Genomic DNA, 67,807 nt, shown 5'->3' on the forward strand with positions numbered 1-67,807 from the left:
GGGGAGGAGGAGGAGTCTTTATGAAATACCGCCTGGACAACCCTCACTGAAGCCTTCTCCATCACTGCCATGGGGGGACCCAGAGTAGGGCCTGAACCCCCAGAAAGGGGTTGCCCGGTGGACAGATGGGGTTCAACAGCGTTGGTGCTCGTCCTGGAATCCTTTAAAATTGCCCTCAATCCTGATGGAACTGAAGGACAAGTGATCAACTTAGTGTTATCGTGCCAGTGATGCTTTTGAAAACGGAGGGTCCAGTGTCCCATTGTCTAGATAGATTTCAGAAACTACATCGTCCTCCTGTCGTGATTTTTACCATCCTACTTGTCGCAGGTGGCGCCCGCTTCCACGTAGGGGGTGAAACAGGTTTCCGTGAAGGTAAGCGCACCTGAGTTGAAGAAATGAGGTAATTTAGAGAGAAAAGGTAAGAAGGGAGCAGCAGGGTACGTGACTCATACAAGAACCCGAAGGTGGCCTCGAAACGGCGGATGGGTCTGAAAACCCAACTTGGGGTGTGAGTTGAGTGTTTGCACGTACGTGCACAGGGGGTGTGTCCGTCTTTGTACAGCATCTGGGCCCAGGGGGTGTGTCCGTCTTTGTACAGCACCTGGGAACAAGTGTCTACATGCAAGGGTTTGTGTCTCTGGGGTCTGTGACCCCAGCAGGGGAAGGGGCTGGACTGCGCTCCCTCTCAGGCCTCTGGAAGGTTCTGGAACCCAGCCCTAGCTGTGAGCCCATCTGCCCAGGCTGGACGTTCGGCAATCGGATGCAACCGTCTGGGACTGGCTGCGCGGCGTGGTTGAGGGGCGGGGCGGGGGGCGGAGGAGCGGCTTACGGCCAGCGCGGTGACTCAGCACGGTGGGGTGGGCCGGGGCGGGGCGGGGCGCGCCCACCCGTATAAGGCTCGGGGCCGACACCGCGGGCGCCGGAGTTCTGTAGCTGCTGCCGCTGCAGAGGTCCGCGTCGCCATCAGTGAGTCCCCGCCGCCTGCAACTCTCTGGGGGATTCCGAGGGGGCTCCCAGGGTTTTGGGGAGCAGTTGGGGCTCTCGGGGGGGCCTACAGCGCCCAGAACAGGGGATGCAACCCCAGGGAGGACGAGCGGGCGCCTTCTCCCCCGTAACACGCCTCTCCCAGACGCTAACAGACTTTTCTCTGCATCCTGCAGTGCCGCCCTACACCATCGTCTACTTCCCTGTTCGAGGTAGGGACCTGTGACCGGGAGGGAGGGGAGGCAGAGGTTGGGGGCTGCAGCAGCCCACGCCCCTCACCCACCTGAGGGAGTCCCCAGCCTCCCTTTTCCCTCCATCACGTGGCTACTAGCTCCGCCTTCCCTGTGCCCCGGAGCTGCCCGTTGCTAGAGTACGCAACTTCCCGGGCCTGGCCCGCCCCCCGCAGTGTGCTGGGAGATCATCGGAGGAGTCCTCACCTCCTTGGCTCTTTCCCAGCGCGCTGCGAGGCTGGGGTCTCTGCCCATCCCCACACCCCGTCCTCCCCTTCCCCAGGGCGCTGCGAGGCCATGCGCATGCTGCTGGCCGACCAGGACCAGAGCTGGAAGGAAGAGGTGGTGACCATGGAGACCTGGCCTTCACTCAAGGCCTCCTGTGTCAGTACTTCTGTCGTATCCCGGGTCAGGGGCTGGGCACTGGGGGGCAAAACTAGGGTGGGGGGCAGCCAAGCTCAGCACCTCTGACAGAGCTGTGCATTCCCCCAGCTGTACGGGCAGCTCCCCAAGTTCCAGGATGGAGACCTGACCCTGTACCAGTCCAATGCCATCTTGCGTCACCTGGGCCGCTCCCTCGGTGAGTCCTGAGCCTGCAGGTGGCCCAGTCCAGGGCAGGGGTGTGCGGGCATCAGTCAGCGTTCCTGAGCATCTGCTCAGTGTTGGCCCCTTGAGCCTCTTCCACTTAAATCAAATTGTCCTGCAACCCTGTGGAGTGGAGGCAAGTGGAGGTTACCTATCTTCCCTAAGGTCAGGCCCGGGTCTGTCTAGCAATCCTTGCCCTGTAGCAGGCCACCTCCCACTGAATTCTGAGCATGGACTCAGACGGTCCTTTTCCACATCCTCCTCCCTCCTCCCTGGCCGAGGCTCACAGGCAGCCACGTGGCCTGTCTGGTGGGTCAGGTTGTAGTGGCTAGTCAGGCTCCCCGTCATGCTGTCTGCTCTCCCGCCACCCCAGGGCTGTATGGGAAGGACCAGCGGGAGGCGGCCCTGGTGGACGTGGTGAATGACGGCGTGGAGGACCTTCGCTGCAAATACGTCACCCTCATCTACACAAACTACGTAAGCAGGGACACGGGGATGGTCACTGAAGACAAAGAAAGGGGCTGGCTTCCTTCTCACCCTACACGACACCCCTCACGCAGCTCTGACTGACCCTTCCCTTGGGCTGCTTCTGGCTCTGCGGGGCGGGGGGGGATGTCAAGAGCCATTATAGGCTGGACACAAGACTCAGCCTCCCTGCCTGGGGGAGGGACCCAGTCAAGTAGCAGGCAATGGCAGAACAGCGTGAGGACAGGAGACATCCAGCCAGAGGTGGTCCCTGATCCGCAGCTGGGGGAGGTCCGGAGCACTTCCTGGAACCAGGTGCAGAGGAGGAGGGTCTATAGTCAGCTTCTAGAAGGAGTGCTGGCACTGTCAGGTGCACAAGGTATCAGGCACGGAGCACATTCAGGGACTAGGGACCAGTTTAGCAGAGGCAAGGCGTGTGTGCCTACGTGTGTGAGAGGGAGGGAGGGAGGGAGAAGAGCGGCAGGAGATAGAGCTGGAGGGGCAGCGGGCCCAGGTCCTGGAGGCCTTGAACCAGCTGGCTTGGATGCTCTCTTTGGGGAGTCTAAGCAGGGCGGTGTCTGTGAGATCCAGAAAGATCCTACAAGGCTTTTGCAACAGTCCGGAGAGCGATTGTGGCAAGAGTGGCCTAGCGAAGGATCAGCAGCTGAAATGGACAGGATGTGGCAATAGCCTGGGGTGGGGAGTGAGGAGAGGAGGGGCGGGGGCCGGGTGAGTGGCGATTCGCTGAGACGGGGCAGACAGTAGGCGACGTCTCAGGGCAGGGGCAGAGGCAGGGCGAGCAGCAGTGTGAGGGTCAGGAGGATGATGTGCGGTGGCATCTCTCTGGCAGGAGGCGGGCAAGGAGGACTATGTGAAGGCACTGCCCCAGCACCTGAAGCCTTTTGAGACCCTGCTGTCCCAGAGCCAGGGCGGCCAGGCCTTCATCGTGGGCAACCAGGTGAGCTGGCCCTGTCCCGCCCCTTCCGCACCACCCTCTTCTTACAGATGGCAAACCGGTGCAGAGCGAGCACGTGAGCCATTGGTTCAGCAAAGCTGGGCAGACCAGGGGACCGGCTCGGGCTCCCTGTCTCGCACCTTCCACACCCACCGAGCCCTTGCCCCGCTCTGCCCTGCAGATCTCCTTCGCCGACTACAACCTGCTGGACCTGCTTCGGATTCACCAGGTCCTGGCCCCCGGCTGCCTGGACTCCTTCCCCCTGCTCTCGGCCTACGTGGCCCGCCTCAGCGCCCGGCCCAAGCTGCAGGCCTTCCTGGCCTCCCCGGAGCACGTGAACCGCCCCATCAATGGCAACAGGAAACAGTGAGGGCTTGTGGCACTTGCAGCAAGAGGCAGGGAGCTGCCTGCTTCCCTTTCCCTAGGACCAATAAAGTTTCCAAGAGAGAAGCAGTGCTGTGAGCATTGAGTTCTCTGGGGAGGGGACTCCCTGATCCTCTCACGCCTGGGGGAGGGACAGGCAGCTGGACAGGATACTTGAATCCTAAAACACAGAGTGTCTTCCTGGAGCCCTCAACCAGCTCTGTGTTTACTGAACTCCAGAAACAAAGAAAAAAAACCAAAGAAACAGGAAGAGTAATCAACCATGGTCCCTGCCCTGGAGATCCCCACAGTCTACAGAGAACAGGCTCACTTAAATAAACATGCTTTCTGCTCTCAGCAGGCCACCTGCCAGAGGGCCTCCATCCAGGACTGCAGGAGCTGAGGGGCCCTTGGCCGAGCAGGGGCGTGGGGAGGAGCTGAGCCGCTCAGAACAGCCCCGGCTGGGTCGGTGGGAGGGTCAGTCACTTCTGCTCAGATGGGGCTCTCCTTTCTTCCTTGTGCGTTGTGGGCACGGGAACAACACTGGGCGGTCCGGGTGGCTCGCCTCCTGCCTTCTCTCACCATCTTTGTTAGCTGGGCAAAGAGAATGACCCAGCCTAGGTGAGCTGGCTGTGGCGTGTCCACAGTGGGGAGGCATTGGGGTGCAAACAGGTTGTGGCTCTCGGGGCTCCCACGGATGGCTGGAGGGGAGGGCCTGTGGGAGGGCCCCTTGGTGCAGCCTGGAGGAGCAGACCCTTCTCTGGGGAGCCTTGCCCAGCATCAGAGCCTCCTGCCCAAAGTGGGGAACCTCTCAGTAAGTCAACCTCTCTCATTGCTGAGAGAACTCAAAGTAGGTGAGACTTCCAGGAAATGTTATTTGAGGGCCCAGAGGGAAACAGCTCTGCAGTGACTAAGGTGTCCTGCCTGCATGCTGCAGGGCTGGTGGGTTGGCAGAGGGGTACCTGCACCCATCCCACATAGAGAGCCCCAGTTTAGGGGCCATTCATGGTGTCGGAGCAATCATGGCTCCAGCATCAGGGCAGCCATGATTCAGTTCATGCCTGAACACCCTCGGAGGATCCCAGGAGGACAGAACAGCTGAGAGCAGTGCTATTGGGCAGGTGGCTGGGGAAATGGGTTAGAGGCTGGAACAGACATTGCCTATGGGGGATGCTGGCTTCAGGAAGTGTGGATCAAAACTAAGAGGCGGGGCTTCCCTGGTGGCGCAGTGGTTGGGAGTCCGCCTGCCGACGCAGGGGACGCGGATTCGTGCCCCGGTCCGGGAGGATCCCACATGCCGCGGAGCGGCTGGGCCCATGAGCCATGGCCGCTGAGCCTGCGCGTCCGGAGCCTGTGCTCCGCAACAGGAGAGGCCACAACAGTGAGAGGCCCGCGTACCGCAAAAAAAACCCCAAAAAACAAAAACTAAGAAGTATGTATCCCCGAACCATCTATAGCTGCCCTTGCAAGTAAGGATCATAATTGCTAAAGCTAATGGAGTACCTTCGATGCCAGGCATTATACTAAATGCTTCAGTATATTAACTTCCTTAGTCCTCACCACCCTTGAGTAGGTGCTCTCATCCCTGTTTATGAATGAGGAGTCACAGAACGTTTAACTTGCCGAAGAGTGAATAGAGGCAGCAGCAAGGTTATCATATTGCTTGTGATCACAGCAGGTTGAAAACAGAACAGGTGTCCATCAACAGGAGACTGCCTCCGTACACTAGGGGCACACACACACAGTGGATTTTGCACTGTGAAAAAGAGCAAGGAGGCCTGGATCCGGCCCTTTGGGAGCACGGGGCTGAGCCAACAGAGTGCAGCCCTCTGCAAGAGACTTTTTTCTATTGCTCACCGATGATATTTGGGAAAATGACACTTTCCTAACCCCTCTGCAGTTGGGAGGGGCCATATAGCATGTTCTGGTCGTGCTGGACTGTGGGCAGAGCAGGTGAATCACTTCCAAGGACAACATGGAGCGGGACACGTGGTGTGGTTGAGCGTGGCCTTGTGGTTTTGCACTGCCGGCATTTTACAGTTGTCATTGCAGCATAACCTGACCCATCCTGTCTGATCTGTCCTTTATTCTCAGCTCAGGCTAAGGGAATCCAGTCACCTCCCAATTTTGTCCTGCCTCTGAAGGTGATCAGGCGAGGGGAGGGGGCTATGACTCTGGGGTATTCTCCCCACGCCAACAGTAGGCCCCTCTGGCTCTCCCAGACCAGCCCCTGAGAGCTGTCAGTGATGGGGAACTGAGAAAATGTCTTCATCTGGGAGTGGAGGAAGACACCCAAGCTGGGGGAGGTGATCAGAGAGAGACTAAAGGGCCCAGCCCCCTCCTTGGCCTGGACATTTGGCTGCAGGGCCAAAGTGGGACAGATTCTCCTGGAGACAGCACCTGGACCTGGAGACGATGGCTAGGTGACTTTGGCCACCGGGGAGAGCAAAGGATGGTTTCAGAGCCGGGCCGGGCCTGCTCCTTCTGCCTGGGAGCACACTGCACTTGCACACCTAGTCCACTGCATCCCGAAGGCCCGCCCCCACGGACTGATAGAGACCTTCTGCACTCCACCATCTCCTGACCTCAGCACTGCCCTCACCTCTCTTTTGGAAACTCCACTTCCCTCCTAGCTGGTTCTAGCTGCCCTCTGTGAAAATAGAGACCAGCAAATGACAGCAGGCTGTATACTCAGAGCTGGCTCCAGCAAGGGAACCGGCCACTGCCAAAGGCTGGCTCAAAGGCAGGCAGAGGAGTGAGGAAGCTTTACAGGGGAAAAGGGAGACTTCAGCTGTGCCCTGAATGGAGGCTGTCGGCCCGGGGAGCTGTAGGCGGGCTGACTGGAAGTGGGGGCATCGTGTGTCACTGCTTAGGGGAGCAGATTTGGCTTCCTCTGGTTGGTCCTAAGTTGGAAAAGGGGATAAAAATTAAAGAAGCTGTCAGTTATTAATCAAGTCCTGGACATTTGGGGCGATTATTTGCAAGGGTTATCGTTGGCTTCCTGGATTGTTCCTAGAGATAGCAGTCTGACTTCCTACAAGTCTGACCTATAATGGGCTGGCTTCCTGTCCGGTTACTGTAGGTAAGAGATTGGTTTCCAGGCAGGTTGCTGCAGGTCGTGAGTCAGCTCTTTATCCATACACGGTCTGGCCATTGTCCGTTATGTGTTCAGTCTCCTCTTGCAGAGAGGCGACCCCAGCTACAGCAACTGGAAGCCTTTTCCTCAGGTATTTACCTTGAGTGGAGAAATCCTGTAGGGGGAAAGCAGGAGCCCATTCATTCTCCTTTGAGGAACGGTCCCTGGCTCATTTCTGGGCCCTGGAGGAGACTGAACACTCGGGGGCCACCAGAGGATCAGTCTGAGTTGCCCATGAGAACAGCGAAGCAGAGATGGTGTGCCAAACAGCACTGCTTCCAGGACACGTGAGGGACTCGGGAAACTGCAGGAGTTCGTGGTTCCCGTTGCCAATGTGCCTGCACCTGCCACACCTGGCCTGGAGGGCCCTGGGGGCTAACCAGGAGCTGGGCTTCCCCAGGGCTCTGTGCAGCAGGGCTGCTGCCTCCGGCCGAGGTGGGCAGCCCTGAAAGGCCCTGGAGAAGGAAGTTCTCCCCAGGGAAGAACTTTGAGTGGCACCTCTCACTGCCCACTTTGCCAGGAAAGAGAGAAGGCCAAGGTCAGCCTCCAAAGTCCTGGGCAGAGGCTGGTGCTCAGGAACTTGAAAGGGGCAAGATGTGGGGCGGGGGGCGGGGGGGGGAGCGGGGGAGGTAGGAGCTGGCATTGAGGTTGTTGGCATAAAGGATTAAGGGAGGGCCTTAGGGTGGCCAGTGGGATGACCCTGCTGCAGAACAAGGAAGGCTCCAAACAACCGGGGGTGCTGACCTCTAGAAGGCTCGCTGCTTCCTCCTACCCCAGCCGACCCTGTGCCTACTCGGTGGGTTTCCAGGCACCTATTGCTGCAGAACAAACTTGGTGGCATCACTCTCTATCAGGAATCCAGGCCGCCGGGCGTAGGCCTGACGCTGCACAGGCCTGGCCTGGCCTCCCGCCCTTGGCCACATGCAGTGGGCGGGGCTAGCGGCGTGCCCTCCCGCCCAGCTTCCTGAGCATGCGCAGAGAGGTCCGTACCCGGCTGGGAGAGCATCGGAGGCCTCCGCGAGCAGTGGAAACTGATCCAATGACAGGGTCTGTAGCCAGCAAACCTGCCACGAAGTTTACAGTCCCCTCAGTCACCCAGAGCTTCCGTCAAACTTCCTGCTCGCTCCTAACACGACAAATATCAACGGACAACAAACGATTGCCAGATATTTGAGGGAAATCTCTAACGTAAAAGAACGAAACAATAATAAACAGGAGGGGGCAAAGGAACTCAGAGAAGATAGACACTGTGCCGGCTGTGCATGAGAAAACTTCAGATAAACTTTAATCAGCATCTTCACGGAGATAAGAAAAGTTATTACATCTGGAGGATAAAAGGAGGCTATTAAAAAGAGCGTTCCCCGGAAAGATTAAAAATATGAGAGCAGAAATGAAAAATCTCAGGGGCTTCCCTGGTGGTGCAGTGGTTAAAAATCCGCCTGCCATTGCAGAGGACACGGGTTCGAGCCCTGGTCCGGGAAGATCCCACTTGACGATGAGCAACTAAGCCCGTGTGCCACAACTACTGAGCCTGCGCGCTAGAGCCCGCGAGCCACCACTACTGAAGCCCGCCCGCCTAGAGCCCGGGCTCCGCAACAAAGAGTAGCCCCTGCTCGCCTCAACTAGAGAAAGCCCGCGTGCAGCAACGAAGATCCAACGCAGCCAAAAATAAAGAAATAAAATAAATAAATTTATCAGAAAAGAAAAAGAAAAATCTCAGAAGGTAAAGTTGAAAAATACATATGAAAATAGAACAAAAAGATAAAAGCATGGAAAGATGAGAAAAACAGAGTATTATTCGAGGAAGTCTAGAGAGAGGGAGAGAAGAGGGTAGAAAAAAATCGTAGGGAGGGCTTCCCTGGTGGCACAGTGGTTGAGAATCCGCCTGCCGATGCAGGGGACATGGTTCGTGCCCTGGTCCGGGAGAATCCCACATGCCGTGGAGTGGCTGGACCCGTGAGCCATGGCCGCTGAGCCCGTGCGTCCGGAGCCTGTGCTCCGCAACGGGAGAGGCCACAGTGGTGAGAGGCCCGCATACAGCAAAAAAAAAAAAAAAAAAAAAATCGTAGGGAGCAGATTATCAAATGAATAATACATTTTCTCAGGACTGAAGAAGATGAGCTTTCACGTTGAAAGGCACAATGAGTGCCCAGCACATTGAATGAAGAAGGACCAAAGACTGATACAAAAGCAGATCATGAAATTCCAGAGCCCCCAGGAGGCAAATGAAGACCCTGCAACCTTCCAGAGAGAGAAAAACACCGCACACGAGGGATAAAGAATTTGAAATCGTGTCAGATATCTTGTGGTGGTGATGAAACATGTCCACAAATACTTTGACGCTCCGGCATCTCTATGGCCTCCCGTGGAAGCTGGGCAGGACTTTGCTGCTGCCTCAGTGAAGAGAAAACAGTGGAAGCCACACGATGGGGCTTCCCAGGCTAAGTTTGAGAAGGTCACACAGCTTTGCAGTTTCTCTCGAGACACTTGCTTCAGTCATTGTGCAAAAGGTCCAGCCACCCTGAGGCTGCCACAGAGAGAGCCCATGTGGAGAGACCAGAGATGGGGAGAAAAAGGGAGGGAGGGAGGGAGGGAAGGAGCAGTGATGAAGACACACCTGCTCCCAGCTGCCCAGCCCTGGAAATGACACTCTTCACTTCTGCCCCATCCAGATACAAGGGGGCTCTCTGCCCAGGAGGAGGAAATAAGTTTGTCATATCTAGTCAGTCCCTACCACATACAACATCAGATCTATACATACACAGGAACTTGATGTGTGATAGCAGTGACATCACAAATACTGAATAAGTTTGAAGAGTTATTTAGTGTTAGTAAAACTGATTCACCGTACTGAGAAAAATGACTGGATTCTCATCTCACGCCATTTACAACAATAAACTCCAGATAGATCAGTTGTTCTCAGCTGGGGGTGATTTTGTCCCCCAGATTATGCTTGGCCACATCTGGAGATATTTCTGTTGTCACAACTTATGGGGTGCTGCTGGCACTTAGGGATGCCACAATGCACAGGACAGCCACTCACAGCAAAGAACTGAAGAGGCCCAAATGTCCATAGTGTCAAGATTTAGAAACCCTGCCATAGGGTTCACCTATATGTGAACGAGAAAAATAAAATAATAACAGGAAAAAAGTAAGAGATTTCTTTATGACCTTGGACTGGGGATAAATTCCTTAAACAAGGCCCCCAAATGAATGAACTTGACTACATCAAGACTGAGGATTTCTCTTGTACAATGATGGTTACTATTTATCAGATTATCAGATAGATGATAAACTCAAAGGAAATATATTTGCAACATCTGACGGGGGAGGGAGGACCAGTGGTTTATAATGTTGGAGATGGTATTCCCACTAATCTTTCAGGATCCCCCCAAAGGGGGCCTTCCTGGTGGCTCAGTGGTTAAGAATCCGCCTGCCAGTGCAGGGGACAGGGGTTCAGTCCCTGGTCTGGGAACATCCCACATGCCGTGGAGCAACTAAGCCTGTGCGCCTCAACTACTGAGCCTGCGTGCGGCAACTACCAAAGCCTGCGCGCCTAGAGCCCGTGCTCCGCAACGAGAGAAGCCACCGCGATGAGAAGCTTGCGCACTGCAACATAGAGTAGCCCCCACTCGCCGCAACTAGAGAAAGCCCGTGCAGCAACGAAGACCCAACACAGCCAAAAAAAAAAAACCAAAGCCACAAAGACCATAAAAAACCAAACACACACTCCATCTCTCATGTATGTAGGAGACACCTGGAGTGATTACAGTTATGAGCTTCTATGCACCAAATAACATACCCTGACGTTCACAAAGCAAAAGCTGATGGGAAGACAGGGACTTAGGCAACTGGAAACAACAAATGTCCAACTCTGAAATAAGAAAACAGAGAAGGCACTGTCCTTTCAATTGCTCATGGGACATTTACTATAGTAACCATATGTCATGGTGCAGAGAAAGTTTTAGAACATTCCAGAGGGAGAGAGAGGAACAGTACAGACAACAGTCTCTCATTATAAGGCAATAAAATGAAAAATAGCAAAACCCAGGAAACAAAGAGACTGTAATGTTTACAGTTATAATATTTATATTTATAAGTGTATTTATACATCTCTCTTAAAATGGCATGGGACTTCCCTGGCAGTCCAATGGTTAGGACGCCACGCTTCCACTTCCGGGGACATGGGTTCGATCCCTGGTTGGGGAATTAAGATCCCACATGCCGCGGTGTGTGAGGCCAAAAAAAAAAAGAAAGAAAAAAAAATGGCATGTCAAAAAAGAAATCAAAACCAGAATTGCAGAACTTCTAGCAAATTATGATAAAGAAGCACCATAAATCGGAAGCGTTGGTCCTCTTGTCTCGATTACTCTAGCTTTATAATTAATCTTGCTCTCTGGCAGGGCAGATTCCCCCCAAGCCTCTCGTTCGTCTTCAAAATTGGTTTGGCCCTTCTTGGCCCTTTGTTCTTGTATATCCATGTTAGAATCAGTTTTCCCAGTTCCATGAAAGGCCTTGATGGGATTTTGATTGGAGTTTGTAAATTAACTTGGAAAGATGTGACATCTTTATGGCATTAAGTCACCCACCAGGTAAAGTCCCCTCGGCAGCTGCAGTACTGGCTAGAGGCAAAGGGAATGTGGGATTCTGGAAGGACGGAGGCAGCCGTAAATACTGGCTATGACGTCATGACCCATTGCCGAAGCGGCGCCCCTCCACGTGTCCTTTGTGGCTCTGAGTTTTGTGTATTGGGAAGAAATTGTCTTTGGAAGGTGCAAAGTGGTCACGGTAAGAAGAACATGTACCAGAAGATGAATAGCTCAACCTGTCTCTAATAAACACTCAACTGGTTTTTCTTTTTGCTGATTTATAAGGGAGGGCCTGGCGTTTCTAAAAACTGAACCTTGAGTCTCACATTTCTAACAGCTTGGGATTAGTCAAGCGGTGTGTAAGCTCTTCCTGGTATCTGTCCTCCCAAGTAGCCGTCAAGGGCTACACGGGGCAAAGAAGAGACTAGAGCTTTTGTGTTAAGGGACAAAGGGGGTGTAGGCAGAACGCCAAGGGACAACTTGGGGATGGGCAAAGGACCAACATGGAGACAGTCCATATACCTAGACCTGATCTACTAGATCCAGCAGACCTGGATCTGCTACCAGGGAGGTGCCAGGGTGGGTGGACTGAGCGGACTGCACCGGTCCCTGGGACCTGTGCCCAACGGAGACTTCACAGGTCCTCCGTGTTGGAGACTGCAGATGCTGCCCAGTGCTTCAGGACCAGTATGAGCCACAGAAGGACCCCGAGACACTGGCAGCCTGACAGGGAGTGGTTCTCACACCAGGACGAGAGTCTGCAGAGCATGTGAGGGCGCCCTGCCCTGGAGAGCAGGGAAGGAGGCTGGGTCACATGCATCGTTAAGTGTGTTGCTTGATCCAAAGGCAGTCACATTGTCCTGTGTGTACCTCACCAGCCATGACTGATCGACTTTACTTTCTCGAATTTAAATTAATGGAAAAAAAAAAAGAGAGAGATTTCCAGTTCAAGATATTAGAGTAGAACCTGAAATGCACCCTGTCCTTCTCAAACACATCAAAATCAGAGAAGGATAAAAAGCGTTAATAATGACATTCCAACCACATAGAAATGAAAAGGGGAATTCTGTGTAGACTTGAAATAAGGCTCTCTTTGAAGGAAAGAAATAGGAAGAAATCCACAGCCTGGGGCGGGAGCTGAAGCCTTGTGACTTAGCCAGGAAGCAGGAACACAGCCAAACCAAATGCACAGGCTTGGGGCCAGGGCTGGAGAGCAAGGTTGAGAGCCTTCCGTGACTGAGGCCAGGTCTCCCCCAGGAGCGTGAGGCAGGGGGCCAGAAATGCCCTCCCTGCCGGGTCACAAACAGGACCAACCCAGAAATCAGGAGTGCAGAATTGGGGATGGAAGTAAGTACAGAGGGAAGTAAGTAAGTAAGTAAGTACAGAGGGAAGCAGTATACCTGGTTTTGTTTCATATCCAGCAGGAGGATAGACATATGAACTAGCTTTTGCTGGAAAAAGAAATTTTGGCATGACTGTTAAAAATGTAAGGGAGGGGACTTCCCTGGTGGCGCAGTGGTTAAGAATCCGCCTGCCACTGCAGGAGACACAGGTTCAAGCCCTGGTCCGGGAAGATCTCACATGCCGCGGAGCAACCAAGCCTGTACACCACAACTACTGAAGCCCGCACGCCCAGAGCCTGTGCTCCACAACAAGAGAAGCCACCGCAATGAGAAGCCCGTGCACCGCAATGAAGAGTAGCCCCTGCTCACCGCAACTAGAGAAAGCCCGCACACAGCAAGGAAGACCCAACGCAGCCAAAAATAAATAATTTTTTTGAAAAAAGGAAGGAAAAAAATGTAAGGGAAACCACTAAAAATAGAAATAAAATGTATAACTTTCAAACCAATACTGGGGAAGAAGGGAATAGCACAAAGAAAACTCAGTTAATTCAGTAGAAGTCCGGAAAATAGAGGAAAAAGAAATAAAGAGAAAGAATGCTAAATAGAAAACACAATATAATATGGCAGATATATGTTCCAATGGCAATACCAATAAATGTAAACAGGACAGACTCTCTTTTTATTTATTTATTTTGCGTTACGCGGGCCTCTCACTGTTGTGGCTTCTCCCGCTGTGGAGCACAGGCTCTGGATGCGCAGGCTCAGTGGCCATGGCTCACGGGCCCAGCCGCTCCGCGGCATGTGGGATCCTCCCGGACCGGGGCACCAACCCGCGTCCCCTGCATTGGCAGGCGGACTCTCAACCACTGCGCCACCAGGGAAGCCCCAGACTCTCTTCTTAAAAGACAGAGATTGATTGAGTTAAAATAAAACAAAATGAAATTTAATTAGATGTTGTTTTAAAAGCCATCCCTAAAACAAGAGAAAGATTGAAAATAAAAAGAAAAAAAACTCCAAACACTAATAAAAAGAAAGCTGGTGTAGCAATAGTAATATCAGAGATCATAGACCTCAAGGCAAAATTGTTAAAAGAGATGCAGAGAAATATTTTATATTAGAAAAAGGAACAACCATCAAGAAAACATTCTTTAAAATATAGGTGTTCAGGGACTTCCCTGGCGGTCCAGTGGTTAAAAATCTGTCTTCCAATGCAGGGGATGTGGGTTCAATCCCTGGTTGGGGAACTAAGATCCCACATGCCTTGGGGCAACTAAGCCCGCACTCTGCAACTACTGAGCCCGCGCACCACAGCTAGAGAGAAGCCCACGTGCTGCAATGAAAGATCCCGCATTTCACAACAAAGATCCCGCGTGCCGCAACTAAGACCCGAGCAGCCAAATAAATAAATAATATTTAATAAACGAAAATAAAGTATAGGTGTCCAAAATTGGCTCACGGAAATAAACAAACAGCCCTAAAAGAAATGGAAATGGTGATCAGATCACTCCTAAGCAGAGCCCTCAGTTTCAGACGGCCTTACGGTGGGTTCTAGTGACACTTCAGGAGATGATAACTTTTACCCTCAGAAAACTCCTGCAATGTATAGGAAAAGATGGGAAGGGGCACAGCTCATTTTAACAAAACTGGAAGAGATCCCCTGGAGAAAATCTGAGCTGGAGCTGGAGAGGTCAGCACGGGCCTTGAGTGCCAGGCCCGGGGACTTGGGCTTTGCCCTGAGGACACGAGGGAACCACGAAGGGTCTCAGGCAGGAGAGGGGCAAAATGGATCCGAAGTTTACAACAATCCTGCTCGTTCCATGGTGCAAAGAAGTGATTGCAGGGGCCGAGACTTGAGGCTGGGGGACCTCAAGGAGGCTTTGCAAAATTCCAGGTGAAAGCTGATGGGTCACTGCCATGGGGTGGGGCCTAAAGGCACAGGAACAGGGTGTGCTCAGAAGGCAGAGTTGGCAGGTTGCAGTGGATATGGGGACAGGGAGGCATCCTGGATGCCTCCCAGCTTCTGGCCTGGAGGCTGGTAGGGGAGACAGACATGAACAGTGGCATAGGATGAGACAGGTGAGAGCCAGGGTCTGGGATGCCTTGGAAGAGGGCTTCCTGGAGGAGGTGATACTGAGTGGAGCCTGGCAAGTGGGTGCTCTAGATGGGTGGGGACTGAGTGGGGGACTGAGGGTCAGGAGACCTCAGGCCGAGTTCTGGCAGCTGTGCCGTCTTGGGCAGGCAACTCAGCGTGGCTAATATACTCTGTCCTCTTCTGAAAATGGGGGTTCATCATTCCCATGCCCTGGGTTGTGGGAGGATTAAGAAGATAACACATGGCAAGTGCTTGGCACAGAGCCTGGCACTGGACGAACTGGAGCTCCTGCCCCTCACTCTTAGTTTCCCACGGGCCCATGCCCAGCATCTCCCATCCACAGCATCACCCGGCTGCCTTCTCCCCATGGCCTTGTGTTCCCTTTTGACCCCGTTAGATAGGGATGAGGAGAGAATCCACCCTCTGGCTCCATCTTGCCCCCCTTCTGCCACCCCAAAGGGAGGGATCCATGGACTCGGGTCTGAGCTCCGGATTAGCTGTGTAATCCCCAGCTCTGTCTGGGCAATCTCTTTCCCTGCCCAGGAGAGGGGGCCTGGGGCTGGGAGTCAGGACTGCTGGGCCCTGGACCTGGTACTGCCCTACCCATCTGTGAGCCCTCAGACAAGGTGCCCAGGCTCTTGCCGCCTCTTTTGGAAACACCACTGACATCCTGCAATGACTGTCATATGTGTGCTGTGTCTGGGGCACTTTGGGAAAGAAGAAAGGCCTGGGTTTGATTCTAGCTCTACCACTCAGCAGCTTCATACCCATGGACAAGAGATGAAACCTCCATGGGCCTCAATTTTTTTCATGTAGAAAATGGAGTTAACACTATCCAGGGCTACTGTGGGGAATATATGAGAAAATAAGGGCATATTTCTTTGTAAATGGCACATCTCTCGAGAGACAGGGAAGGATGATTACAGGACAAGAGAATAGAGGAGCTGGGGAGGGCAGACCAAAACGGACATGCTTATCATGGGACTCAGAGCCAAAGGGTTCCAGAGAACTGACAAACTGATTAACAAGAGTTAATCAGGCTTCCAAGACTTCAAGAGAAGGCAAAGAACAGAGATCCTCCTCAGGTCACGGGAGCATTGCGGGGTGGGGAGGGAGTGGGCAGAAATGCCCTAAAACCCCAAGAGGAAGAGGTCCTGTGAAGAGTGGGCATGATGTGGCCTGGGCCTGACGACCTGCACGATAGCGGCTGAGTCCTTAAATGCCAGGTTGCCGAGGCAGTAGGAGCCGCTCCAGGATTTTGTGCGGGCGCATCAGGTGCCAACCTCTCCTGACAGGGGCTGAGGAAGGAATGGCTGGGAGAGTGTAGCAGCACTACAGCAAGAGGATGTGCCACCCACTGACTATCTCCACCCTCTTGGCCTCACCCCAACCTAGGACTCTAGACACACCTCCTCCGGGGAGACCTCCGCCAACAACCCCCAGTCTGCCGCGGCTCCCTGCGGCTAATGAGCAATCCTTTTCTGAGCCCAGGGGTGCCCGTAGTGGGTGAGGGGAAAATCATAGTCTGGGAGGGCTTGGACGGGGACAGAATAATTACAAGGCGGTCATGAGGGTCGGGCTGTCACCGATCTGATTTCTCCTCCTTCCCCTATACGCTTGTGCATACAACAAGAGCACGCGAAATGTGGAACTTGCAGAAAACACCAGAACCAGCAGAAGGTGACATGCGAGGTTTGTTTACTTGGGGATTGAAAGGCTGAGGGTCCACGGGCTAATGTGATGGAGCAGCGCGGGCGAGCAAGAGAGTAAATACCAATCCCGCGAAGGGAGAAAGGCGGTCCGAAAGCCCGCGGGACTGCATCTCCCAGCAGCCTCAGCGCCAGACAGGGCATTTCCGGCCTCTCCGCCCTCCTACGAGGAGGCGGGGCCAAGGGCGGGGCGGGAGTGGTGCAGGGAAGTTTCGGCGCGCCGCTGGCGCCAGGGCGCGTGACGTTCTTCCTGTGCGCCGCCTAGCGTCTAGGTCGCGCCGGTTCCTCAGCCTCAGGGCCGTGAAGGTGACAGCTGGAGCTGACCGGCTTGGTCCCCGCGATGCTGGCAGCACGGCGGCTGCTCGGCGGGTCGCTCCCCGCACGGGTGTCTGTGCGATTCAGCGGCGATACGGTGAGGCCTGACCTGGCTCGGGCCAGGGGTGCTCGCGGGCCGGCTCTCGCTGCCGCGCCTGTGCGCGCTCCATCCCTTGGGTCTGTAATGCCTTCTGGAGAACATTCTCATCTCCCCAGTCCGGCAGGAAGGTTGCCGATCCGGCTTGGGTGTAGAAGGGGAACGGGTCCAAACGGGAGGCTGACTCACCCCGCCCCCAGCCCTCTGGCCCCTTGGCTTCCCTTATTTAACAGCCGCGCGACTTAACGGAAAATTTTGCAGGTGGCAAAGTGTCCTTATCTCATTCCTTTCCCGCCACAGCTTTGTAGGGCGTGAAGGGGCCACTGACCCATTTTACAGATGCAGACAATAGCTTTGGAGAGGGCCGTGCGCCTCCTCATTCTTCGTTCAGCGCTCCGATCCCCATATTGGCTTTTAAGGGGTTGGGTGTCTGGAAGCCAGGTCCCCTTAGCCCTCAGCTGGGGTGCTCCTCACTGGGTCACGTGGAATTCCAGACCCACCTCGCCTCAACAGTTTTATCCCGAGCGGGTCTCCCTCCGTCATCTTGTGTCCCAGCCGCAGTGAGGCATTTCTTTTCCTTCCGAAAGTGCATTTTGTCGCCAGCAGAGTTTAGTAACACAAGGCTTTGGCCTAACCAAGTTTTGGTCCAGCAGCACAGCCAGGCAAGTAAATGGACATAGCATCACACTGGGCTCGGGGGGGTGTAGTATGTGCTGTGCACAGTTCAGGTGTGGGCTTTGGCCACGGACACACCTGAGCTTAGATTCCATCTGCTCCTTTGGGCTGTGTGCCTTTCATAAGCTCAGTTTGCTCTGAGCCTCAGTTTCCTCTTCTGTACAATGGAGGAAATCGTTCCTGTCTCAAGGTTATGAGGATGAAATGGGGTCTTGGATATAGAAAACTTAGTTTCGTGCCTGCTAACAGGAAGTGCTTACTAAGTGATGATGGCAGCTATGATGCTATGAAGGGTTCTGAGGCTTAGGCCCCTGCTCTCCTCCCAGCCCAGCCCTCTCCAATCAGGGGGACTCAAAACTCTGTACCTTCTGGCCTGGCCCCTCATGACCTCAGAGCCCTGCTGGGCCTGCTGACCCTCTGTGTCCGCAGACAGCGCCCAAGAAAACCTCATTTGGCTCGCTGAAGGATGAAGACCGGATCTTCACCAACCTGTATGGCCGCCATGACTGGAGGTGAGATGGTGCCCTTAGGCTGGTGGTTCCCGAGGCAGGGCCTCCCCCTTACTGCCTTCCCCACTCTGTCCAGGCTGAAAGGTGCCCAGAGTCGAGGTGACTGGTACAAGACAAAGGAGATTCTGCTGAAGGGGCCTGACTGGATCCTGGGTGAGGTCAAGACGTCGGGCTTGCGGGGCCGTGGAGGTGCTGGCTTCCCAACTGGCCTTAAATGGAGCTTCATGAATAAGCCCTCAGATGGCAGGTGTGTGTAGGCAGGCAGAAATGGGGTTTCAGGAGAGACCTTGGGGGTGGCTGTGGCTTACCTGGGCCTTTGGGCTGTTTCCTTGGAAACTAAGAGTGAATGAAATGGGAAAACATAACCAGAGCTCAGGTAGGTGGGATCCAGTTCTCTCTGGTCTTCCTCAGGGGATACTGGGGGGGAAGCAGAATCGACACAAAACTTTGACTCAGTCAGACTTAACTGGTCAATGCTTAGCTCTGCCTTTTAGTCATATATCTTTGGGCAGTCTCCTGGCCTTTCCGAACCTCAGGTTTCTGTTCTGTAAGTGGATATTATATCGTGCAGGGATGAAAGAGATAATGTTCGTACAGCTTTTGGCCTGCACTGTGGTTGGACCCTAGAAAGCAAAGGCTGAATGTCAGCTATTTTGCCTCCTTTTGGCTCCAGAGATACGGTGGAGGTTCACAGAATGCTCTTTGTGACCAAAAGCAGATTGGGGCTCTTGGGAAAGCAAAGATTTTTCCTGTGGTCATACCCACCCAAATACGGAATAGGCAGTGAGCTCCCTGTCATTGGTGGTGAGCAAGCAGAGCCCCTGGGAACATGTCAGGAGGACAAAGAGGGATTGGCTGTCAGAGGAGGCTTCCCTGGGTGGAGTGGGGTGGCATGTGGTTGAAGGCCCAACCCTGGTGGCCCTGTAGCCTGACTGACCTGCTGGCCCCCACAGGCCCAAGTATCTGGTGGTGAACGCGGATGAGGGGGAGCCGGGCACCTGCAAGGACCGGGAGATCATGCGCCACGATCCCCACAAGCTGGTGGAAGGCTGCCTAGTGGGGGGCCGGGCCATGGGTGCCCGTGCCGCCTACATCTACATCCGCGGGGAATTCTACAATGAGGCGTCCAATCTACAGGTGGGCAGAGGTGGGGCGTCAACAGAGGAGAAGGTGCTCAGTGTGCACTTACATGCCCCAATCCTAGGCAGAGTTGTTCTTAGATTTTAGCTCCTGATCTGTCTGGGGTCGCACTAGGAGAGTGGTGATCACTCCTGCATGCCTTGTGTCCTGAATGGGACGTGGCCCCCGATGCCTCTGTCTCTTTCTGTATGTTCCAGAGCTTCTGCTTGGGCTCCATGACTTTCCAGGGCTCCATGACTCCTGGGGAAGGGGTAGGCTGGAGAACTCCCATATGGGCATTTTTCCTGGAGGGTCAAGGGGTCATTTCAGTAATTTTCAGCTCAGTGATGCCTGTAGTAATCGGTCCAGGGCCAAAGCCTCACCTTTCTATTAGGCTGCTACACAACAGTGATGAAGGATGTGGGAGTAATAACCTGGCACATGGTAGCATTATGTGTAAGTGTTATTATTATTATTATTACATATTTAAAAATAAGCCTCCAGGGTCTTTTCTTCTACTCAGAAGCAGTACTTGTTCATTATGAAGATAGGAAACCACACACACACAAAAGGAAACTCTCCCACAGATCCACCACCTGGAGAAACTACTTGCTGAAATTTTCATTATTGTCCTAAAGTCTTTAAAAATACATATAGTTGGAGAATTTGTTAAATGTTATTACAGAAGTAGCACATGCATCGTAAAAACCCCCACCCCCTCCCAGAGCGTCCTCTGCTTGTGTCCAGAGGGAGCTTTTGCTCTGGACCTTGGTGATGGGCTCACTGGGCCAGTGCCCCTCCCTCCCACACACAGAGTTCCTGGGCCCTTGGGGACCGTGTCCTCACACCCCTGTCCCACAGGTAGCCATCCGAGAGGCCTACGAGGCTGGTCTGATTGGCAAGAATGCCTGCGGCTCCGGCTATGATTTCGACGTGTTTGTGGTGCGTGGGGCTGGGGCCTACATTTGCGGGGAGGAGACAGCGCTCATCGAGTCCATCGAGGGCAAGCAGGGCAAGCCCCGCCTAAAGCCTCCCTTCCCTGCAGACGTGGGTAAGACCTGGCACCTGGCCCGATCCTGGGCCTTGTCCTGTGTCCTGTGGAGTCCAGGATCTGTTTTCAGGTCCCCACTGGTCATTCTTAGGGAATTTCTGAGTCCCTTCTGCACTGGGCGCCTGACACACAGAGCAGGGTGGGAACAACATAGAGGCTCCACCAGTGCCACCTGCAGTCCCTCATCCTGCCTCAGCTCCCATGTCAGATACCCAAGTCCTCTCGAACCTTCCGGGAACTCGGGGCAGGACGGTGAAAAGGCAGCGCAGCTCCTGCTGGAATCTGGGGTCCGGTGGGGGACGAGAATAACAAGGGGTGAAAGCAGGGCTCTCTGCCACCGGAGCAGGACCCTGGACATACCCCATTGCCAGGAAACCCGCCGCAACCTGTCCCCACCCACTGGAAGCCACCGATTTCTCATCCCATTGCCCCCACAGGAGTGTTCGGCTGCCCTACAACCGTGGCCAACGTGGAGACAGTGGCCGTGTCCCCTACCATCTGCCGCCGAGGGGGTGCGTGGTTTGCCAGCTTTGGCCGCGAACGCAACTCAGGCACCAAGCTGTTCAACATCTCTGGCCACGTCAACCACCCTTGCACCGTGGAGGAGGAGATGTCTGTACCGCTGAAGGAACTGATCGAAAAGCATGCCGGTGAGGCCTGGGGCCAGCCAGCAGGGTGGGAGAGCCTCAGGAGCTGGGGCTGGGGCTAGCAGAGGTCCTGGGCTCAGGGCTAGGCAGGTGTGCCGGCCCCAGCCCTGACCATCCATCCTTTTGGGGACTGACTGGGGCCCCAGGGGGTGTCACGGGTGGCTGGGACAACCTCCTTGCTGTGATTCCTGGCGGCTCGTCCACCCCACTGATCCCCAAGTCCGTGTGTGAGACGGTGCTGATGGACTTCGATGCGCTGGTGCAGGCGCAGACGGGCCTGGGCACGGCTGCTGTGATCGTCATGGACCGCTCGGTAAGGGTTGGCCCATGCTCCCCACCCAGTCCCTGCCTTATGCCAGCCTGGTTAGTAACCCTTCCGGGGCCTCTCGGAGAACTCCTGCCAGCTCTTGGGTCCTGGTTCGTGTCACCTGAGATACAGTGAGGTGGGAGAGGTGGGGAGCAAGGCTTCTCTGGGGGACACGCCCGTGGAGCCTGGGCGGGGCGGGATGCCCACGGCAGGGGGAGGAGACAGCCAGAGTGCCGCTGGAATCAGGAGGGTGTGCCGCCGGGGGGCGCTGAGGCTCAGGCCTTGGGTGCCTCCTCACTGTCCCTTGTCTCCCCAGACGGATATCGTGAAAGCCATCGCCCGCCTCATCGAGTTCTACAAGCACGAGAGCTGTGGCCAGTGCACCCCATGCCGCGAGGGTAAGCGCGCTGGGCAGGCTGGGGCTTTCTCTGTGGCTCGCGCCAGGCCTGGGCCGGGCACTGGACCCTGAATAAACAGCTGCTGCTTCCCAGCCTGCTGTGGCTGCTCTGAGCCCCACCCTCCCTGTGGCCCGCACCCCTCGAGTTCCATCCCCCCGCACCCCGGCTTAGGGAGATCACCAGGCCCTCTCTTGCTGCCACGGCCCAGGTGTGGACTGGATGAACAAGGTGATGGCCCGCTTTGTGAAGGGGGACGCCCGGCCGGCTGAGATCGACTCCCTGTGGGAGATCAGCAAGCAGATAGAGGGCCACACCATTTGTGCTCTGGGCGACGGAGCTGCCTGGCCCGTGCAGGTACTCGCTGCCCTGCTGCGTGGTGCTGGGGGCGGTGCTGAGAGCCCGGGCGTTGGGGGATTTTCAGGCCCTGCTGCACCCAGCACCCTGACCCTCACCCCCAGGGCCTGATCCGACACTTCCGGCCGGAGCTCGAGGAGCGGATGCAGCGGTTCGCCCAGCAGCACCAGGCCAGGCAAGCCGCTTCCTGAGCCCGCCGCGCTGGGCCGGCATCCATCTGCCTGGACGGCTGGACAATAAAGCAAGTGCTGCCCACTCGGTGCGTCTTTTCTGTGGCCTTGCTCTTCACTCTGCCTCTGCGGCCCATTATTCCTGGAGGCTTGTTTCCCAGACGGAGGTGGAGGTTTGGGAGGGATAGGTCAGCACAAGTTTTCGTTGTGAATTTACACTTGGCCTCCTGTGCGTCAGTCTGTCATAGACCATCCTGAGCATTGACCCCTCAGTGCAAGAAGCGGGTGGGGAGGGGGAAACTGTGGCCTGGGGTGCAGACCTGGGCCTGGCCCAGTGAAGGCCTCTGGAGGATGGGAGCAAGGAGGACAGGGCCCAGTCTGCTCTGTGAGGCGATGGGCAGGGAAAGAACCGGCTGTCCGGTCTGGTTTGGAGGAGAGGTTTATTCTTGCTTCATGATTTGGCAGTGGGGTGAATTTGAAACGGGGGAAGGAAGGAAGCAATTGACTAGGGGTGGACATGGTGGGTGAGGCAGCCCCAGGTCCTCGCAGCTCCATGGAGGCGGCTGCGGGTCAGTGTCGGGGACAGGCGGTGGGCAGGGCCAGGCCGGGTGCCCCCGCTACTCGCTGAGCTGGAGGCGCGCGCCGTCCAGCGGGTGCCACGGCTCCAGCTGGTGGTCAGTGCGGCCCAGCCCTTCGCGCCAGTGCTGCTGGTGCTCCCCGCTGGCCTGGCTACTCAGCTGCACCCCGCCTGGGTTGGGGGACAGGTCAGGAGCCGTGTGGGAGTCCATTGGGCCCACCCCCCAGCTCCCCGACATTCCCACTCACCAGTGAAGTCGCCAGCTGTGCCCAGGTCATAATCCCACACAGACACCAGCAGTGTCTTCTGCGCCAGCTCCTCCCGTGGGCCTGTGCAGAAGAATTCCTGCAGGGAAGGGGGCAGAAAGGCAGGAGGGAGGCAGCCTTGGGTCCTTCACAGCCTCAGAAACAGACTCAGACAGGTGAATGGCTCAGGGTAGCTGGGGCCTGTGCTCTCAGAAGCAGGATGTTGACCCCCCTCCTCCCACCCCCAGCAGCCAGGACTGCCTCCCCCCAGCCCTGGCCTACCTCGTTGAACTCAGGGTTCAGGGTCTTCTTCTGAACACTGGTCTTATATTTCGATTTCTTCCCTCCATTCGGATGCAGGTAACTGATCGGGAAGAACGGGGTCAGCTTAGGTGTGGCCCTGGAGAGCTGAGCCCCGAGCGGCTCAGAGGAACCCTCACTGTCCACCTGTCCACCCCTTTTCACACTCACAGGCGGACGAAGGGGTCCGAGTAGCCGTTGGCATCCATGGGGGCGAGGGGGGCACAGCGCAGCACACCCACCAGCAGGCTGCCCCGCTGAGAGCTGTAGCACAGTGACAGCAGGACGCGCCCACGCTCCTCCCCGGCTACCTCAGCCTCCACCTCGGGCAGGGGGTAGGCTTGGGGTCAGCTCCCGTGTGGCCCGTAGCCCACCACCCACCAGTGCTGGCCTGGACGTGAGAATGCAAACTGGCTGCAGAGAAGTCAGGGGCCAGTGGTTTGATTTCATGATTCAATTTACAAAAACAATCACTGGCTTAGTGCCCTGGAAGGAAACTTCCAGCTCAGCTCTATCCTCCAGGGCCTGAGAAGGGGACGCCAGGCCACGTGACTGGCCAGTTCGGGGCATCTTTGTCATGGAGGGAAAGGGAACTGATGTCCCTAAGGGCCACAAACATGCTAGGAGCTTCCTAGGTGGCCTGCCATTAGGTACCCATCACCACCCTCCCGCAGGGTAAGCCTGGTGCCACAGAAGCAGCTCCAAGAGGCTGTTCTCTACCCAAGGACATACAGGTCTGTTCAGCTACAAAGCCCACCCTCCTCACACCCCGCAGCCCAAGCGGCCAGATTCTGAACATCCTTTGCCACACTTGGCCCCTGGTGCTTCCAAAGGACTTGCAAGGATGCCTTGGAGAGAATGTGCTTCTCCCACACTTAACGAGAGATTTGATTTGCCGAAAGCCCAGCCACCTTGCTGGCGTTCAGCTCTCAGTAACGGAGTGCTCCGTGAGCCAAGGGGCTGCTGTGCGGGGTCTGGGCCAGGAAGTGCTTGTGGCGGGTCCCTGCCCCACCCAGTAGGGCTCCGCAGCTTCGCCTTGACTGACTGACAGTCACAGCAACATGCGGCTCCACTAGGGGGCGGGGCAGCAGCACCTGGCCCTCTGGCCCGGAGGAGCTGCGGAGGGCCCTGCCTCAGCCTTGGAGGTGCCGGGGGCCTGCTGGGCTGCAGGGGTTCTGCCCAGGTCTTTGGTTTCCTATTGCAAATCCCCTGCGGTCACCATCGCTGCCTCCTGCCAAGGGCCTGTGTTTATGACTACCAGCCCCAGAAGTGTGGTAGTCGGGCAGACCTAGCAGCCGTGCAGCCCCACCATATCCATTCTCTCCCGGACCTTGACCTGCCCTCCCAGCTCAGGCCAGGGACAAATCCCACTGGCTCCAGCCTCTGCCTCAAGCTGGCCTGTGTCTCTGCCCCCTGAGGGCTTGTGCCAGTGCCCCACAGCTCCCCTGGGCTGCCCTGGCAGGGGAAGTCACCCTCTGCCCAGCCCCTGGGGCCTGGCTGTTCCCTGAGACTATGAGCGCTCACAGGGCCGGTGAGCGAGATGGCCTCAGTTTCTCCAAGCCTGCCTGGGCCTGGACCCCTGTCTGGCCCACATCAATCCCTGCCTGACACACTTCAGCCTGGGCCAGCCCAGACCTGCCCCCCCAGTCCTCGCTGGAATCCGCCGTCCCACCCACCTCCTCATACAGAGACATGCCACGTGGTGTGTCCAGGCTCTTGGGCCTCTTGGTCTGAAAGAGCAGAGAGCCCGGTCCCCTTGGCTGCACACTGCCCAGGTCTCCCTCCCTGCATGCCCCACCCTGTGCACCAGCCCACTCACCAGCCTCCGCCTCTCCAGACACACATCGAAGCTCCTGGCTTGGTTGGGCACCAGCTTCCCCAGGGGCACCCGCAGCTCCCGCAGGGGAGGCGCCCGCCGCCGTTGCTGCAGCTGTGGGTCCTCCCAGACGCACAGCCTGGTGGCCACGCAGGTCAGACCTGGCCAGGCAAGCCCTCACCCCCACCTCGGCCCTGCCCCCTTGTGGCCCAGGCCCTATCCTCACCACAGGGTGTTGCGCCGGGTGTCCTGGAGGGTGAAGCCATGAGTGCCTCCTCCCAGACAGGCCCCCCTTGTGCCCCGAACCATGCGTGTCCGCAGCTGGCTGGCCTGGGGGCTGAGCAGGGAGGGTCAGAGCCTTGTCGGGCCCCAGGGCCCCAGCCTGGTCCCCCTCCCTCATATAGCCTCTAGTTGCACATCCCAGCAACGGGGGGCTCCCTGTCTGAGGTCGAGGCCTTGGGGAAGAGGGGCATGGCAGGCCAGGTGGGTGTTCCAGGCTGGGTGTGCGGCCAAGGGACAGCAGTAGGGGCCTGTGTCTCACCCTCACCTTGCTGGCCCCAGGCAGCAGGTTGGCTTTGACATAGGTGTCCACGGAGCCCGAGGCCGGTGGCTTGAGGCCCTGGGAAGAGACAGTGGATGTGGGACAGGCCCAGGGCCCACACCTGGGACCCAGGGATGCCACCCCATCCTCACCTTGGCCCGGTGAGCTGTGCAGTGCAGTGTTCTACTGTCTGTGTCAAAAAGAAGCGTGGGGCTTCCCTGGTGGCGCAGTGGTTGAGAGTCCACCTGCCAATGCAGGGGACACGGGTTCGTGCCCCGGTCCGGGCAGATCCCACATGCCACGGAGCGGCTGGGCCCATGAGCCATGGCCGCTGAGCCTGCGCGTCCGGAGCCTGTGCTCCGCAACGGGAGAAGCCACAGCAGTGAGAGGCCTGCGTACTGCAAAAAAAAAAAAAAAAAGAAGCGTGAACTTGAGGATGCCGAGGGTGGCTAAGGGCAGGTGGCCGGCAGGTCAGCTTCTACATCAACCTCTGCCCCGGTGCCATGCCTCCTGCCCTGCCCCTCCCCAGGTCGGAAGCCTGGGGATGCCCCAGACCCCATCCTGGCTGGGCTGGGCCCAGAGGGTCCCCCTTGTCCCCCGCGCCCACTCACTGCTGTTGTCTGAGTCTCCCTCTGGCTCTGGGTCCGGCTGGGACTGGGATGCAGAGTGGATGGTGGGGGGTCACTGGAGGGTGTAGGTCTCAGGTGTGCAGGATGGGCTCAGCGAAGGGGTAGAAGTGCGGGAAGTAGTCGGAAATGAGGTGGATGGGCCGGATGGGGCCCAGGCTCACGTCAATAGCCACGTGTTCCTGCACGCTCACCGCCCCCGGCCCACCGTGCCCGCCATGGGGGCCTGGACATGGAGGTGGCACTCAGAGGAGCCCCTGGGCACCGGAGATGAGGGCACCGCACCAGGCCAACCAGACAGGGCGAGGAGGCATCACTGAGGGTGTTGGCGGGGGGCGGGGGGGTCCTGGGCAGCAGCTGGGACCTGAGGACAGAGTGTAAGTTCAAGGTCGGCAGGGTGGGGTCCTCCAGCCGGGAGGGGGACCCCGTGGGCTGGCAGGTAGGCCGGCTGGGCTACTTACCGCTCTGAGAGCTCCTCCATCTGCTTTGGGTCGCTGCCGCCTGACGGAGGTGACCCAGAGAGCCAGAGTGTGGCCCTGGGGACGGGGGAAGGGGTGGGACTCAGAACGCTTCTCTGGGGCCCAGGAGACCAGCAGCTCCCTGCCCTCCACCCCAAGGGCCCCTTCCCTAGTGCTGGGGCCCAGCCTCCCTCCTTCTCCCCCAACCCCTCCCCAATTCACACACAACCGGAGAGTTATTTTTACCGCCATCACGTGACCCTGCTCCCAGGTGAGGCTGGAGGGCCAGAGGTGATACAAGGGGTATGAGGGGCAATGGGAGGGGAGTGTGGGGAGGAAGGGGTAGGTGAGACAGAGGGGTTGGGGGAGAGCGTGTGGGGAGGCGTGTGGGAAGGGGGAGGGGTGTGGAGGGCAGGCTGGGGGGAGGGGAGATGGGCGGGCGGGGAGGGCTCTGCAGAGACGGGGTGGGGGTGCCACCGCAACCCGGTCCCCTTGGAGCTCAAGCTTCTTAACACCTGAATCCGATCACTTTGGCACCTCTCTCCCCCTCTGCCAGCCTGGAATAAAATCCTAACCCATCACTGAGGCTGGTCCCCTTGGCCGCTCACTGGGGCCCCGAGTGCTGGGCCCCTCCCCCCATGTCCCCAAGCCCCCTCTTGGTTTCCTAGAACACCCCAAGCTGTGTGCACATGCTGCTTCTTGTGCCCCGACTTTCCTCCCTTGCCCTTTGACCTGGCCTGCTCCCGCTTAGCTATGGTCTCAAGGTCACTCTCTGCAGGGGAACGTGGCTGCCTTTACCTGCTCAACCTTCCGTCTTTCCCCAGGGGTCCTTTGGGGGCCACACCTTCACTACTCTCACTCTAGGAGGTTCACCCTGCTCCCCAGGCCTGTGCCCCAGACCCTGCCAATCAATGAATTCCAAATCCAGCAGCCACGTGACAGCTTCAGGGAAGGGCATGTGACCCGAAGCAGGCCAATAAAGTACAATTCTGGGATAGACTGGCCCAGAAAGAGAAGCTGTTTTCTGTTGATGGGATGCTGGTACCGTGCCATCCTAGAGCTGTTGCCCTCTCCTCACCTCTCACCCCTGTGGAGTAGAGAATGCTCCTAAGAGTGAGGCCAATACAGTGGAAAGAAGAGTCCCTGAGCTCCTGGATCCAGCTATACCTGAAGCTGGTCTATCTCTGGAGTTTGTAATCACCATTCTTCCTTTGGCAAAGTCAGCTAGTGGGTGGGGTTTTCTATCACTTGTCCTGCCTAATACTGCCCAGTCCACCGTGTCAAGGTTAGACTGCCCACCCCTTCAACTCTCTCACAGAGATTTACATGATCGATACATAATTCCATTACATATCTGTGAGTAATTAATGTACAATCACATGATTATCTGTGTGACCTGGTCTCAGATCTCCCACAGACTGAGCACCCCCAGAGGGCAGAGTAGCATCTGGCCGGTGCACAGATGGGACCCCAGCATAGCACCTGGCACATGGTGGGAGCTTGGCATGTTAGAGGTTTGCAGTAGCAGGCAGGGCTCCTTTCTGGATGCCTACTGCCCAGCACATGGTCAGCCAGGCACGGAAGATGGAACAGGAGCTCGTACAGGGTAGTGGCTAGGAGTTTGGTCTCTGGAGTCAGAGAGGGCCTGGTTCAAATCCCAAACCGGGGTGACCTTGGGCAAGGTGTCTACCCTCCCTGAGCCTCAGTCTCACCAGCCAGGGACAGCGTTGGCCCCATCTCACAGGGTTGTGGTGAGAGTGAAATGAGAAAAAAGACTCCAGGCACCTGGCACACAGTGAGTGGGCACAGCAAGTAACAGGGTGATTATCCAGAGGCACCCTAGCCAGGAGGCCAGCTGTCCCATGGGGTCTGCCCAAGGTCAGGGCTCCAGTGCAGAAGGTGCAGTCGCCACAGAATTGGCAAAGGCTCTTTATTCAGTCCTGGAGTGGAGCTGGCGTGGCAGGGCAAAGGCAGGGGCTGCTCAGGGCCAGGTCATCAGCCCCTGGGCAGCTCAGGGCTGGCCAGGCAGGGCTGGTAGATGCCAGGTGCCAGCAGCTGCAGGGTGAACTCAGTGATGACGGCCGTGAGCCCCCAGATCCGGTGTGGCCCGTGTAGGAAGACAGGCAGTGTGTAGCGGAAGTGGCCACCATGGCAGAAGTGGGTATAGCCCTGGTTCTGTTCCTGCAGCAGATGGGCCAGGGGCAGTGCAAACACTTCATCCACCTGTGGGCAGGAGGCAGCGAGAGGGTAGACAGAGCACTGGCCACTGCAGCCTCCGCCCATCTGGACGACCCAGACTCCACCCCAGCATCTCCCCACTCACCTCATCGGGGTTGGGCCTGAGGCTCTGGGGATCCAGTGGGCCCACGCCGGCCAGCACCGGCACCACAGTGGTCTTTCGCTGAGGCAGGAGGAGGACAGGCAGTCAGGGGAGGCACGCCCTCGACAGGGCTTTGGGGCTGGGGCAGGGAGCCTGAGAGGAAGACTCCAGGGGCCTTTAGCAGTGCAGGCCAGGTCCACCCGGCCCCTGCCCTTGGACTCGCTCCAGCCACGCTGACTGACTCAGGCCCCCCAAACACACTGGACCCATTCAGGCCTCTGGGCCTTCGCTTTTCCTTATTTTTACTACCCTAAAATCTCCCAGTGGTCATTCAGTCCCTGCCTACCCTGCAAAGCCCTCCCCAACCTTTGTCCACGGAGCAGAGCAGAGCTGATTCACCCTGGAGCCACCTCCACCCCAGGACCTGAGCCTCAGTATCCCTCGTGAAAGGGGATAAAATACCCCTGGTCCCTTCCTGACGGGCTGTGTGAGGGTGGAACACAACTGCCAGGCAGGTGTCCCCACCGTACTCCGTGACTGCCACAGTCCATGACCACCCTCCTTGTCCCTGGGGTCCCTGCTCCTAGCCCAGGGCAAGCAGAGGGGCTGAATGGGGCAAGGGCCGGTGGTGGTTTCAGGGCCTGGCGGGCTTACCTGGTCGTGCACGGGCCTCAGGACTCCCCACACGTGCTCCTCAGGCACAACCAGGCCCACCTCCTCGCGGGTCTCCCTCAGGGCCGTGTGCACCACGTCGCGGTCAGTGGGGTCACACTTGCCTCCTGGGAAACTGAACAGGCACAGGGAGCCTGGTTCTCGGGCTGCTGGGGCCGTGGAGGGGTGGGGGTGGAGGCTGTGGCAGTGACCCACCTAAATAACGTCTCCGCCCCTAGTTTGCAGAGAGGGCTAGGCAAGCCACACGACCTCTCCAGGCCGTTTACTTCCCTGAACAACGGGAGTAAGGGAGAGAGGCCCTGGGGCTCAGACATGCAAACTCTGCTTATGGTGGCCCCAGAGGCGCTGACATTGACTCTAGGGTGTCCCCAGTTCCCGCCGGGGGCGGGGCCAGGGCGGGAAGCCAGGTAACCCCGCCCCGCGCGCTTCCTCGGCTCGGGGACACGAATCTCCCAGTAGTCGCTGGAAGGGGGCGGAGTCTTGCCTTTCTGGAGGGGGACACAGATCTGAACGAGGTGTCGAGCGATCCGCGCGGCGCCCGGGCAGGACCACCTGCGGCGCCAGATTCGGGGCGGAGGGACGTGGGTTGCTGACTCCCGCCATAGCCCTCTGCCTGACGGGCTCTCAGACCCAGACCCATTCTACAGAGGCGGAAACCGAGGCTCGGAAAGGCTCAGTGCCTTGCCCACGACCCTGTGGTCTCCGGGTTCAGCGGCCTCTTCCTAGAAGGGAGAGGAGTTCCCGGCCGGTGTACCTGACGTCACCCTTGTGCCTCCCGGGCAGGCGGCTGGACCGCAGCGTGTAGAGCAGCGCCGGGACCCCACGCACCGAGCACAGCGGCACGAGAACCGCGGCCGCCGCAGGTCGCGCGCGGAGCCGGGCCGTGGCCCCCGCCAGCAACCGCCGGCAGCGCCGCTCGCCCTCCGCCGACAGGCAGTCGGGCAGCATGTCCGGCCCAGCGCGGCCGGGAAACCGAGGTCACCGGGCAGAGCGCACACTCCAGGGTGTCTCGGGAATCTGGGGGGCGGGCCGTGGGAGGAGTCTGCCCGCAGGGTGGGGCTCCGTAGCGGCAGCGGCCTTGCCCACGGGGCGGGGCCCGATTAAGGGGCGGGCCCAGGCCGGGAAGGGGCCTCTCCGCGAGTTGTGGGGCGTGGCCAAGGGGCGTCACCAGATAGCCTGGACTTCCGGTAGAGGGGCGGGCCTGGGGCGGAGCGGATGGTGTGGAGAGTGTCTTCTTACGAACGCCTAGAGCAGCTGGCGTCGCGCCTGGCCCGGCGACCGGGCACGGCCGTGCTGACCGCGGGGTTCGCGAGTCGGGGTGTCTGGCTGTTAAGGCCCCGCCGGGACCCGCGTTTCTCCGTGCCCGCGGGGGTCCGGGACCTCAGAGGAAGTGCTCCAGGATGTTCGGGGTCGGCGTTTAGGGGGTCTACGGGGCGGGAGGAAATGGTGTGAGTGGGCCCCAGACCTCCCCTCACACCTTCTGCCTTCCCGTCCCCTTCCCTGCCCTTCCCACCCCAAGTTGCCCGCCACTTAGCCTTTGTGCTTGCTCTTCCCTCTGCCTGGAATTTCTCCCCCACCTTCTCCCTCTGTCCAAACCCTTCCCAGTCCTCCAAGGCCCAGCTCCGGAACCACCTCCTCCAGGAAGTCCCCCCGACGCCCCTGCCCCTGCTCTCAGCACCTCGTCCCGGCACCGTTCTCTCTGCCTCCCCCTCTCTGTCCACACAGATGCCCAGGGAGCTTGCTGAACATGCGGAAGCCCCTTCCTGGGGGCCCCGTGGCCCCGTCCACTACGCAGGCTCTGGTCCCACTGTGTCTGTGGGCCTGGGGCCTGACCTTTCGCCTGCTCTGTGGAGCCCTTCGGCAGGCAGGGGCGGAGGCTGCTGGGACTCCGGGTCCGGACTCTGAGCAGGGGCCGTGGAGATATAGGCCTGAAGGTGGGGCAAGCAGGAATGAGGCAGGGGGTCAAGATGGAGAACCCAGGCCAAGGGTCATGGTCAGAGTCAGACAGTGGGACCCCGGGACAAGCCAGTGGGCGTGACCCTGAAGGAAGGGTCAGAGGTCTTAGGAGATGCCTGGGGATAGGGATGGGGTGAGGGGGTGGGTTAGGGCAGCTGGGCGGAGCTGTCAGGGGCCAGACGGTACCAGGAGTCCGGGTCACTCTCCCTAAAGCCCTTGGCAAAAGGGTTGCTGGTGAGTTTCAGCTGGGTGCTCTGCAGAGGAGAAAGGGTAGTTATGGGCCAGCCCTGAGCTGGGGAAAGGCTGTGGGCCCCGGGCTCAGCCACCCTCTCCTCGCTGGACCACCCCGTCCCCAATCTGGAGGCCCCGGGACCTGGGCCCTTCAGCCCAGGAGCCACAGAGCCAGTGGGCATGAAGGCAGGGGAAGGACTGTGGGTAGATGCCCACTGAGTCCGGGAAGGAGAGAAGGGCAGGGGTCTGTGTGCCTGTGGGGCCTAAGAGCCTGGCGCCTCAGTTTCCCCCCTGTGAGGTGGGCTGGCAGCTGCCTCACGAGCTCTGGCCTGACCCGCCCGGTGGTTCTGATATGCCGTCACGGCCGTGAACTGGGTCTCCGTGAAGATGAAGGACTTGAAGTTCTCCTGCGTGTAGCGCTGGCTGTCTTTGCGTGGGTCCACGAAGACCACGTGGAAGCGCAGCTGGTAGCGGTGCACAGGGCTGAGAATGATCTGCGGGGGGTGCGGAAGGGGTGGGACAGCCGCAGACCCTCTCTGGGGCCGAAGCCCTTCTTCCAGGGCCCGCTGCCCCCATCTGATAGCGGCGGTGCCAGGTCTGAACTTGAGAGTCTGCAGTTCTGTATCAAAGGCCCCTTTGTTGGAGGTTCCAGGCTGCTTGGTGTCTCTCACTCCCACGCCCCAGCTGTCTCGGAACTATCCGGGATCTGACCACCTTTCCCACCCCACTGGCTCCACCCCGCCAGGCCACCGTCATCTTTCTCCTGGATTTCCGCAGCTGCTTCCTGGCTGCACTCCCTGCACACAGCAGCCCCAGTGAGTCAGCTCAGAGCCCTCGTGAGCTACACAGAGTAAAGACCAGAATCCTCTCCACAGCCAACTGGCCCTGCAGAGCAGTGCTGGATGCCCCTAGGATCCCTTCCCCTCCCACTGCCCCTCTGAGCTCCACCCCAGCCAAACGGGAGTCTCCTCACAGCTTCCTCAACTCCCCAGCATTCTCCAGCCTCAGGGCCTTTGCACTTGCTGTTCCGTCTGCCTGCAACGGCTCCTCCTTCTGTACGCACAGGCTCCCTCCTCCACTTCCATCAGACCCCTCTTCAAATAGCGCCTCAGCTGCTTCCTGAGCCCCCTGAACTCAACGGCCCCCTCCGTCTCAGCCCCGCTCCCTGTTTCCTTTCTCTCCCGGCATTTATCACCCTTCTGCCGTCTGGATTCCTTTCTCTCCTGGCATTTATCACCCTTCTGCCGTCTGGATTCTTTGCTTACCATCTGCCTGGCACCCCAGGAGGTGAGCCCCCGTGAGGGCCGGGATCTTTGTCTGTTTGACACAGTGTCAGTGGTGCCGGGTTCCTGCACCTACGTGGGCCTGGCCCACCCGCCTGGCAGTCTCTGCTGTCCGACCCCCGGCCAGGTGAACTCGGGCACCAAATGCCCAGCCAGCCCTGGCTCGGGCTTCATCACAATCAGGCCTCAGCGTCCCCTGCCCTGGCCCAACCCCTCCCCACTGTGGCCCAGGCCTCACGTGGCCGTTGTCGTCCAGCAGGTTGTTGGTCAGCATGAGCTTGTCGAAGGACACAATCTGGCGCATGCACTGTGCGCCCTTGGCCGGCGAGTCGGGGTGGAAGTGCACGCGGCCAGGCGTGGTTGGGTCCGCCTTGCCCGCCACCAGCCAGGCCGAGCTATGGAAGGCATACCTGGGGACAGAGCGAGGTGGCGAGGGCGCCCCGACTGCAGTCCACGGCACCTCATCTGCTGCCCCCACCCGGAGCCAAGACTGACGGGGCATCTCTCCTACTGCCCATGCACTGGCCCTGTCGGCACATGAAGAACCGGAGGCTCCAGAGTGCCATCTGGCCTGGGTTCACCTGCTGCACCTGCTGCCCTGGGCTAGCCCACCCTACCTTCCCAGGTGCGCCCACTGCTGCCCAGGATGGGCCCCCCCCCAACACTGCTCCGACTGGCCCCTGCCTCCCTCAGGGTGCTGGTGGGGGTCTACTTCCTCGACCAAGTGCCTGAGGTCTGAGCTGTGACCCCCAGCCAGGCCCGGACCTGTATCTCTTGTCATCCAAAGGCATGAAGTCCATGAGCAGGGCGTAGTCAGCCAGCGTGTCCATGCCCAGGATCTTCACCTGGAAGGTGGGGAACATCCTCCTGCTGGAGGGGCTGCTCAGCAGCTCGACTGTGGTTCCGGCCTGCCCCCCACTCCCGCCACCGCCCCACCGCCCCCCCTGCCACTGCTCATACCTGCCCACCTTGGTGACAATCATCTCTGTGCCCAGCTGGTTGAATTCCTCCCACAGAGCCTTCATCTCCAGCTGAACCGTCACATCAGATACACGTGGGTTCTTGGGGCCCTGCTCTGTGGGCTCAGCCATGGCTTGGGCCCCTGTGGAGCTGGTGGAAGGGCCTGATGGTAACAGGGAGTCCAGCTGGGACTTCCAGCTGGAGCTCGTCATGGGCAAAGGGTAGGTCTCCGAGGGGGCAAATACCCCGAGGCCGGCAGAGAGGAAGGTTGGAGAGGGAGGACAGAGTGTGGGCCCCTGTTCACCTCACTCACCCCCACTCCACCCAGCCAGCCTTCATCTTTCAGGCTGCACCTAGAAGCCTCTTCTTCCAGGAAGCTCCCCCTGACTGCCAGGCCTGTTTTCCCACAGGATCCCCAACTCGGCATCACTTCATGAGGTTAATGCTCACTTAAAGCTCCTGGAGACCAGAGACAGGACCTTTCAGGCTCCCCAGGGAATCTTTGAGCCATCAAGAGGCCTAGTGGCCTTGAGCAAATTGTTTCACCTCCCAGAGCCTCAGTTTCCACATCTGTCACAAACGGTTCTTAATATCTGCCTTATAGGGCTGTTGTGAGGATTTGTGAGGACACACACGAGCCTGGCACCCAGTAGGCCCTTCATAAAGGACATCTGTTATGGATGACGTGACACGTGGGGTCATGGGGGTGGGGGGGTCTTTCTCAGCTCTGGGGAGACCTGGCTGCCTCGTGCTGCTTAAGGAATACTGAGCTGAAGGAGATCCCCGAATTACCACGAACAACTCTTACCCATCTCTGACCCCCCAAACTGGCCCAAATCCTGCCTCCAGAAGCTGGTTCTAACATCTTCTGCTCTGGCCTCCTCACGTTTTTCTAAGGAGGCCACCTTTTGATCTGTAGCCCTGGCACAAGTCTTGGCCAAAAACTTTGCCACAGCTCCACCCTTCTGACTAAAAAAAAAAAACCTAACTATCGATACAACGAGATACTGCTTTACACCCACAGGGATGGCGATTACCAAAATCCAAAACAATCACAAAAACAAGAAATGAAACATTACAAGTGTTGGCGGGGATGTGGAGAAATTGGAACTCTTGTGCATTGCTGGTGGAATCTCAAATGGTGTAAACCCTGTGGAAAACTGCTGACAGCCCTTCAAAATATTAAAGATAGAATTACCATATGATCCGGCAGTTTCACTCCTAGGTATAAACCCAAAAGAATCCAGAGCAGGAACCCGAACAGATATGTGTACATCGGTGTTCATAGCAGCATCGTTCACAATAGCTAAAATGTGGAAGAAACCCTGGTGTCCATCAATGGAAGAGTGGATAAGCAGAACGTGTCTATACGGACACTGGAATATTATTCAGCCTTTAAAAGGAAGGAAATCGTGCCACAGGCTACAACGTGGATGAGCCTTGAGGATGTTATGCTAAGTGAAACAAGTCAGTCTCAAAAATACTGTGTGATTCCACTCATGAGAGGTGCCTAAAGGAGTCAAATTCATAGACAGAAAGTAGGAAGGTGGTTGCTAGGGACAGGGGGAGGGGAAGGGGAGTTAATATTTAATGGGGACAGAGTTTCAGTTTTGCAAGATGCAGAAAGTTCTGGGGATGGATGGTGGTGACGGTTGCACAACAGTATGAATGAACTTAATGCCACTGAACACTTAAAGATGGTTAAAATGATAATTTTTATGTTTTGTATATTTTAACACAATTACAATTTTAAAGCTAGGAAAAATATCCTGAGAAACAGTTTCTAGCAGCCCCGTAAGGGGCTGAGGACCTGGTAAAACCATGAGATCCTCTGGGCAGAGGTAGAATTTTGGTGTTGGATGGATGGATGCAGAGACGGATAGATAGATGGGTAGACGGAGGTTCCTGGGATGGTATAGCGTGTGATGTGCTGGCCAGAGTCAGTGCACAGTAGGTGCCTGGTGAGAGTGTGGGGCTCTGGGCCCGCGGCCCCATCCTTAGCAGCCCTGAGGGCCACGTGTGAGAAGTGGTGCCTCACTAAAGCCCCTGGGAGTTCTGTAGTCTGGAGGTGGGTGGGTCTCACTGGGGCATGAGGGGCATGACGGGTGGATGGGCTAATGCCCCCCACCATCTGGACCAGGCCATTACATGGGCAACTGCCCATCACCCAGCTGTCCTGCTGGAGCACGTACATCATCCCGGTAACCGATGCCAGCCCCCAGGGTCCATGGTGATGCGTCCCAAGTCGGGGAGGCTCATGGCTTTGCTGGTCCTGGGGCCTTCACAGGCTGGTTACTGGCTTCCAAGTCTTCTACAAGCCTACACCCTGCCCATCCCAGTCAATGTGCCGCCCCTGGGCACCCTCAATAACCCTGGGCAGGGCCCTGTCCTCTGCCCAACTCCTCTAAAAGCCAGCACCTCTTGGGGTCAGGAGTTGACAGTTTCCCACCAGCATGAAGTCAGGTTTGGAGGGGAAGTTAGAGGTTCCTTGTCCAGCCCCCACCAAACCTTGATACTCACGGGGTGAGGCCCAGAGAGGGGCGGAGCCAGGCCCACGCTCACCAACGTCTGATAAGGCTTTCACTTCCCAGAAATGGCTGTGTCTCCCTGCCTGTCAGCACCCCTATATTTGCACTTGGGTGGCTGTGAGCCCATCGACCCCGCCTTGGGGGATCTGAGGGCTCAGCCTGGGGTGCCCCTGCCCCATGCTCTTGCCCAGGCCCTGGGTCCAGTGGCGTTTCCTTGGTCCCCACGCCCAGTCCCTGCCCCCCACCCCACTCACCCCCGAGCCTGAGCCCACCCATGGGGCTCCCTTGGCCGCCTACCCCTTACCTGCCATGGGGACAGCCCGGACTTCCGGCTCCTGGAGAAGGGCGGCTCAGCTGGGGTCCCTGCGTGTCCCGCCTCTGGTCAGTGCCTCCCGGTCTCCTGGTCCGTTCGGCAGCACGGCTGAGCTCTCGGGCCCTCACTCAGTCCCCAGTCTCCTGGCAGGACTGGCCTTCCCTCCTCGATCGCCCAGGTCTTGGTTCTCTACCCAAGCCAGGCACCTGGTCTCTGTAGGCAGGACCCTGGCTCTGGGGTGTGCAGAGCCCCTTCTCCAAGCCACCCTCGCACTGGACTGTGCAAGGCCCCCGGCTGGGCTGGTGCAGCTCCAGGCGGGATGCCGTGGGGGAGGAGCGCAGGTGGGAAGTCTCTGACGTGGCAAAGCCTCCTCTCCCTCTCCCGGTCCCCCCTCCCGGCTTCCTCCCTTCCCCAGCTAGGAGCCCCCCAGCCATTCCTGATCAATGGGCCCAGACACAGGGTAAGGGCCCATCTCGAGGACAGGCTGGGTGATCTGCAGGGGCCCACGCCTGGTTGACTGGAGCGGCCGGGGCTGACAGGGCCTCGGGGAGGTCAGGGGGCTGCGGTGGTGGCAGGAGCATGGAGGGGTGAATGGCAGAGGCGAAGCTCTCTCCCCAGGACCCAGACACCTGACCTGGGGCTGCTGGTGTGGAATCACCAGGGAGCTTGAGCAGAAAAGGCAAGGGGCAGCAGCCGCAAGTACCAGCAGAGGCAGAGCCCCAGGACTGGATGGCAGGAAGCCAGGTCCTCCTGACCGCTCGGCCCGAGCTATGAGTTATGCAACGCTACCAGGACCATGACATCTCCGTGCCTCAGTTTCCTCAACTGAACTAAGTGCATAATCACCTCTGCCTGGGATGGGCTGGCCCAGCCTGGGGGGCAGTAAGCTGTCCCCATCCTGGTTGACGGTGCCTACACAGTCCCCACAGGGGGGGACGCTGGCCCAGGTCAGAGGCCTCTGGGGCGTGTCCTGACCAGACACCTTCCCCAGGCGGCCCCTGCCTGTCTGGGGCTGGGCATTCAGGGAACACACAGATCTCCAGTCAGGAAGGCAGAGGAGGGGGGTTCCCCGAAGCTGGTGTCTGCCATGTGGTGCAAGGAGGGTCATCAGGCTAGACCCCGGTTAGCCCACTACAGGAGGGAGCATCGCAGGCTAGCCCCCAGGCCGGAGCACTAGGTGAGAGCCCACCGAGCTGGGCATGCTCGACTGGGGTCCCCAAAGGCGGCTGGACCCCCACACCTCCTCCAGAGTCTGGCACTGGGAACAAGGGGTTGGCAGAGGCCATACCTAACAGGGGGCAGAAAGGGGCTGCTCCTCTCGAGTGTGACACCCTGGCCCCTCCCAGAGCCACATGTCACATGTCAGGGGCAGACCTCTCCTCCCTTCAGCTCAGGGAGGCCTGCTGCTTCCACCCCCTGTGCCCCCGGTCCCTGCCTGCCAGGCTGGGAGGATTCCCTCGGGGAGAGCATGGGCCGACCCCTGGCATAGACCCACGGCCAGCTTTGGGAAGAAGGCTGCACCTGCACTGGAGTCTGCTGCTGGGCAAGATGGGGGAGAGTTCTCTGCGCCTGTGTTGGAGGGTCCCAGCAGCCCCCAGGTGCCACCCTGTCCCAAGATGCACAGTGGGGCAGGTGAGAAATAGGCAGGTGATGGAGGGGTTTGGGGGATCTGCACCAGTCCTAGTGGCTCCCCCTCAACCCGGACTCCCAGGGGTCCGGGGTTCTGCTGGCTCCGTGTGTGTGTGTGCTTGCACATGCCTTTGGTCCGTGTGCTGGGACACCCCCGCCCCATACACACACATGCTCATGCGTACATGGGCACACTCACATGTCAGCCCAAATGCATAAACGAACTCAAGACCTGATGACCTGCCACCACTGCTGTGTACATGTGCACACGCTCCTCTTACACACATACACACAAACACATACACACCATGCACACAGGCACGCTTCCCTTTACAGCCTCCTCCCCGGCCAGTCTGCCCTTCCTGCCAGGGGCGCCTGCTGGCCCCCTGCCCCCTCATCCCTCTTGCCTGCCAGCCTGTCCCTGGTGCCCCCCATATCCTTCCCACCTTCTCATCTCGCTGCTCAATAGCAGAAGTCAGCGTGGCAGCTGTGCCCGCGGGGAGATGGCTGAGCCAGGCGGCGGGGGTGTAGAGGGCCCAGAGAGTGATGCCTGGAGAGGACGGAGCTCTGGGCTCCACCAGCCCCACTGTCAGGCAGGAGCGATGCTCTCAACACGGGGCGGGGTGGGGTGTGGGCCCCGGGGGTGGAGCATGGAAAGTGTGAGGCTGTGTCCAGGCATCATCCCACCCCATCTAGTTCAGCCCTGCTGTGGACACCCTGCAGAGAGTGCCTGGGGCAGGACTGAGGGGACCCCAGCCGCAGACCCTGTGCCCGCTCCCTCCCCGACGCTGACTTCTGTCCTGGGTGGTGCAGGAGACTTCTGCCTGCCCTACCTGCCCTACCTGCACCTCTTCCCTGCATCCCTGTGCCTGGACGGCTGTCCTGGGTGGGGAGAGCCTTGTCGAGCTGCACCTCTTCCCCAGCCTTGACGCCCCCTGAGCCCCCATGAGCCCTGAGCTCATTACACACCTGGAAATGCACATCTGGGCTGTGCCACCAGCCACATATGGATCCCCCGGAAGAATGGCCAAGGTACTGAGGCTCTCAGAAACACATGTGTGTGCAGACGCCCCCCACACACACACACACACACAACCACGGAGCACCTGGGGCAGGCACACACCTGGACACCCACACACACGGGCACACAGAGATCGACTTTCTGGCCCTGGGAATGCAGAGGGGTTGGAGCCCTCCTCTGGGTCATGGCCTCTGGAAGCCCCTCTGCTGGCCCCAGGACAGTACTTCTCCAAGTCCCCCCCAACATACACACACACTATGGGATCTTCCCCCTGGGCACTGATGAAAAAGCGTGGGCACAGAGACAGCCACCCCCGGCCCCAGTACACACAGAATGTCCAAGACCACCCTGAGCCAGACCTGCCCCAGACCCTGAGGTCACAGAGAGGGGCCGTGCAGGTGAGAGGACATGAACCATGGACCCCTGGACATCTTCCATTTTATAGAATGGGAAACTGAGGCAGGGAGGTGTGGGGATATGGCAAGAAACATGGTACACAGTGGGTGGCAAAGGGAGGGCCCTGGGCTCAAGATTGTGCCTCACGACCCCCTGTTCAGAAGGGAGGGCTGATGCCGGGCAGATGTAGCCTGGATCAGGGACCCTGGCGGGGTGGAGGCCACTGCGGGCAGGGCAGGCACGGAGAACGTGAGCTTCTCAGTCTGGAGGAAGGCAATGCCCTCCTCGTAGTAGGCAAGCTCGTTGATGAACACAGGGTCCATGGTGGTCTCCCCCTCATAGAGCACGTCCTCACCGCTGAACATCTGGAAGATGGGTGCGCCAGGCCGCAGTGGCTCAAAATCTCAGTCCTGGGAGAAGAGCCAAGGACCAAGGTTGCTGGGGCTGACCTCTGCCCTGGCCTCAGTGCGGGCCACCCCAGCAGGGACTGCCTAAGAGATGCTGCTCACTTATGGCCCTGCCCACTTGCTCCTTCACTTCCTCGATCAATGCAACAGGGTGTCTGCTGAGATGCCAACTGGCTCTGTGTCTAGAAATGGAGACACCAGTCACCTTAGAAAGGCACTTGTCATTGTGGAAGTGTACCCTAGTGGTTACAGGCACAGATAGTGAAGCCTGCGTCCAAAGCCTTGCTAGCTGTGTGACCTTGAGCAAGTCACTTAACCTCTCTGTTCCTCAGCTTCCCCATCTGTAAAATAGGGATTATTCTATCTCCTCCTATTATCCTGAAGTCTAAATTAAACAGCTAATAGTGCTTAAAACAGTGCCTGACACATAGTGAATATAATATAAAAGTTTATTAAATAAATTTTTAAATTGTGGGAGAAATCACTCAAAATGTCTCTTATTCAGCATCCACAAGGAAGATGGGTGGTGGCGCAGGTGCGTGGCATAAACGTAGGTGCCTTCCAGGGGAGGCCGTGGTGTTGTGAAGGTCTGGGATAAGTAGAAGCCCGGCCCGAGGCCTTGGGCCCCAGCAGCTGGTTCAGGTCTCTGGCCCTGGCATTTCAGGGGCGAAGATGTAGTGTCAGCCCCTGACAGTCTCCGTCAGTGATCAGAGGGTCAGAGTGTGTGAGTGGTGCGGGGGAGGGCAGCCTTGCGCCGCCGACAGGAGTGAAGCCCCTGAGACCCTGCAGGAGGGACAGAGCAGCTCAGGGGCTCATGTGGATGCCTGCCCCCTCGCACGGCCCCAAACCCTCGGCCTGGCCCTGCCCACCCGCCTCATCAGCTCTCATGCCGGCCACACCTCCAAGCACTGTGCTGGTCTCGCCTTCAGGCCTCCTACCTGCTGGGCCCTTCCCTGGAACTCCTCTCCTCTCCACCTGGTTAACTTATACTCACCCTTTGGGGCTTGGCTGAGATCCTGCCTCCTTCCGGAAGCCTTCCCTGACTGCCCTTGACCAAGTTAGATGCTTCGTGTAGCCCCCAGCCCTGCCTTTAGCCTCCTGGTTTGTGGTCGCTGAGTCCTTTCTCTGTCCTTAGTAAGCTGAGGACAGCGCCTCAGTCCTACACCCCATTGTCTCACCCGAGCTGGCCTGAGATGGGGCTCAGAGGTGGGGCTCGGCCAGTATCCACTGAAGGAAGGTATAAACAGTGGTTGCGTAAACGCAGCCTGTGGGCGGCTGATTTGAGGCAAGCCCTGGGTCTGGGGAACCCAGAAGAGGCCCCGTCTCAGCCTGGGATCCGGAGGGGCTTCCTGCAGAAGGTGACATCAATCTGAATTTCTCTAAACTGAAAAGGGAGGAATGGGCATCACAGGCAGAAGGGTGCCTGCTGCCGGGTGGAGGGACTGGACCAGCTTAGCAGGTGGGGGCCCTTGGCAGCCCTGCACTTGGCAGCCCTCCAGGGCTGTCTCTGGGGGAGTAGTCTTCATCTCAGGCTTTAAAGAGTCCCTACAAGCAATTTCCCAAAGCCTTGTGCAGCTCCCCAGCGGGAGCTGTAGCAGCAGGGCAGGGTGCTCACCTGAGGAAGGACCCGGTGAAGGCATGACTGAGGTCATGGCCCACGTAGCGGCAGCAGGCGGCTGAGGCCACCGGGTTGGCCAGCAGCACAGGCATGGTGGAGAAGCTGAGTCTCTGCACCTCCCCTGGGACCCGCAGCCAGTGCCGGGCCAGGTAGGCGCTAGCTGTCTCATTGCCGTGAGTGGCCCTGGTCACTGCCACGTGGTGCAGGGCCTCTCAGGGCACCAGCAGCCAGCACGTCGCCGTGTGGGGTGGCGCACCTGGTGGGTGGACCTGCTTAGGCAACCCTGGCACCAGCACAATGCCCAGTGCTTAGAGCTGGGCTGGTGATGGTGAGCTCCCTGAGGCCTGAGGAGCACAAGCCAGGCGGGGCGGTTGCTTGTCCAAAGCCGTGGTTGGATGTTAGCTCAGCGGTGTCCCACCTGCACCTCCAGTGGCCCAGGTTGGTCCCTCCTGGTGCCTGCAGTCCCTCCATTGGCACCCTTCCCTTGAGGGTAAGCATTGCCCTCCCCTGCCTTTCTCTGAGGAGATCATTTCTCTGCTCCCTTTGGAGAGAAGGGTTTCTTTCTCCCAAGTTGAGAAAAGGGGCCCAGACTTGGGAAGATGGATTCACCAAGGCACACTCCCTATAGCAAGAGGGCTGTGCTCCCATTTTATAGATGGGGAAACCGGGCACAGCAGGGGAAGTGGACGGTGTCACAGGAGCTGGCTGTGGAGTGTCGGGTTCCAGGCGACTCCTATTCCTTCCTGCCCCTCCCCCATGCTCCTCTGAGCGGGTGCAGGGGCCTTAGGGAAGAAGGGGTGGTTACCTGTCAGTGCAGGTCTCAGCTGCCTGGGCCACCAGGGCTGGGGTGTGCACCTCTTGGAACGATGGGTATTTATGGGCCAGGAGATCCCTGGGCAGGAAGTGTCTGTGCTGAGTTGGTAGAGAGCAGGGGGCAGGAGTGGGTGATGGGCTGAGGTCCACCCTGAGGTCAGTAGTGCTGGGGTCTCCCTGCCTGCCTCTACCTCACACTGTTGCTTGCTGCTGCCGTGGTCCACTGAATCCAGGTCCTGTGGCCACGCCCCTGCTCTTGCCCTTGGTCCCTCCTCTGGGAATCTCAGCATTCCCGCCTCCTGGGGCCAGCTGGGACTCCCGCTGGGGGGCTGCACAAGGCTTTGGGAAATTGCTTGTAGGGACTCTTTAAAGCCTGAGGTGAAGACTACTCCCCCAGAGAGAGCCCTGGAGGGCTGCCAAGTGCAGACCGTTCATTGCCCAGGTGTCCAGCCAAGGAAGGGCAGGCCTGGAATCCACCACTGGCTGAGCCATGGGCCACCACCAGACCAGGCCACCACAAGTTGCCTGTTGAGATGGTGCCTTGGTGGCCACCCAGATGAGGAATATCCCCCTCCCTCCATCCCTTCAGCAACATGCTTCTGTCCCTGCGGCCCTCAGAGGACCAGGGTCACTCCTGGGTCACGCTTTACCCTAAAGGGCTATGAGCTGTGGGGTCCCAGCTTTACAGCTCTTTGGTGGTTTAAACAATTTCTAAATATTTCATTGTTTTTGATCATTTTCAGGGACAGGTATGACTCAAATGATTCAACTTGCTTTGTTTTGGAAATGACCCTCAGATCCATTTTATAGATGTGGAAACTGAGGCTCAGACAGGATGCCCAAGGGTACCCAGGGCACTAGAGGCAGAACTGGAATTGGAACCTGGGAGGTGTCCAATCTGAGCCCACTCTCCTCTTGCTGCTCTCAAGGGACAAGGGGGTAAGGCTGAAGGCTAAGTCCCCCGCACGTGGCCCCAAGTCCTGTCCTTTCCCCAGGAGCCGAGGGTGGTCCAGTGGTCCCTGAGTAGAGAGGCACTGCTGGGCAGTGACCGTCAGGTCACCAGTGCCTCCTGCGTGCCAGCACTGGGGCCCTGAAGCTGGGCCTCCTCCAGGCGTCTGGTCCCAGGCCTTCTTCACGACCAGGCTGAGTCCTCCCAGGAGGTGTCAGCCCAGCTCCAGAACCGGGCCCAGCAGCTGGGGCTCCCTCCAGGCCAGCCCTCTTTGCAGCTGCTCAGATCACAGGCAACTCCTCGTGAGGGCTGGGCTCACCTGCACTTTCCTGCTCTCCTGCTCACCCCCATAGGTGGAGCTGTGGGACCTGTCAGGCCTGCTGGTACCTCAGTAGGGTAGCTGGGGGGAGTGGGGTCACTGAATCTTCATGGGCAACGGCCCCGGCGCCGCAAACGGAGGGCAGCTACCATTCGCTCTGTTCGTGGGGCTGGACCTGGGCTCTGGGAGGTTGAGCGACTCGGCCGACCCCCTGGCCAGGGGTGGTGGAGCGAGTCAGTGGGGTGTCTGCCTCCCTCCTGGTCCCTGCTCCCTGCTTCGCTCAGGGTAGGGGCCTCGAGGCCCTGCTTCCTAAGGCAGAAGCCGCAGTCTTTGAGAGGCCCCCCCGGGCTGCCGGGATTCTGCTGTTCTCTGGGTGCTGGGCCTCTTGGGAAGGAAGGAAGGGTCTGAGCACCAGCCCTGGCTATCTGGGGGGTTGCTGGAGACCAGAATGCTTCCTGCCAGGAGGTGGTGGGGCCCCAGCTCTGGGGAGGACAGCCTTAGGGGGTCCTGGAAAGTTTCACTTCCCCTGGCTGGGGTCTAGCGTCGCCCTCTTAGAAGGTATACATATATATTTTTTAATTAATTTATTTTTTAAATTGAAGTATAGTTGATTTACAATATTGTTTTATATATATATATTTTAAAATTATTTTAATTTTTTAAATTAATTCTTCATTATAGGTTATTACAAGGTATTGAATATAGTTCCCTGTGCTATACAATAGGACCTTGTTTTTATTTTATATATGGTAGTATGTATATGTTAATCCCATACTCCTAATTTATCCCTCCCCCACTTCCTCTTTGGTGACCATAAATTTGTGTGTTTTTTTAGTTTTTGTTTTAAATTTATTTATTTATTTATGCTGTGCCGGGTCTTAGTTGCGGCATGCGAACTCTTAGTTGCGGCATACATGCAGGATTTAGTTCCCCAACCAGGGATCGAACTCGGGCCCTCTGCGTTGGGAGTACAGAGTCTTAAACATTGGACCACCAGGGAAGTCCCCATAAATTTGTTTTCTATGTCTGTGAATCTGCTTCTGTTTTGTAAATAAGTTCATTTGTACTAATTTTTAGATTCCACATATACGTGATATCATATAATATTTGTCTTTCTCTGACTTACTTCACCTCATGGGATAATCTCTAGGTCCATCCATGTCGCTGCAAATGGCATTATTTCATTCTTTTTATGGCTGAGTAATATTCCATTGTACATTTGTACATTACATTGTACATTCCTTATCCATTCATCTGTCGTTGGACATTTAGGTTGCTTCCACGTCTTGGCTATTGTAAATAATACCACTACAAACATTGGGGTGCATATGTTTGTTTGAATTAAAGTTTTCTCCAGCTATATGCCCAGGAGTGGGATTGCTACATCACATGGTAGCTCTATTTTTAGTTTCTTTAAGTAATCTCCCAGGAACAGCAGCCCCCAATCCCAACCGAGTGTGCAAGCTCGTGTCTGCTCGTGTGTGTGCGCTGGTGTCTGAGGATCTGTGTATTCATGTCTGTGCTGCGTGTACCAACGTGTGTGCGAGCCACAGCAGTGAGAAGAGTCTGGAGGTGGGCCTGCTGAGTCACACCTCTGAGCCCCAGGAAGTAGAGGGGGCCCCCAGCCCCCACTGGCTCTGACACCCCTCCCTGACAAGCTGTGTGACTTGGGGAGTCAGTGCCCTCTCTGGGCCTTGGCTCCTGCCTGTGAAATGGGAATGAGGCTCCCTCCTGGGTCCGGGCAGCTGTGAGGAGTAAGGGAGCAAAGGGGCAGGTGCAAGCTTGGAGAACGGACACATGCGCAGCAGACCCTGGCCTGATGGAGGGCAGAGGCATCGTGAGTATCCAAAGGTCCAACTTCTTCACTGCAGTTGAGGAAACTGAGGCCCAGAGCAGGGTCAGAACCTGAACCATCCCACAAAATTGTAAGTCTTGGCTCAGGAGAGCCACGTGACCTGGGAGCCACACCCAAGGGCCACTTTGTTTTTTGTTGTTGCCGCTACTGTTGGTTTTGGCCACACCGTGACATGCGGAATCTTAGTTCCCCAACCAGGGATCAAACCCGCGCCCCTTGCAGTGGAAGCATGGAGTCTTGACCACTGGACTGCCAGGGAAGTCCCTGTCCAGGGGCTTTGGAGCCCCTGCCTGTCCCTCTACCATCCTGACCGGGTTCTGAGTCCCCCTTTGGCCTCTGCTCACCCCCTCCTGTCAGCCTTTCACGGCGCCCTCATATCAGGTGTTCCTTTATGACCCCAGGACCACCCTGCCCACTCCTTCTTGCTGGCCTAGTGTCCTGGGGTGGGGGTGGGAGGAGGAATCACCCCATATTGTTGTTTTTCTTAATGACCCACTCTGGACTGTGGCCTGTTCCCAGGGTGGAACCAGCATCTAAGGGACCCTGGGACCACCCCCAAGCCTGGGGACAGCAGCATGCCATGACTGCTGGACAAGCAGAGGCTGCTGTCACAAAAACTGTGACTGTGACAGAGCCCTGGGAAGCTCTGGGAGGTGTGTGGCCAGGGGCACCTCTGCAGCCAGGGCCTCTGCCCAATGCTGGCTTAACTTACATGAGAGTCTGGACTCTACTATGTCTGGGGTGGGGGCCCCTGGGCCCCAGACACATATGATCACATTTAACACTCACACCAACTGTAAGAGGCAGGTGGGAACCCCATTCTACAAGATAAGGCTCAGAGAAGTTAAGGGACATGCCCAAAGGCACCCAGTAACCATACGGCCATGGACTGACGCAAACCCAAGCTTTCTAGGTGACGGAGCTACTGCAGGGACGGGTAGGGTTCTGTGTGAGCCAGATGAGGGCCACGAGACCATAAATCCCACTGTCACTCAGCTCTGCCCTGCTTTACCCTATAAACTCAGTTCAGCCCTATCCTGGCTCTAAATCTGTTTTCCCATGTGTCAGATGAAGAGACCAGATTTAGATTCTGCCCGCCCTGACCTCTCTCTGGGAGATTAGAGCAGGAATGAGGATGTGGCCAGCATGAGCACAACCCCCTCCTGTGCCCATAGCAGACATCACTAATCAACCATCGCACTCCTTCCTATAGATTCCACACACACCATCAGAGTCCTTGTAAATAACGCACTTCAGGCCAACACCAGCGACTGGCCAGACCTGAGTTCAAGATCAGATCACTTCAGGTGAGACAAACCCAGCTCCCCAAACCAGGTGTGACTGGAGCTGTTAGAAATCACTCTGTATTTTGGGAGCTTATTTTTAGATCTGACGTGAGGGAGTCTTTTCTAACCACCAGAGCTGCCCAACCTTGGGGGTAAGTTCTCTGTCATCAGATATGTTCAAGCAGAGGGTCAACAAATCTGTCAGGAGGCTGCAGAGAGGACTTTGGCCCTGAAAGGGGCTGGACTAATGTCCCAGAGGTCCTGCCCAGCCAGGGGTCTGTTCAGACAAAGCCCCAGGAGCAGAATCTTTGTGTTCCTGGACAGGACACCAGCCTTTGGGGGGCCACTGAGCACCTGGGCAACAGCAGGACAGGGGGGTCGTGGGGATGGGGCACTGGAGATGGACAGGGTGCTCACAGAAGGAGGCAGCGCTGGTTGCCCAAGGCCCAGCTGAGCAGCTGCTGTGTGCAGGCAGAAAAGGGCGAGTAGCGGATGTCCTTGAGCTTCTCCAGGCCCGAGGGGGAGAGCAGGCAGGCGCGGTGGTGGGAGAAGGCGTCGAAGGAGAACTTGCTGTGGTAGCTGCCCATTCCGCGGTTGTGTGCATGGGCACGGAAGTGAGGGCCCGTTCAGCAGCAGCCCACCGCCCAGCAGGGAGCTCAGGGAAAGCCAGGCCATTCTAAGAGCCATTTTGCAGGTAAGGAAACTGAGGCCTTGAGAGGCCTGGGGCCTGGATCAACAGTGAGGGAAGGCAAAACTGGGCCTTCCTGGGTCTGGGGTGCCAACCTGAGCTTCCCTGGGAGTTGGGGCTGGAGGGTGAAGGAGGGCAGGGCTCAACGACTCCCCCTAGTGGCAGAGTCGGGTAGATGAAGCCCTCCTTGCCTCCAAAGGGGCCGCTGCTGATCCGGAGAGTGTCGCCCCTCTGAGCTCACAGAGGGGAGTCCGTGGCCCTGAGGAGCGGCACCCAGAGTCACAGCAGCAGCAGTGCACAGGCTCCATGGCGGCCAGCCTGGCTCTGCCTGCCGCGTCCCACCTTGGCTCTGCCCCCTCCCCCTTCAGGGGCTCTGCTCGCCCACACAGAACTTTTGCACGACTGAGGACAAGAGGGCCGCCCCGGGGCAGGACAGATAGAGAGGGCACCTCGTCGTCCGGGCGGGAGCTGCCCCGGCCAGGGCAGACAGTTGGCCAGCCACGTGTTGCCAGCTTCTTGACGCTGCCCCCCGTCTCTGCCAGGCACCTGTGTGCAGGGAGCCGTTGTCCAGTGGCCTGGATTATAGTCACACAGGAGGCACCTGCTGCCCTAACCCTCACAAGTGGGCCGGGAAAGGGGAGGTGACCGGTCTCACCCTTTTGGGCCCCTCTGTTGCTCCCACCTCTGTCCAGCCCCACCTGGCTGCTGTTGGAGAAGGCGTACAGGGCCAGGGGCTTCTCCCGACGGCGGATGAACTCGATGGCCTCGTCCAGGCTCCTCACGTTCATGATGGGCAGGATGGGCCCGAAGATCTCCTCCCGCATCACCGGCTCCGTCTCCTGCACGCCCACCAGCACCGTGGGAGCTGCCCGGGCACAGGGCACGGCTCAGCCCCAGGGGTGGGGCCTCGGGCAGGCAGGGCCCAGGGACCCAGGGCTCCAGGCTCAGGGACGTTCTGGGGAAGGTGATCTCCCCACAGCCCCCGGGAAGTGACCTTGAGGGGCTCCCCAGCCTGACCGGGGCCCGTGGGGCCCAGAGAGCCCCTCAGCCTTGGTCTTACAGTCAGAGGGTGACCGGACCTGATGTCCCGGGTCCCAGCCTGTGGGGGAGCAGCGTCACCCTCTGAGCCGTTCGGCCCGGGAGACTGGGGCTGCTTTGTTCACAGCGTAGCGGGTGCTCAGGACGGGCTGTTGAAATTCAGAACCAGGAATCGTGGGCTCATAGGACCTGGGGTCATGGCCCCGTGGAGCAGCAGATCTTGGGGCTGAAGTTTGGAACCTGAGCCCTAGAACTCCGGGGTCTGAGCTTGGAGAATCCAGAGCCTGGGCCAGAGGGCTGAGTCGTGGGGTCACAGGCTCGGACACGGCAACGCGGAACACTGGTGTCACAGAATCGTGGCACCAGAGCCGTGGACCAGGCTGGGCTCTAGCAGTGGGGTCGGGGAGCCTCAGGGCCCGAGGTTACAGGCTGGGCCCAGACTCGGGGCCCAGCTGTGGCCCCCAGCGTGGGGGGGCCTTAGCTGGGGTGGGCTGGGAGTGGGGCACAGTGGCAGGGAGGGCGGGACTCACCGATGTAGCGATCGCTTTCATCAGTCTGGCCCCCGATGGCCACATGGCCACAGGTCAGCAGGCCCCGGAGCCGCTGGAAATTCTTCTCACTGATGATGCGGCCCAGGTCTGGGGAGCTCTGGGGGTCTTCGCCATAGAAACGGGTGATGGCACTCTGCAGGGCGGGCAGCAGTCGAGCCTGCGTTTCGGGGCTGCACAGGATATAGTCGGGGGCCACGCAGGTCTGGCCGGAGTTGAAATAGTGGAAGAAGGCCACGCGGTTGGCCACGGTCTGGGGGTCGCAGTTGTCGTCCACGTAGCAGGGGTTCTTGCCCCCCAGCTCCAGCGTGACGGGTGTCAGGTGTTTGGTGGCAGCAGCCATGACGACCTTGCCTACTCGGGGGCCCCCTGGGGACATGAGAGTTGACCCCAAGCCTCAACTGCCCTTGGCCAGATGGTTCAGGCACCACCTTCCCAGCCCGTCCTGGCTCACCCACTGGGTTATGCCCCCTGCCCTGCTGCCCCCGGATCCCACCGTGCCAGGCCCTCCTGCCTGGGTTGATTGCCACCTGGGACGCTTCACCCCACTGGCCACCAGCAGCGCGCAGTTCCCTGAGGGGCGGGGCGGGGCGGGGAGAGGGGTGGTGGGGCAGGACGGGGCGGGGCGAGGGGGTGGGGTGGGGCGGGGTGGGGAGAGGGGGTGGCCAGTTGTAGCCACTCCCCGTCTCCATTCAGTCCTCACACCTGCAGGGCAGGTGCCGGCCTTACTCCACCTTCAGGGGAAGAATATGGTACAGAGAGTTGCCCTGCCGGCCCCAAGGTCACACAGCCTGAGGATGGTGGGCCAGATGGGAACCAGGCCTTCTTAGCCACCTGGTGCCCCTCTTTCCTGTCTCTGTGGGTGGCTGTGAGACCACGAGGCTGGGGGGACTGGCAGGGGGCAGGAAGGAGGAGGCTCTCTATCACCTGCCGCGAGGGCGCCCACCAGGGGCACCAGGGGTAGATACCGGGGTAGTTCCAGGGGGCGATGATGAGCCCCGGGCCCAAGGGCTCCTTCCGGATGAAGGCCGAGTCCAGCGGCATGAGCCGGGGTTTGGGACAATGAGGCCCCACCGAGGATCACCCCAAAGCCCACTCCCCCAGAGTCCTCGAGCTGCCTGTGCAGTGGAGTCCCCACAAGGAGACAGAGGTCCCGAGAAAGTCAGCGACTCTCCCTGGGCCTGGGCCGAGCTGCCCTGGAATTGCCCCTGCCTGGCCCGTGGGCTCACCCTGGCGGGGCGTCCATGGGAAGGCCTGCGGCAGGGCTGACTGCGGCCTTGGAGCCCATCCGGGCTTTGGCCTGACGTCCAAGGGAGCCCCAGTGGGGCTGAGAGTGGAGAGGGATGGGGTATGGGGGTGGGAAGAAGGAGCCCAGCAGGGCCTCTGGGGGGGAACTGCCTGGACCTTGAGCAAGGAAGTGCTCTGAGCACCCCAGCTGAGGCCACGAAACCGTACCATTGCCTGTGCCTCTGCGTCTCTGTCTGTCTGTCTGTTTGTCTCTCTTTCTCTGTGTGTGGACGTGAGTCGCCCTCAGAGTCCAGCAGCATCCCACAGACCCTGAGCCCAGGACCTCTGCCTCAGAGCGTTGGCCATGGAGTGAGATGGGTCTCAACGTCCCCCGTGGGCACCCTGCGGGCCGGGGGCCCCATCGGCACCTCCCCCTCCTCCTGTCTGAACCTCAGGCTCCTCATCTGGGAAGTGGGGACAGCACTCCTCCATGGGCGTGTACAGCACAGGCCTGGCCGCTGAGCTTATTATTCTTAGGAACCATAAGACGGGGAAAGCACTGGTGCCCGGCTCAGGGGGCCACCCCAGCTGAGGAATATGGGGAGATAGGAACAGAGACTGGGCACGTTCCTGGGCAACACCTGCAGAACGACCTCCCTCCGCCTGGCAGTGAGGCCCTCATTCCCGGCACTGTCCATCCCCTCCCCCCATCCCACGGCCTGGGGGAGGACGTGGCCCACAGTAGGTGTTCAGTAAGGACTTGTCCACCATGTCTTGGGCTGGAATGGGCCCCAAGCTGTGCCCACCCACAGCCAGGCCCAGGGGTGGCCCCACCTAGACCCCTGCCCCAGATTGCAGAGGGGCAGAGGGAAGTCAGTTCTAGGCCCCGGCTCCGGGCCGAGAGGGGCAGGGGGCCGTTTCCTCCCGAGTGCGTCCTGGAGGAGCTGGGCCTGGCTGGGGCTGCTTTGGGCCCAACTCTGACCACTGGCAGCGCCCACCCTCAGTCCAGGGTTGCCTGGAGCCCCTTCAGGCCTGCAAGTTGCAGGGCTGACCCAGAGCTCTGCCTGCAGTGCCAGCATCACCTCTCTCACCTGGCTTTCCGGGCTGGGGTCAAGTGGCTCGTGGTCCGATCAGCCCTGCTCTGACTTTGTCCATGGCTCCCTAGAGCCTCTCTAGGGCTGAATCAAGGCCCAGAGTGGAGGAGTCTGGGGTGAGCTATGGCATCCAGGTGTCCTGAGGTCTGTCGAGGGACCCTGGCCCCAGCTCAATCATACGTTTCCCAGGTGAGGCAAGCAGGGCAGGGGTTCCCTGACTTTCTCCACTGTCACTGCCTGTGTCCTCACTGTGCACACCTGGAGTGCCTGGGGACAGCCTCAGGCTTAGCTTGTGCATGGCCGAATCCCAGCCCCACCATTGCCCAGTCAAATGAGGAGGCAGACGGCTGAATGGGGCTGAGGTTGGCCGCATACCCAGGGGCCCTGGAGCGGGACGGCTGGCCCTTGCTCCTTATCCCAGGTGCTCGTTGAGGTGGGGCTGACTAGGGACCCTGGCTGCTGACCAGGCAGGGCCTGGCTGGACCTGGGCCACAGAGGTGACCACGGCAGACCTAGCCAGCCTGTGCAGAGCTCACGGTCTAGACATGCAACAATAATGACACTGAAAACAAGACAATTATAAACATGAGCTGGTGGGGTTTCCTTGGTGGTCCAGTGGTTAAGACTCTGTGCTACCAGTGCAGGGGGCCGGGTTCGCTCCTTGGTCAGGGAATTAGATCCCTCATGCTGCCACTAAAAGATTCCGCGTGCAGCAACTAAGACCTGGCGCAGCCAAATAAATAAATACTAAAAACAAAACAAAACAAAAACAAATAAATGAATTGGTGCCGCAGGCCCTGGGAGAGGCCGGCTGGAGACCCGGCAGAGGCCCCGACTGCAGTGGGAAAGGGGCAGGGCAGGGCCCTCGGAGGGCAAGCGTCGGGACAGAGGGGCCGGCACATGCAAAGGCCCTGTGGGAGCAGATTTAGAGAAACAAGATGCAACTGGGCAGGTCAGCAGCCTGACAGGACCTTCACATAGGGATTTGGGACCTATTCTGTGGGCACGAGAACACAGGTGGGAGGGGAAGCAGAGCTGGCGCCTGGGGCCCAGTGCTCAGCGTGCATCGTCTCATTTAAGCCTCAAAGGTCTTTTTGTTACCTCGTTTTAAGGAAGAGCAACCCGACGCTCTGAGAGGTGATCCGATTTGCCCTCCTCACAGCTGCTACGTGGTGGCTTCAGTCCCAGGTCTGGTGGCCCTGCAGCACCTCCCCACCAGCATCAATGTGGCCCTGCACTTTTTTTGACTTCTCAGCATCTTTCTGCAGCTTCCAAATTTTCTACAGTGAGCATCCAATGCTTCCAGAATCAGAAATGAACAGTGAGTGTTGCTTCTACAACCTCCCAAGAAGCTTCCCTCGTCCCAACTCCCCGGCACGTCCCAATCACAGCCCGGGCCACGCCTGGCTGGCCCCCGTCTGTCCACACGCCACCTCCTCCCCCAGCCTGGGGAGCCTCTCGAGGGAGGACAGGGTCTGCCTCTACCCCCGGGGCCAGGCCAGCAGAGGCCAGGGATGGAGGGTTCCTCCGAGGGTACTCCTGGTTGTCACAGGGGTTGTGGGGGGGGGGGCGGGGGGAGTGAGGTTTAGACAGCATGACGGGCCGGAGGTCACGTACACAGCTGGGGCAGGGCAGCACCCACCTCCCTGTGCTGAGCCAGGCCCCAGGACCATGGCCCCCCACCCTGTGGACTCACATCCCATTCATCTCCCCGCACCTCGTGCTGCTGGCCCTCACCCCGGGACCCCAGGTACCCCGCAGGTGTGGGCTCCGACCCTGGACCCTTTTGCTGAGCCTTTGCTCTCTGCCTGACATGCTGCCTTCACATGTGCTGACTCTGCTCCTGGCCCATCTCACCCCTGCCTCTGCTGACGGCCAATCCTCCCAGGAGCCTGCGCAGCCCCCCACCAGATGTCGCGGGCCCACGTCTGGCAGTGGCGTGGCACCCGGGCTGACCTCACCGAAGCTCCAGCTAGTCTGGCCTCCTCCTGGTTTATACATCGGCACCTCTGGCAGCTGCCTCACCTGACCTGGCACAGCTGGCCTGGGAACAGGTCTGGCAACTCCAGGCTGCTCTGTGATCACTGGGGAGGGCCTGGCAGAAAGTTACCTGATAAGGAGAAAGGTTACAGGATGAAAATATCAGTGGGACCCTGGCAGCCTCCTCCAGGACGCCCTCAGCCTGCACCCTCAGCGGCCCACCGAAGCCCCTGCACCAGGTCCTCAAGTCTATGCCCCCATCCCCACCCTGCAGGGCTCCTTCATTTGCATGCTCCTAATGTGCCCGACTGGCATCCTTGGGGCAGAGGGAGGGGCCCTGGCAGCTGCAGAGAGAGCCTGGACAGGCTGGGGAACCTGTGGCTGCAGGGCGGCACACCTCATTCCTTTTTTCCCTTATTCTTCTGTTTACTGTGTGACCCTAGGCAAGTTACTTAACCTCCCTGAGCCTCCCTGGGGTAACATTTGCACTTAATTGTCGTGGTTCTTGAGAGGATCACATGAGAAGATGAAAGAATAGACAAGACATTTCATAGCTCCTGGCGCAAAATCGGGCGCTCTTAAGTGTTGGCTACTAATGTTTCCACGAGCCTTTCTTGAGCACCTGCTAGGTTCTGGGAAGCAGCAGAATGGGCTCAGGCCCCACCGCTATCCCTCATGTATGGTCTGACCCTGTCCCCCCAGCAACCCCCAGCCTGTCCCAAGGGACCAAAACACCCGCGGCCAAGGGCTGTGGAGAGCTGTTCCAGGCAGAGCGTGAGAACCCCCTGGCATCGTGGGCATCATCCCTGGCTGTGACTGGAACCAGGCCAGCGGGAGCCACACAAGACACCAGAAGGGAAGCCAGGGCTGGCAAGTCCAGTCTAAGAGCAGGGCGCAGGGGCTAGAGACCGACGAGGCCCACCTCCCTGGAACCATCGGATTATGCACTTCAAAGGGGTGAATTGTATCTCAGTAAACCTGTTAAAACAAACTAGGGAATCCCCTGGCGGTCCAGCGGTTAGGACTCTGCGCTTTCACTGCCGAGGGCGTGGGTTCAGTCCCTGGTCGGGGAGATCCCGAAAGCCTCACCTCGCGGCCAAAAAACAAACAAACAAACAAAAAAACGAAACAAACTAAACTGAATGGAACCGGTAAGCAGCCTGAATAACCCGCAAGCCAATGAAAATATGTCCAAAAACCTCCAGAGCAATTGCGAAACGCAGAATAAAACGATTGTAAGATGCTTTGCAAACCCGTCGGATGAGTTTCCTGCGGCTGCCCTAACAAACGGCCGCAGCCGTGGAGGCTGGAAACGGCGGGGTTACTGTCTCCCAGTCCCGGAGGACAGAAGTCCGAAATCCAGGTGCTGCCAGGGCTGCACCCCCTCTGCAGGCTCCAGGGGAGGGTCTTCCCTGGCCCCTTTGGCTTCTGTGGCTGCTGGCGCTCCTCGGCTTCTAGCAGCTCTGCCTCAGTCCTCACATGGCCTTCGCCGTGTGTGTCGAATCTCCTTCTGCCTCTCTCTTATGGGGACACACCTCCTCAAAAACTCGAAAGGTCTCCAGACACTGCCAAGTGTCCCCAGGGGAATGACATCAGCCCGGTTGAGAGCCACCACCCTAGATGATTCTTGCAAGAGGTTCTGCTGCTCTAGGGAAGCAGAGAATGGGTGACGGCTGACAGGCGGGGTCGGGTAGCGCGTGGTGGTCCAGGGACACGCTGGGTGCTTACAGGATGATCCCCTTGATGGGGATGTCACCGGGGGTGGCGCGTGTGGATGTGGGGTGGGGCTTTGCAGAGTTGGGGGTGGGAGAATGAGGGGCGATTTCCTCTGGGGGTTTCTGTGTTTTCCAGGAAGTAACCACCAGCCAGGGTAGGGGAGTGAGGGATTTGCTGTGACAAATCTGAGGGCAGAGCAGCAGCCTCTGGTCTAGGCCATGACCTTCCAGTGAGATCTGACAGACTCCTGTGGTCTGAATGGTGTCTCCGCAAATTCATATGTTGAAGCCCTAACCCCCAGTGTGTGGTATTTAGAGCTGGGGTCTTTGGGAGGTGATTAACGTTAGAGGAGGTCAGGAGGTGGGGCCCCTGTGATGAGATCGGTGCCCTAATAAGAAGAGACACTAGGGAGATTGCTGGCTCTCTCTGCCACGAGAGGCTATAGGGAGAAGACAACCACCTGCAAGCCAAGAAAAGAGCCCCCATGAGAAACCTAATCAGCTGGTACCTTGGTCTTGGACTTCCAGCCTCCAGAACTGCAAGAAAGAAATGTTTGTGGTATTTTGTTAGAACAGCCCAAGCTGCCTAAGATACGGACCTGGCATGATTCTCCACCTGGTGGGCGGGGCCTGGAGAAAGGGACCCTCTATTCCCTCAGGTAGGAGCAGGGAGAGAGCCAAGTTGCTGGGTGCCCTGTGAGGGGGATCCTTCTTGGGGGGAAAAATAACAGCAGTACCCAGGACTCCAGGACCCCGGCCTCCTCAGTGGGACTCAACAGATTAATTCAGGGACCCTCGAACCTCCCTGGGGACCTGAAGATTCCAGGGGCTCACTCTGTGTTTCTGCCCCAGCAGGTGGCATCAGCGTTTTTAACCAGCTCCCAAATGATCTCAAGGTTCAGATGGATTTAGAAACTGCCACTGGATTCCCTGGGTGGAGCAGGTGGTTGCTCCCTGGTCATTCCTGGGAAAAGCTACCCAATAGGTTTGTGACAGATCTGGGGGCCCCTGGCAGCACCCCTCCGGGCCTCTTCCACGTGGAAGCTCTTCAGACAGGAACCAACCCTGTCCAGAAAGCCCAGAGCCTCAGTCTCCCCATCCATAGAATGGGGAAAAAGAAGCAAAAAAGTGACACCCATCTGACAAGGTTGCTGGGAGGTAGTTATCGCACCAGGTAGGATGCTTCCAGAAACTTCAAAGCACTGCAGGCAGTGAGAAGCCTAAGGGGTGGTGGGAGGGACAAAGGTTGATGTGTCCTTTCCAGCTCCAAGAACCCAGCCAGGTGAGGGTGTGGCAAGGAGCAGGGGCAGGGCCAGAGGAGCCTGCATGCCCCTCACACCACGGGGCAGAGGGGCAGCTGGGGAGCTGTGGTCCCAGGACGGGCTTGAATCTCAGTGTGGGAAAACCCCAGAACCACTCTGTTTTAGCACCGTGGACCCAGGGAAACGTGTGGTCTTGAGAGCTCAAGCTCTTCTTAGCCGCTCTAAACGTCAGAATATGGAGAACACTAGGATTTGGGACACACAGAATCCTCTTTTTTTCTTTATGCCTTATGCGATGTTTCAAGCATACAAAAACACACAGGATAGCATATAATCATTCACGTACACACCACCCAGCTTCGTCAGACCTTTGCCTTACGTTTATCACCCTGTGAGTGGCATCATGCTCTTGGTGTATATCTGCTATCATTAAACATTACATAGGATTGCTTTGCATAGCTTAAACTTTAGACCACTGGTGTCATATTCTTATCTTTCTGCAATGTGCTCTGTTCCTCAACATTCTGTTTCTGAGGTTTTCCCACCATGATCCGTACTTACTCATACTGTGGTTGAATAAACACACCACAGTTTACTTACCCATTCCGCTGCTGGTGGACATTTAGGAAGTGCTCCCCTTTTGTGGATTACAAACATTGCTGCCAGTAACATTAGGTCACGTCTCTTGGTGTGTATCTGGGAGTGAAACAGGTGATACGGTTCCTACATCTTCAACTTTCCCGGGATCGTGGATGCTGCCTCCAAAGAGACTAATTAAAAGTCCTCTTCACAATTGTATGACAGTCCCCTTGTTCCATATGGTCTCCAGCACTTGGTATGGTTGGACTTTTTATTTTTTGCCAATGGGTGTAGCAGGTTGAATGGTGCCACCCTTCCCCACGAAGGTATGTGCATGTCCTGGAACCTGCGAATATGATCTTATTTGGAAAAGTGGTCTTTCAAGATGTAATCAAGTTAAGGGTCTTGAGATGAGATCATCTCGGATTGTTCAGGAAAGCGCTAAATCCAATGAAAAGGGTCCTCATAAGAAAAAGGAAGAGAGAGATTTGAGACAGAAGAGAAGAAAGCCATGTGAACACGAGGCGGAGACTGGAGTGATGCCGCCACACGCCAAGGAATGCCTGGAACCCTCAGAAGCCGGAAGAGGTGGGAAGGATCCTCCCCTAGAGGCTTCGGAGGGAGCACGGCCCTGTGACACCTTGATTTCAGACTCCTGCCCTCCAAAACTGTGAAAGAATAAACATCTGGTTTTTAAGCCACCAAGCTTGTGTCATTTGTTACGGCCGTCTTAGGAAATTGATCCAATAGATGTGCAAAGGCATTTACAATTGTTTTACTTTACGTTCTCCCAGTTGCTCTCGAGGCTGACCATATTGTCATTGGCGTGTGGGCCATTCAGGCTTCCTGTCAGTTCAGTTTTTTGCTCAGTTTCCTATTGTTTTATTTTTCTTTTGTCTTACTGGTTTGTAGGAATTCTCTATATATTCGCAACAGTAATCCTTTGCCAAGCATCTTTTTAAAATTAATTCACTTTATTTTCTAGAGTAGTTTTAGGTTTACAGCAAAATTGAGCAAAAAATAAAGAGAGTTCCCTTTGTCCCCCCTCCACGCACACCGTCAGCATCCTCCACCAGAGGGGTACATTTGTTACAACCAACAAACCTCCCCTGACACACCATCATCCCCCAAACATGAACGTTGTCCAGACCACAAAAGTGACTAAGCGTTCCACTATCCTGGCTAGTATGGGTAACTGCTGGACCAATTACAGCTTTACCCTCATTCTAGTCTATACTCGCTACAGATAAGATTTATTCAGATACCCAACCATAGAAATAGCCCTGCTTCTTGTGTTTTTTTAATTAATTAATTAATTAACTTTTGGCTGCATTGGGTCTTCTTTGCTGCGTGCACACTTTCTCTAGTTGCAGCGAGTGGGGACCATCTTCATTGTGGTGCACAAGCTTCTCACTGTGGTGGCTTCTCTTATTGCGGAGCACGGGCTCTAGGCGCATGGGCATCAGTAGTTGTGACACGTGGGCTCAGTAGCTGTGGCTCGCAGGTTCTAGAGCTCAGGTTCAGTAGTTGTGGTGCATGGGTTTAGTTGCTCCATGGCATGTGGGATCTTCTCGGACCAGGGCTCGAACCCGTGTCCCCTGCATTGGCAGGCAGATTCTCAACAACTGCGCCACCAGGGAAGTCCCAGCCACCGCAATAAGAAGCCCGCGCACCATAACAAGGAGTGGCCTCCACTCTCTGCAACTAGAGAAAGCCCACGCACAGCAACGAAGACCCAACGCAGCCAAAAATAAATAACAAGTAAAATAAATATTAAAAAAAAAAAGAAATGTCCCTGATGGCTGCAGCCTCTGCTGTGTTTTGAATGACGAACTTCTTTTTTCAAATGTTTATTTATTTATTTTTTGGCTGCATTGGGTCTTCATTGCTACGCGTGGTCCTTCTCTAGTGGTGGCGAGCAGGGGCTACTCTTCGTTGCGGTGCGTGGGCTTCTCATTGTGGCGGCTTCTCTTGTTGCGGAACACAGGCTTTAGGCGTGCGGGCTTCAGCAGTTGTGGCACTGGGGCTTAGTAGTTGTGGCACGGGGGCTCTAGAGCACAGACTCAGTAGTTGTGGCACACGGGCTTAGTTGCTCCGTGGCATGTGGGATCTTCCCGGACCGGGGCTCGAACCCATGTCCCCTGCATTGGCAGGCAGATTCTTAACCACTGCGCCACCAGGAAGTCCCTGAATGATGAACTTCTTAATGGATTTGCCCTTGGGCACACACTGGGCACAGTTGGTGCAACGAGTAGGCTGCATGTTGCCACAGCCCTTTTAGGCACAACTATTGTTCCTTCTTTTCCTGGTCATCTTGGAAGCAGGACCCGAGAGCTGGAAAACTGAATAATTTTTAATATGACAATACTCCCCAAAGCGATCTATGATACAATGTAATCTCTATCAAAACTGCAATGTTTTGCAGAAATGGAAAAGCCAATCCTCATACATAATTGCAAGGGGCTCTAAATAGCCAAAAATATACTTAAAAAGAAAACCAAAGAGGACTTACATTTCCTGATTTCTCAACTTACTTCAAGTTATAGTAATCAAAAACAGTTTGGGGGCTTCCCTGGTGGCGCAGTGGTTGAGAGTCTGCCTGCCGATGCAGGGGACGCGGGTTCGTGTCCCAATCCGGGAAGATCCCACATGCCGCGGAGCGGCTGGGCCCGTGAGCCATGGCCGCTGAGCCTGCGCGTCCAGAGCCTGTGCTCCGCAACGGGAGAGGCCACAACAGTGAGAGGCCCGCGTACCGCAAAAAAAAAAAAAAAAAAAAAAACAGTTTGGTTCTGGCTTAAGGACAGACATATAGACCAATAGAATAGCACCGAGAGACTAAAAATAAACCCAAACATCTATGAGCAATCGATTGCCAACTAGGTGCCAATATCACTCAGTAGGGAAAGAATAGTCTCTTCAACAAATGGTGCTGGGTTACCAGGACAACCACAGGCCAAAGAAGCTGAATACCTACCTCACTCCACGTATAAAAATTAACTCAAAATGTATCAACAACCTAGTATGGGAGCTAAAACAATAAAACTCTTAGAAGAAAACAGGGATGGGGGGACTCCCCTGGTGGTCCAGTGGTAAAGAATCTGCCTTCCAATGCAGGGGACGCAGGTTCCCTGGTCGGGGAACTAAGATCCCACGTGCCGCAGGTCAACTAAGCCTGCACGCCGCAACTACTGAGCCCACGTGCCTCAGCTAGAGAAAGAAAACCCCACACGCCACAACTAGAGAGAAGCCCGCACACTGCAGAGAAGATCCCGGGTGCTGCAACTAAGACCCAACGCAGCCAAAAATAAAAATAATAAATACATAAATAAATTAATTAATAAAATAATAAAAGAAAATAAAACTTCTAAAAAAGAGAGAGAGAATACAGTGGGAAATATATTGCACTCTACTTAAAAAAAAGAAAACATAGGGGTGAATCTTCATGACCTTGGATTTGACAATGGATTCTTAAATTTGACACCAAAAGCACAAATAACAAAAGAGCAAATAGATAAATTGGGCTTCACAAAAATTTAAAACTTTTGTGCATCAAAGGACATTATTAAGAAAGGGAAAAGACAACCTACAGAATGGGAGAAAATATTTGCAATTCCTATATCTGGTAAGGGTTCTATATCTAGAATATATGAAGAACTCTCACAAGTCAGCAACAAAAAGGCAAACAACCCAATTTAAATATGGACAAAGTACTTGAATAGACATTTCTCCAAAGAAGATGTACAAATGACCAAAAAGCATATGGAAAGACGTCTAACCTCATCGATCATTATGGAAATGCAAATCAAAACCACAATAAGATACCACTTCACCCCCATTAGGATAGCTATAATGAGATGACAACAATAAAACCCCATAAAAACAGAAAATAACAAGTCTTGGTTGGGATGTGTAGACATTAGAATCTTCATACATCGCTGGTGAGAATATAAAACGGTGCATCTGCTTTGGAAAACAGTTTGCAAGTTTCTCAAAAAGTTTAACATAGATACCACACGACTAAGCAATTCCACTCCTAGGTGTATACCCCCCAAAACTGAAAACAGGTGTTCAAACAAATATTTGTTCATAAATGTTCATGGAAGCATTATTCACAGCAGCCAAAATATGGAAACAACCCAAATGTCCATCAATGGATGAATGGATAAACCAAATATGGTATAGCCATACAATAGAATATTATTCTGCCATAGAAAGGAATGAAGTTTTGCTGTGAACTTAAAACTGCGATAAAAAATAAAGTCTATTTTTTTTAAATGAAGTAGTGATACATGTGCTACGATATGGGCGAAACTTGAAAACATTATGTTAAGTGGAAAAAAAACAGATACCAAACATACTGCATGCTTCCTTTTACATGAAATGTCTAGAATAGGCAAAGCCATAGAGACAGAAAGCAGACTGTTGGCTGCCAAGGTCTGGGGACAGGAAAAATGGGGAGTGATTGCTGAATGGGTACAGGGTGTTCATCTAGTGGTGACGAAAATGTTTTGAAACTAGAGAGGGGTATGGATTGCATAATATCACAAATGCAGAAAATGCCACTGAATTGCGACTTTAAAATGGTGAGTTGCGTGTTATTTGAATTTTGTTTCCATGAAACTAAAAGACTATTGTTCCATCGGCTCATGCTCTTTCTGCTTCTTCTCTTGTTTACTCCCATCTGAGCCCTGAGATGCCTGGAATTCTGGCTGATGCCTTGACTGCAGTCTTATAACCTCAGTGCAGGATAACTGCCATAGACATTCCCGTTAAAAGAGGGAGAAAATGTAAGGCACGGTGGACCAGACTGGTCCAGAGCAATTCTTTTTTTTTTTAAATATTTATTTATTATTTATATTTATTTATTCATTTTGGCTGTGCCGGGTCTTAGTTGTGGCATGCAGGATATTTAGTTGAGGCGTGCAGACTTCTTAGTTGTGGCATGCATGCAGAATCTAGTTCCCCCACCAGGGATCGAAACCGGGACCCCTGCATTGGGATCATGGAGTCTTACTCACTAGACCGCCAGGAAGTCCCATGGTCCAAAGCAATTCTGCAATCCAGCCAGGAACATGCTGGAAGTTCCTTGATCAGCTTCCAAGGTTTGGGAAGAATTCTCCATGGCTCTTGGCTCTGCTCTCTGGGTCCTGGTCGTCTGAGTCCTTCCTTTTTCATGAAAGGAAGCATGTGTTTGCAGCTGAGTGGTTTTCTCAGCCTACTTCCTGCTGGTAGAATTTGATGGATTCGGCAGGGTTCTGATGGCCTCTTTTTGTTTTGAATTGTCTGCGTCCTTTCAGTCCAAGCTGGCGAAATTTCTCAAAAACTTTGTGGGAATTCTGTGACTCTCACTGAAGTTCAGTCCATGTGATGAAAGGTACACCCACAGTTCTTTCTGAGGTAAGTCCTTCTCTATGTGGAGCTCCAGCAGAGAGGGCTAAGGGATTACCCTGTTAACCTTCTTGGAGGCCCCACTGTTCAATCGGGGCCCTCCCGTGTGGCACACCGTCACCCTCAGCAACTTGCATTCACCTTGGACCAGGCACAGTGCACCTGTGTTCCACTCCCCAGGATACCTGAAGAGCCCAGCTGTGGCATGAAATCCATGCAGACAGACCCATGTAGTTGTCCGCAGAATCCAAGTGTGACATTTTATTGATAACACTTTCCACAGAAGTGTCCAAATACTTTTTTTTTTTTTTTTTTTCTGGCTGCGCTGTGTGGCTTGCAGGATCGTAGTTCCCTGACCAGAGATTGAACCAAAGCCCTCAGCAGTGAAAGCGTGGAGTCTTAACTACTGGACCACCAGGGAGTTCCCCCAAATGCTTATTAAAGAGTTTTCTAATAATATTTCTTAGGCCTACTTGGATTTTTTTTTTCCTACTTGGATTTTTGAGGTGACATATTCCCATTTACAAATTTCATGAAAACTATTTATACAAGCAGGATACAAGATTCATGATACAGATTCAGAAATCTGTTGCTTTTCTATACACTAATAATGAAACATCGAAAGAGAAAGTTAAAAAAAATCCCATGTAAAGTCACATCAAAGAGAATAAAATACCCAGGAATAAACTTAACCAAGGAAGTGAAAGAACTGTACACCGAAAACTATAAAGCATTGATGAAGGAAATTGAAGATGACTCAAAGAAATGGAAAGATATCCCTTGCTCTTGGATTGGAAGAATCAATATTATTAACATGGCCACACTACCCAAAGCAATCTACAGACTTAATGCAATCCCTATCAAAATACCCAAGACATTTTTCACAGAACTAGAACAAATAATCCTAACGTTTATATGGAACCACAAAACACCATGAGTTGCCAAAGCAATCCTGAGAAAAAAGAACACAGCTGAAGGTATAACCCGCCCAGGCTTCAGACTATACTACAAAGCGACAGAAATCAAAACAGCATGGTGGGACTTCCCTGGTGGCGCAGTGGTTAAGAATCCATCTGCCAATGCAGGAGACACAGGTTTGAGCCCTGGTCTGGGAAGATCCCACATGCCGCGGAGCAACTAAGCCCATGTGCCACAACTACTGAGCCTGTGCTCTAGAGCCTGCGAGCCACAGCTACGGAGACCGCATGCCACAACTACTGAAGCCTGTGCGCCTAGAGCCTGTGCTCCACAACAAGAGAAGCCACTGCAGTGAGAAGCCCATGCACCGCGACAAAGACCAAATGCCGCCATAAATAAATAACTAAATAAATTTATTTAAAAAAAAAAACAAACAGGGCTTCCCTGGTGGCACAGTGGTTAAGAATCCACCTGCCAGTGCAGGGGACACGGGTTCGAGCCCTGGTCGGGGAGAATCCCACATGGTGCGGAGCAACCAGGCCCGTGCACCACACTACTGAGCTTGAGCTCTAGAGCCCGTGAGCCACAACTACTGGGCCCACGTGCCACAACTACTGAAGCCCACACACCTAGAGCCTGTGCTCCACAACAAGGGAAGCCACTGCAATGAGAAGCCCATGCACTGCAACCAAGAGTAGCCCCTGCTTGCCACAACTGGAGAAAGCCCGGGCAGTAACAAAGACCCAACGCAGCCAAAAATAAATAAATTTAAAAAAAAAGATGTGGTGTATATATATATATATATATATATATATATATATATACACATACGATAGAATATGACTCGGCCATAAAAAAGAATGAACTACTGCCATTTGCAGCAACATGGATGGACTTGGTATTATGCTCAGTGAAATAAGTCAAAGACAAATATTATATGATATCACTTACACGTGGAATCTAAAAAATAATACAAACGAATGTATATGCAAAACAGACTCCCAGACATAGAAAACACACTTGGGGTTACCAAAGAGGGAAGGCGGGGGGGCAAATTGAGGGTATGGGATTAATAGATACAAACTACTCTATACCAAGTAGATGAGCAACAAAGATTTATTGTATAGCACAGGGCATTACACCCATTACCTTGTAATGACCTATAACGGAATATAATCTGCAAAAAATACTGAATCACTGTGCTTGTTCACCTGAAACTAATACAATATCATAAATCAACTATACTTCAATTTTAAAAAAAAGGAAAAAAGAAACCTAATTATACAAGTTCTCAGAAGTCTGCTCGTCATAAATGGAGCCCACCTGGGCACAAGCCCTCAAGGTTCCATTGCGCCCCAGTGACCCGCACGTGTCCACACGGGCCACACAGGCAGAGGCCTGAACCGCAGCTCATCTGAGTCTTGGCAGGAAGCTATAATCCACCAGGACTCCAGAGGGTGGGAGGCCTGTGGGAGCTGCTGCGAGGCCGTCTGCCTCTCGCCCACCTACCCACCTTGGAGGCTGTCCTGAGAGCTTCTTATCACCTCCAGTCTGATGAGGCCTGAGGCTTTCTGCTGCCCTCCTCAGAAGAAAGCACAGGATAAAAAGCCACTCAGCAGTGGTCTAGAATCAGCTCCCCAGCTGCAGGGTCTCCCACAGCAGCCTCACAGTCTGGGCCCCTTGAGCTCGGAGCGAGTGACAAGGACCTCCAGGGGCTGGCACCTTGGGCTTATTCTCCTTTTCACTGTCCATGGAAATAATATGCCTTGAATCTAAAAGTGGCTCATTGTGCCTTTACCAGCCAAACCAGTCGGGTTGACCTTGGCTTGGCCTTGTCTTGGGTATGAGCTTGACCAGCCGTACCATCACCTACAGGCAGACCTCGGAGACCCTGCAGGTTCTGTTCCACACCCCACAAGGAAGCAAGTATCGTAATAGAGCAAGTCTCGCAAGAAATTTTTTTGGTTCCCCAGCGCATATAAAACTTCTGTTTACATAACAGCTCGCTGGTTCTGACCTGATGACCTTTCAGACAGCTGCGCATATGTCTTAGGTCAGGAAGGTGGGCCACAGAAGCTTCCTTGCTACAGTAAAGACGACATCTCTAGGATAAAGCCAGACCTGGGTCATCTGGCATAGTCTCACCCCACCCCTTCCCCATCCCCACCCCCGCCCTTGGTCCCTTGCCCGAGACTATGATGCTGGGCGAGGCCACCCCTGTCCCAGAGTCGTTAACCACTTTGGGGTCCCCTAGGAATAAGTGAGTAAACAAGAAAGGGGCTCCCTGAGAGCGGCGGTTCCCTCTCTCGTGGGCCTTCCCTGATCAACACGGGGCAGCTCAGCTGGACGAAGCGGGTGCTACTGTTAGCACCAGAGCAGGACCCTGACTAGCCGGGGCCTCGTGCGCACTTCTCCTGACTCCTGGGCTGTGCTGATGGGTTGGCTGTCTCTAAAAGCAAAACCACAACATCTGTTGCCTCATAAGCCGTAATATCCAACACAAAAGGATTTGCCCGTGTGCCAAATTTTGAAACTTCAACAACTATCAGAAGGTCTCCCCTTCTCATAAAAGGCTCATAGCCTGAACAATACCCTCAGGAAAATGTCCACGTTCACAAGCTTGCTCCGCATCCTGTAAGGGATGGAGACCAGACTGACCCTCTAAATATAAACCGAAGACCCTCTAAATATCGACTTTCACTTTTGGTATCCTGCTGACATAGATCAACCTAAGTTGCAGAATTTATCAAAAATACAGACTTCCCTGGCGGTCCAGTGGTTAGGAGTCCGAGCTTCCATTGCAGGGGCACGGGTTCGATCCCTGGTCGGGGAACTAAGATCCCACAAGCTGTGCAGTGTGGCAAAAAAAAAAAAAATTATCAAAAATATAAAATGCATAATTAACAATTCTAACGCAAATTTCTCACAGTACAGGTGAGAATCAAAATCAGCACATCATGAAGTGTCTTCCAGTAGGAGGTGCTCCCAAGTCCTGAATATGCAGATATTAAGCAAGCCCCCACCCGCCTATTCCAAGTCCAGGCCTTCCACCTCCTCAGACCTTTAAACCCAGGCGGTTACACAAGAACCGCTGCTCAGCCTTCTGCCTATTCCTTCAGTACGTCTTGGGTCTGGGATGCTGCCACGCATCGGGGCACCCTGCTCATGTCTGAAATACTCAGTGGGCCATCTTTTGGTCTCAGAGCCCAGCCCCTCCCCCTGGGCGACTGCTTACTTTCTTGAGAGCTCAGCTATGTATTTGAAAATCAATTTGTTTCTGATCCAGGATCTCTAGGTGTTTCTAGCAGGAGACTTTTCAGGCTCTCTAACACGTCATTGAGAAGTTAAAGATAGTTAAAATCTTACACTGTAGAGTCTTGGAATCAGATAATTTTGAAATTACCCTGGTGCAAGGACTTCCCTGGTGGTGCAGTGGTTAAGACCCCACGCTCCCAATGCAGGGGGCCTGGGTTCGATCTCTGGTCAGGAAACTAGATCCCACGTGCATGCTGCAACTAAGAGTTCTCATGCCACAACTAAGGAGTTTGCATGCTGCAACTAAGACCCAGCACTACCAAATAAATAAATATTAAAAAAAAAACATTCAATACCAACATTGTGAATGTACTAACTGTCACAAAAGTGTTCACTCAAAAATAAAAAAAGATAAAATAACCCTGGGGAAGATTGACGAAATCACAGAAACTGAGACCATGACACAGAGTCTGATCTTCCACTTCGGAGTCCAGACCTCTGCCCGGTCGCCTTATCCAGAGGTGACAGAGACATCAATGTCATACTTTACAACCAGGCCTGGAGCTGCCAAGGGGCTCCATCATTCACATCTGATGGCTTAATTAGGCTTTCCAAAAGAACCGGCCTGCTGGGGCTTGCGGCGGTGACAGTTACCCCGCTTGTCCTGGGTGTGTGTGTGTGTGTTGCTTGTCATGGGTGTGGCCTGTTACGTGTGTCTGTCTGTGGGTCTTGTCCGTGTGCCAGGAGCAGCGAGAGGAGGTATGGAGTCTTCTGATGGGGAACTTACCTTGGTGTGAGGCATGTGATCGGAAGCCGCGCTCCCTCCGTGTGCCTGGGCCACGCTTTCATTTGCTCATCACCGGAAATGACTCTGAAATGAGACCAGTTGTAGAACCATCC

The 67,807-nt window shown here is 56.2% G+C and overlaps 6 protein-coding genes and 1 pseudogene across 7 annotated transcripts; 2 read left to right on the forward strand and 5 right to left on the reverse strand.

Moving 5' to 3' along the window:
- Window positions 1-847: 847 nt before the first annotated feature.
- Window positions 848-3,672, forward strand: LOC309826512 (glutathione S-transferase P). Its single transcript, XM_082660720.1, has 7 exons — window positions 848-969; window positions 1,164-1,199; window positions 1,501-1,601; window positions 1,710-1,797; window positions 2,176-2,279; window positions 3,118-3,225; window positions 3,404-3,672. Coding segments are annotated over exons 1-7 (627 nt in total). The 5' UTR covers window positions 848-968; the 3' UTR covers window positions 3,593-3,672.
- A 13,031-nt stretch (window positions 3,673-16,703) lies between these two features.
- On the forward strand, window positions 16,704-22,174 carry NDUFV1 (NADH:ubiquinone oxidoreductase core subunit V1). The gene is made up of 10 exons (XM_082661292.1): window positions 16,704-16,866; window positions 17,971-18,053; window positions 18,127-18,297; window positions 19,004-19,187; window positions 20,031-20,220; window positions 20,658-20,870; window positions 21,014-21,180; window positions 21,491-21,572; window positions 21,781-21,926; window positions 22,031-22,174. The coding sequence occupies exons 1-10, from the start codon at window positions 16,795-16,797 to the stop codon at window positions 22,115-22,117; spliced, it is 1,395 nt and encodes a 464-aa protein (XP_082517418.1). The 5' UTR covers window positions 16,704-16,794; the 3' UTR covers window positions 22,118-22,174.
- A 372-nt stretch (window positions 22,175-22,546) lies between these two features.
- On the reverse strand, window positions 22,547-27,299 carry LOC309826170 (double C2-like domain-containing protein gamma; annotated as a pseudogene). The gene is made up of 12 exons: window positions 27,268-27,299; window positions 26,663-26,737; window positions 26,501-26,565; window positions 26,187-26,427; window positions 25,728-25,820; window positions 25,582-25,653; window positions 25,261-25,364; window positions 25,038-25,173; window positions 23,390-23,541; window positions 23,201-23,282; window positions 22,922-23,018; window positions 22,547-22,844 (listed from the first exon to the last, which is right to left on the reverse strand). The product of its transcript is annotated as a double C2-like domain-containing protein gamma (transcript).
- A 1,276-nt stretch (window positions 27,300-28,575) lies between these two features.
- NUDT8 (nudix hydrolase 8) lies at window positions 28,576-30,599 on the reverse strand (the record flags this gene model as incomplete). The annotated part of the gene is made up of 4 exons (XM_082660840.1): window positions 28,576-28,882; window positions 28,983-29,060; window positions 29,634-29,766; window positions 30,406-30,599. 4 exons carry the CDS (start codon window positions 30,597-30,599, stop codon window positions 28,655-28,657), a joined length of 633 nt encoding a protein of 210 aa, XP_082516966.1. The 3' UTR covers window positions 28,576-28,654.
- A 287-nt stretch (window positions 30,600-30,886) lies between these two features.
- Window positions 30,887-36,278, reverse strand: TBX10 (T-box transcription factor 10; the record flags this gene model as incomplete). Its single annotated transcript, XM_082660134.1, is given in 11 exon segments — window positions 30,887-31,077; window positions 31,485-31,579; window positions 31,794-31,861; window positions 32,177-32,332; window positions 33,360-33,531; window positions 33,887-33,988; window positions 34,082-34,348; window positions 34,890-34,936; window positions 34,939-34,975; window positions 34,977-35,050; window positions 36,249-36,278. Coding segments are annotated over 11 exon segments (1,239 nt in total).
- Window positions 36,279-40,111: 3,833 nt separating this feature from the next.
- On the reverse strand, window positions 40,112-43,096 carry ACY3 (aminoacylase 3; the record flags this gene model as incomplete). Its single annotated transcript, XM_082660135.1, is given in 6 exon segments — window positions 40,112-40,372; window positions 40,376-40,378; window positions 40,948-40,975; window positions 40,977-41,027; window positions 41,991-42,202; window positions 42,998-43,096. Coding segments are annotated over 6 exon segments (654 nt in total).
- A 4,532-nt stretch (window positions 43,097-47,628) lies between these two features.
- Window positions 47,629-49,847, reverse strand: LOC309826173 (aldehyde dehydrogenase family 3 member B2-like; the record flags this gene model as incomplete). The annotated part of the gene is made up of 4 exons (XM_082660136.1): window positions 49,472-49,847; window positions 48,602-48,768; window positions 48,051-48,134; window positions 47,629-47,814 (listed from the first exon to the last, which is right to left on the reverse strand). The coding sequence occupies exons 1-4, from the start codon at window positions 49,830-49,832 to the stop codon at window positions 47,629-47,631; spliced, it is 798 nt and encodes a 265-aa protein (XP_082516262.1). The 5' UTR covers window positions 49,833-49,847.
- Window positions 49,848-67,807: the final 17,960 nt, after the last annotated feature.

Source organism: Grampus griseus (genome assembly GCF_964374135.1).
Source record: "Grampus griseus genome assembly, chromosome: 8".
Lineage (NCBI taxonomy): Eukaryota > Metazoa > Chordata > Mammalia > Artiodactyla > Delphinidae > Grampus > Grampus griseus.

Coding starts and splice junctions, on each gene's coding strand:
- LOC309826512 (XM_082660720.1), top strand. Junction 1,200..1,500: donor CGTCTACTTCCCTGTTCGAG/GTAGGGACCTGT, acceptor CCCCTTCCCCAG/GGCGCTGCGAGGCCATGCGC. Junction 1,602..1,709: donor CTTCACTCAAGGCCTCCTGT/GTCAGTACTTCT, acceptor GCATTCCCCCAG/CTGTACGGGCAGCTCCCCAA.
- NDUFV1 (XM_082661292.1), top strand. CDS start 16,795: ATGCTGGCAGCACGGCGGCTGCTCGGCGGGTCGCTCCCCGCACGGGTG. Junction 18,298..19,003: donor AATAAGCCCTCAGATGGCAG/GTGTGTGTAGGC, acceptor TGGCCCCCACAG/GCCCAAGTATCTGGTGGTGA. Junction 20,221..20,657: donor TCCCTTCCCTGCAGACGTGG/GTAAGACCTGGC, acceptor TTGCCCCCACAG/GAGTGTTCGGCTGCCCTACA.